The sequence below is a fragment of the Humulus lupulus genome, chromosome 4 (genome assembly GCF_963169125.1).
Source record: "Humulus lupulus chromosome 4, drHumLupu1.1, whole genome shotgun sequence".
NCBI lineage: Eukaryota > Viridiplantae > Streptophyta > Magnoliopsida > Rosales > Cannabaceae > Humulus > Humulus lupulus.
In genome coordinates, this window is record NC_084796.1 from 108,834,966 (window position 1) to 108,907,054 (window position 72,089).

At 39.5% G+C, this 72,089-nt stretch overlaps 1 protein-coding gene and 2 non-coding genes across 5 annotated transcripts; all 3 read right to left on the reverse strand.

The window, feature by feature from the left end:
- Window positions 1-23,475: 23,475 nt before the first annotated feature.
- TRNAT-CGU (transfer RNA threonine (anticodon CGU)) lies at window positions 23,476-23,547 on the reverse strand. The gene has a single exon. It is a non-coding gene; the product is annotated as a tRNA-Thr (tRNA).
- Window positions 23,548-23,920: 373 nt separating this feature from the next.
- Window positions 23,921-30,078, reverse strand: LOC133830709 (protein LONGIFOLIA 1). 3 transcript variants are annotated; one of them, XM_062260752.1, is made up of 6 exons: window positions 29,823-30,078; window positions 28,282-29,736; window positions 27,918-27,988; window positions 25,658-27,733; window positions 25,406-25,556; window positions 23,921-24,957 (listed from the first exon to the last, which is right to left on the reverse strand). In XM_062260752.1, exons 2-6 carry the CDS (start codon window positions 28,427-28,429, stop codon window positions 24,125-24,127), a joined length of 3,279 nt encoding a protein of 1,092 aa, XP_062116736.1. In that variant the 5' UTR covers window positions 28,430-29,736; window positions 29,823-30,078; the 3' UTR covers window positions 23,921-24,124. The 3 variants fall into 3 exon arrangements, with proteins under 3 accessions (XP_062116736.1, XP_062116737.1, XP_062116735.1); XM_062260753.1 differs by lacking the exon at window positions 29,823-30,078 and having other exon boundaries at window positions 28,282-28,626; window positions 28,707-29,809; XM_062260751.1 differs by lacking the exon at window positions 29,823-30,078 and having other exon boundaries at window positions 28,282-29,809.
- Window positions 30,079-43,397: 13,319 nt separating this feature from the next.
- On the reverse strand, window positions 43,398-43,504 carry LOC133833496 (small nucleolar RNA R71). Its single transcript, XR_009892873.1, has one exon. It is a non-coding gene; the product is annotated as a small nucleolar RNA R71 (small nucleolar RNA).
- Between the last annotated feature and the right edge of the window lie 28,585 nt (window positions 43,505-72,089).

The window sequence follows — 72,089 nt, forward strand, 5'->3', positions numbered from 1 at the left end:
GACAACGGTCTGTATATTTTGATATAAACCTACTTAGTGCCGCCATCCTGCCCGTCAAACTCTGGACATCTTTGTGTTTTCGAGGTGAAGGCATATCGATCAGGACCTGGATCTTGTCTGGATTAGCTTCTATTCCTCGAGCATTTACAATGAAACCCAGGAATTTTCCTGAAGATACTCCGAAAGAGCACTTCTGAGGGTTAAGCTTCATGTTATATTTCTGGAGCACGGCAAAGCATTCTTCGAGGTCATCAACATGGTTATTGTTAAGTTGAGATTTGACTAACATATCGTCAGGATAAACTTACATGTTGTTTCCTATTTGCTTGGAGAACATCATGTTCACGAGCCGCTGGTAAGTGGCTCCAGCATTTTTGAGCCTGAATGGCATGACGTTATAACAATATAACCCTTTATTTGTTATGAAGCTCATATGTTCTTGGTCAGGGGCATGCATGGAAATCTGGTTATATCCAGAATAGGCATCCATGAATGACATTAGTCCATGCCCTGCCGTGGCATCCACGAGCTGGTCAATCCATGGTAAAGGAAAGCAATCCTTAGGACAGGCCTTGTTAAGGTCCGAGTAGTCAATGCAGGTTCGCCACGTTCCATTAGGCTTCGGGACCAGCACCGGATTGGCTACCCAATCAGGGTAAAAAGCATCCCTAATGAATCGGTTTGCTTTTAACCTGTCGACTTCCTCTTTTAGGGCCTTTTTCCTATCGTCATCCAGTTGTGTTTGCTTTTGTTGCTTCAACTGGAAGCTTTTATCGATATTTAGCGCATGGCTCACTATATTTGGACTTATTCCTACCATGTCCGAATGTGACCACGTGAAGGGTTCTTCTTCAAAAAGCAAATTAATTGCTATTTAATTTCTTCATGGAGGTTTTTCTCGACCTTTACCGTTTTTGGGGGGTCTGATTCTTTAAGCCTGATTTCTTCAAGCTCTTCCAATGGTTCGAGATCAGCTCTTTCCTCCACTCTTGGGTCGATTTCTTCATCTATCTCCAAGATTGTCCCATCCTTAGTCTGAATAATGACGAGCACTTGTATGCTCGCCTGCTTCTTTCCCCTTATGGAAATGCTATAGCATTCCTTCCCGGCCAACTAGTCTCCCTTCAATGTCCCGATGCCACTAGAAGTCGGGAACTTGATGGCCAAATGCCTTACAGACGAGACTGCCCCCAGCCCTACTAAGGCGGGTCTCCCGAGCAGCACGTTGTCGGCCGATGGCAGGTCCACTACTACAAACTCCATCATCTTGGTTGCTGAGACTGGATAGTCTCCCAAGGTTACAGGGAGTTCAATGGACCCCATACAGGCAATCCCCTCTCCTGAAAAACCGTACAAGGTCGTTGCACAAGCTTTTAGGCCTCGAAGCGCGAGTCCCGTCTTTTCTAAGGTGGCCTTATAGAGAATGTTCACTGAGCTCCCATTATCAATGAGAACTCGGTGAACTCTCTTATTCGCGAGCTGGAGAGTGATGACCAGTGGGTCATTGTGGGGAAACTGAACATGGGACGCATCGTCCTCAATAAAGGTTATCGGCTGAGATTCAATCTTTTGGCACTTTGGAGCTCTAGGTTCGGGTTCATAGGGGGACCTGTCCCCAGTTTTTAGCTCGTTCACGTATCTCTTTTGGGCATTCTTGCCTGCCCCTGTGAGATGAGGCCCGCCCGAGATGGTTATCACATCTTCTCCATCAATCGGAGGGGGCCTATCTTCTTCTCTAACTCGGGAATTATTGTTTTGAGCAGGCTGCGGTGCAGCTGCCCTCTGGCTAGTAGATTCTTGATTATTGTTCTGGTTCCTGACATACTGTCTGAAGTATCCTCTCGAGATCAGTCCTTCGATCTCGTCCTTCAATTGCCTGCATTCATCAGTAGTGTGCCCAGTATCTCTGTGAAATCGACAGTACTTGATGGAGTCTCTCTTGGACTTCTGATTTCTCATGGGGTCTAGACGCCTGAAAGGGACTTGGTTTTCATTAGCCAGGTTTATATTCTCCTGAGACTCGTTGAGCTCGGTGTACACTTTGTACACGGAGAAATACTTTCCCCTTTCTTCTTCTTTCCCCCTTCCGCCTCGGGGTTACTTCCTTCATTCTTCTTCCTTTTGGAAGGGTTTTCTGCAGGGGGTTTTGAGGCTGATGGTTCTGCCGAGGCCAAGGCAGATTTTACGTTTATCATTGTAGTTACGGGCTGAGAGGTCATATTCAGCGTTGACCTCGCCTCCTCTACATTGACAAACCTCTGAGCTCACCTATTAAACTCAGTTAAGGACCTCACAGGCTTTCTCTGCATATCATCCCAGAGGGGACTTCCTGGCATTACCCCAGCTTGGACAGCCATTAGATGACCGCTGTCGTCTACATCCCGAGCTCGGGCGACCTCCAGATTAAACCTTGTAAGGTAGCTCTTCAACGTTTCTCCTGGTTGTTGTCGAACGTTGGTCAGGGTCGATGCTTCGGGTCTTACCCCGATCATGGCTCTAAACTACTTCTTGAAATCCTTTGATAGCTGATCCCAATAAGTGATTGAATGTCTCTTATACTTCTCAAACCAGTTTTTTGCTGGTCCTGTAACCGATTCTGGAAATAACATGCATCTGAGCTCATAACCCACATTACTTGCTCTCATTATGGTGTTAAATGTACTCAGATGACTGTACGGGTCGGACTTCCCTTCAAAAGGCGGGACATGAGGAATCCAAAACCCTTGAGGAAACGGAGTGTTGGAAATATGGGGAGCGAATGGTTCGAGCTCCTCATCAGAATCCTCATCCCGACTCCGACCTCGCTCATTCTGCAAGAGCCTAAATGCCCTTTCCAGCTGATCAATTCTTTCTTGAACCGGGTCTGCAGGGGGTCTTGCCTGAAATTGGCTATCATTGATCACAATTCCAGGCTCGCGCCTTCGCAGGGGATCTCTGTGCCCATTTAGGTGATCTCTCAGGTCTGGGTTCAATGGATTACCACTACCCCGATTCTGATTCAGGTGCTCCCGCAGGTCGGAGCGGTTCCCATGGTTTCCAGTATTTCTTCGTCCTTGATCATACATGCTGACTGATCTGGTGTCCCCTGAGTCATCACTGGCGAGGCTTGTCGCATGATTGTTCCGACACGGATTTCTTTTATGCTGCCTTGCCTCTGCAGTGCGAGACACAGACATTTGGCTTCTCGCAGGCTAGTCGCCTCTCCGTTCTCTAGTAGCCTCTCTATTCCCCTGTTTCCGTCCTTCCCGCCTTGCCTCATCACCTCGAGTTGGTTATGCGTTCCTCCGAGGTGGTGAGGGGTATCTTATTGGTGACAGTGGGAACCGTATGGGTGACGGTGGCTGCCAACCATTTCAGGGCCTGGATGGTCCCGAGTTCGCCCGTGCTGACTCGGTAACATTATGTGTGTTACCAGGAACCTGAGTCCGAGCCTCTGCAGGGGCTCGGTTATTCCCAATTTCTGTTGGTAACTCCGCAGTTAAGTTAGCCGGAGCCCTAGCCCGAGTGTTTCTTCGGGGTCTCGAGGGAGCAGGTTGCTTTGCTGGTGGTGGAGGTAGCTCCGCTCCTCTTGTGGCAGAATTTTTCCGAGGTCGCCCACGAGGTCGGTGGGGAGGAACATGAACGTCTCGCGGAGGTGGGTCTTGGTTCTTCTGCGGAGGTTGAGGCTGAGCCACCTGTGCATCCGCGGCTAACCTAGCCAACTCTTCGTTCTGCTTCTTGGCCTCAGCCAACTATTTTCTTAACTATCGGTTTTCAAGTTCCACAATGGGGACGTACCGTTCGGGATTATAGTACATGTCCTCATCGTCCCTGGGAGCCGAAGGTGCTGGAGGTCCTCGAGAATCGGAGGACTCACTTCTCTCTTCAGGTTCAGGATTCGTCATTGGCTGCTTCCCAGGGCGCCGGGGATAGTTTTCTTCAGTAATATTCTGATCATTCGCGGCCATAGCTAATCAGGGACTGTATTTCTTAAGGCTCTCAATGAAAGCACCAAACTGTTCACGCCGTTTTTCGTCAACTTAAAACGTAGAGCAATTAAACAACAAGAACTATGGTGCAGATAAATAATACAGAATACCAACAAGAGTTTTACATGGTTCAGCAGTTAACTCTGCCTAGTCCACGAGTCAATTTTATTAAGACTTTGGATATTTCAGGAAATTCTTCAGGGATGAATTCTCCATAAATTCTCTCAAGATATCAAAAATCCGTCCTCTACAAATGTTCATGATCTCTCTATTTATAGAGGGTTCTCAAAGTTCACTCCCACATATTTCGGGAGGATACTCCAATCCATTAATGGAAATAATAACATTAAATTCTATAACTCCTATATACAAGGAAACGTCCCCTGAAGACCAGGAGGCATATAGCAGACTAGTTACTATCCCTTTAATGTAGGGAAGTTACAACAATAAATATCTTTAAATGCATGGAACGCATCTCATCAGATGACCCATTACGTCGTTCGAGATCGGTAATCAGTATCATGTCGAATCAGGTCTTTAGATAAATTATGAGCTAGCCATCTTACCCCAAGACCAGCTCGGAGCAGATAAATACCACCGAGGCCGTTACATTCCGAGCTTATACCTATGCCAAGCTCGGCCTACTTGATCCGAAAACACCTGAAAATGGATACACTCCGATGCTATGTCTTTCGAGCTTAGAAAGAACTTCGAGGTTTCCACCTTGCTTCGAGGGTTTGGCACCTAGACCACGAATATGCACTTTAGATATCACGAGCTCACACCTGACGAATCCAGCTTTCGAGCTCACAATCGCAGGTCTCGTAATCTGGGTGTAACATACTGCTATTTTCAGGGATAGGATTTCTATTTTTATTTATTTAATTAATTAATTAATGGATAATTCAAAAATTAGTTTTTGGATATTTTCATTAATAAAATAAATAATTAATTAAAAGGTAAATTGTAAGTTGGTTACAGATTTATTTTTGAATATTTTCTTTTGAGTATGAATAATCAAAAAATATAAAAACCAACCAATCTTAGAAAACTAAGTCTGAGATTCGCTCTGTGAAAAATAGAATGATAGTTTTCTCTCCCTGGACCAATTCTCAAGCCTATTCTCTTGATCTCATGTGTTGAGTACATCAAGTAGTGTTGACGGTGAGAACTCATCAACTAAGTTGAGTTGGAAAAAATTATCAAGTAAGGATCGTCAATAAAAAAGCTATAGAAATCTAAGTAATACCTCAAGAACAATGACAGAATAACAATGGAGAAATCAATCTTTCATTCACTATCAAGCCTTTGCTACAGTAAATTTTCCAACCCCCTTTCAGGCGGAGTTAGAGTTCATTTTATAGTAGGCTCTAATGGCCCTGGGTACATGGTGGTCCAGGAGACCAAAGGGGTACATAAGTACTCTGTCAGGAAAATGGCATCAAAGGTTGTGGTCGTACATCCAGTACAGGGGCAGGCATCAGGAGGATGCCTCCACTACTTGTCCGTACCCATATCTGAGGAGTGGTGACAGGCATAGTGGCGCAGGTTGTAGTGGTGTCAGCTCTGACTCCTAACCGTAGACGTACGAGCCACAACTCTTATTCCAGCACTCCCACCACCTCACTGGTGTGGGTGTCCGTACTCGACATACAATGTCTTAGCGGCCGTACCCCGTACTAGATCGTACAAGTACGTTCCATTCGACTCGTACTGGAGCCTCTAAGCACTGGGGTCTTAGGGTGTAAGGAATGGGACCCTTGGTGCGTGTAATGGTCGTGGCGTGAGGTGGGGGTCTCAGGTCCATGGCACGAGATGCCTGAAGCACCCCGAGGTCACCCACGAGCCTAGGCGATAGGCATGTGGCCTTGACGGATGTCTAAGGATGCATGGCGAGACGCCTTCCTTGCGACCCCCTTGGTGGTGCAGCTCCCTTGGTGCATGGCTTCACTCGCGTGGCCACCAGGTGGCGTGACTCCTATTCCTTCGCGAGGCCCCCTTGGAAGGCCTATTGATGACGCGGCTCCCTAGCTGCTCACGAGGCCCTCCTCCTCTCGTGTGGCCATGTGATGGTGTGGTTTGCTCGGGGCGCGAGGCCGAACGTCTGCTGAGGTGCGAGGCTAAGGTCCCGGGGCGCGACACCGAGGGTGCTCCAGCGAGGCCACGCGGGCTTGGACGCGAGGCGAAGCGTGCATCAGGGGCCTCGCTCGGACGCGAGGCGGGGCGAGCATCAGGGGCCTCGCTCGGGCGCGAGGCGGGGCGCGCATCAGGGGCCTCGCTCGGACGCGAGGCGGGGGCTCGCTCAGACGTGAGGCGGGGCGCGCATTAGGAGGAGGTGGGGCCTCGCTCGGACGCGAGGTCAAGGCTGCTTCAGACACGAGGCCACGCGAGGCCGATGCTGCTGGGGTGTGAGCTTAGGCACGCGGGGCCGTCTCGCAGGGCTTGGTTCTGAGCATGCGAGGCCTGCCAACAAGACTTCCCCCGGGTCACACGAGGCTCCCTTGTGCGTCACGCACCTAGGCATGAGAGGTCACCTCGCGGGGCACAGTCTTAGGCATGCGAGGCCGTCGTGAGAGGGTCGCGCCCCGAGCGTCTCGTGGCTCAAGCATGCATGTAGGCCTTTAAGGGACCTCATCACACAACTTGGTTCTTTTATGGGCGCGGAATATTGAGCATCTACACTTGCCCCCCAGTCTAGGAGAGGACCTTTAGGTGCTCTTGTAGACTATTCACCTTGATTCTTATAAATAGGCCTTCATGCATGGCCTAATATTTTCACCTTACTTCTTTGGCTTAATGGATTGAAGAGCCCTTCCTTTTTCAAGAGGTAAGGGGTTCAATCCCTCACAACCCCATTTTTGCCATAGCTTCTTTTATTTTAATTTTTCAATTCATTTTCATCATTTTTCATTTATTTATTTTTACATATGAGCTATTTTTTTTTTTTTGGGTATCTATTTGGTGGCTAACACATCTTTCTGGTCCATCCTTGCAGACGCGTATTTTTTACCCTTCGGTGCTTTTCGTCCCTCGACCTCCTATCGACCCCAACTACGCTCCATCTTGACCACTCGAGGTACATTTCCTCTCTTATTGTTTTTTATATATATATATATATATCGGGTCCAAACTAGCATTACTCGGGATGGGGTACCTTAGCCTGAGCTTGTAGTGAGTTTGACCATATACATGCCCCTCTTTTTTATACCCTGTAGTGGGCCATTGAGGACGCTTTCATCTAGAGATATTAAGCCTATTCCTTTGTGTTTTGTAGCCATCCCCTCATTTATACGCGAACCCTTTTCCACCTTTGGGACGAGGTCTCATGGCCAGTGACAGCACGTCCGACATACCTCCGGGGGCCGAATTTATTGACTTGTCCTCAGACTCCGAGTCCCCTGAGGGCAATCCTCACCAGGACTATGACTCCTTAAGGCAGGCCTGCATCCGCCACCTTGAGTACATGGCTGAACTTAGGCGTAAAATTTGGGTAATGGAGAGCGAGATTGACTCGGTGTCGAGAGGAGACGGAGGACCTTCACCCCCAGGCCTTAGTGACAATATAGCGAGCCTTAGGATGACCCTTTTCGAATTGTAGTGGGAGTTAGAGTTTATGGAGGGACACCTTCCGCCCGAACCTCCCAACCCATCCTCGCCTGATGACGGTCATGGGGCTGCTACCGCTTCTCCTCAGCCCCTAGTCTCAGTTTTTCCTAGCTTAGCGCTTCCGCCATCGCTCCCTCGATGGAAAACTCTTGCTAGGAAGAAAAAATGGAGGGTCAAGTGTTCTGTCTCTTCCTCACATTTTTCTTTTGATTTTGCAGATATGCCGAAGGCACGCCGACAGGTATCTATCCAGGAACAAGACGATGCCCTTTTACTGGCGTCCGGGCTGGTGTCGCATGTGTCCACGAACAAATTGAAGGAAATCGTGAAGTGCTATTGTGTTCCCCCGGAATATGCCTTATATGCTCCTCAGGAGGCATGCCGGGCCGACCGCCCTAGGAAGGGTCTTGTGGCTTTGAGCGAACACATTTTGAAGGCGGGTGGCACCATTCCCTTGAACCCGTTTTTCGTAGCGGTTCTCAACTATTTTGACCTGGCCCCTCTTCAGCTGTCACCCAACAGTTGGTTGACCCTAAGTTGCATTTTTGTTTGGTTCAAGGAATGGGCTGAACGCGCCCCGATGGCGCAAGAGGTGAATTTCCTGTACAACCTCATGGGATCCCCCAAGTCCAAGGGCTTCTACTACCTGCAAAAGGCCAATAACGAGCTCCCCTTGATAAAGGGATTAGTGTCCAATACAGGGTCTTGGAAGCAAGACTTTTTCTTCATAGAGGGCCCTCTCTCTGTTCGTGAACACTTTTGCGCCACCTCCAGTAAGAACCCTGGTCCTTCTTTACTTCTTATTAGAACTTACTATTTTGTACTCATGCTTGTACTGACACTGGCATGGATCATGCAGAGCAATTTGCTGTTCCTTCGGTAATTGGGTCGGAGGCGAAGGCCGTGAATGACCTCATTATTGCAGACTCCGCCATGAAGAAGGCGGCATTCTTATTCACCGTGGAAAATCTCAACCGCCACCAGTTGTCCCCGGTCTCAAACCCCAAGCTCCTGTGGTCAATTACTGTGTCTAAGAAGACAATGGCTGCATCGGCTGAGCCTTTCCCAAACGATGGTGAGGCTGAGGAGGAGCCGAAGGAAGCCCCCCTTGAATGTGGGGGATCTCACCAGCAACCCCTGTCCCCCGGGGGATGCCCCCCTTATGACTCCTATGACCAGGACATGGCCTTCCAACCTCAGGACCAGCATGTCGCACCGGGATGTTATGTTTCCCTTGGCCCTGAGGGCTGCGACGCCTTCCCTCAGGTTCCTCTCGGCGCTGGATCACCGGGGGCTGATTACGTCGACCTTGCGGAGCCCCCCTCTGATCTACCAGAGTCTCAGTTTTTCACCTTCACTGCGCCCCCTCCCGCTTCGGCGAGCGGGTCGTCTGTCCTCATCCCACCAGGTGCCCCCAGTACGGAGGGGGAGCCTTGGGTGACTTGGATGGAAACATCTTACGGACAGCGATACACTCAAATTGCCTCGAGCCTCCCTGTATCCGACTGGAATGGTCTTGGGAACGTGACTCAGTCGGACCTTGGGGACACCCTAAGGCGCGCCACGGCCTGGGTGAGTTCCTGTACCTTGCGTCGGTCATTATTATGTATAGATGTACATGCGTTTTTCTTTTTGTTACTTATTGTTGATGCTGTTAACTTTCTTGTGCAGGCCTACACCGTGTCTCTACAGTATGCTGACTCGTCCAGCAACCTCTCCGCGTCTACTGTTGAGAGGGACTGCCTTACAGCCCGGGTCCTGGAGCTCGAGAAAGAGCTTAATGAAACTAAGGCTAAGTTTTCAAAGGTCCGGACCAAATTTTCCGACTTGATACTAAAGAGGAAGGAAGTAAAGGCCAAGACCAAGGGGCTAAAGGACAAGGTTAAACGCTTGGAGTGTGAACTCCAGGAGGCCAAGGCTATTGCGGCCGCGTCGTAGCAGAGAGTTACCCAGTTGGAGGCCGAAGTTGAGGCCCTCAGGGCCGAACTTTAGTCGGTGCAGGAGAGGAATGCTTCCTTGGAGGCGGAGAGGGCTACCACCGAGCGCAGGTCCATAGACCGTGCCCTTTACAATGTGTGGAGGCAGGATCCTAATTTCGAATTCTCTTCTTTTGGTGAACATGCCGTCACTCGAGCAGCCACGTGGAGCGCCAACATTAGGAGGCCCTGAAGTAGTTACTTCATAGCGTTTGTCGGCTAGCCCTCCATGGGTGTATGCTTTCTTCCTTTTTTTTTTTGTGCTTCGGGCCTTTGTAATATGACTGTCATTATTATTCTTCTAGCGTAACTCTTGTACTATCTTCGAAACTTTCTTTTTCAACGTATAAATACATGTGTTGCTATTTATCTCTTATTCGACTGCATTTGAGGCCCTTTTAAGCCTGTATGATGGGGTTTGGTTGGTTCCCCTCTTTTATTTACCAGGCTGGAGGTCCTTTGGAGCCCATGTGAAAGGGTTCACTGGGGCCTCTTTTGGTGCCTCTTGGTTACTTTTATAAGGATATTTTGACCCCTTGGGTCCTAGCTATCCTTTTATATATTCTTGCGCGCGCTTATTATTTCTTTGCGAGAAGCGTCCTTCTCGTCGTTATTCATAGTACTATTTTTGCAAGGGTCTCTTTTGGGACCCTTTTTGGCTAGGCGGCTTGGTGGCCACTCTAGACTTATTATTGTCGTTACCATACATTTTTTGTAAGTCCCTATGGCCTCCCTTGGTGTTCACAAGGGTAGCTAATCCTTGCGATCCCAAGGGATACCTTGCAAGGACTTTGTTTGAGGCCCTGGTATAGGGGGTCCCTCTGGGATCCCCATCAAAGGGTCCTTTTTTAGAGTCACTTCCTCCTAATGGAGGGCTCTTTTTAGGATCCTCCTAGTGCATAGGGTCCTTTTCAGGGTCCTCCTGACAGGGGGTCGTTTTTAGGGTCCTCTTGGTAGAGGGTCCCTTTTAGGGGCCTCCTTTTTAGGAGGGCAAGGGGTCCTTTTTAGGATCCTCCGTTAGAGGGCCCTTTTTAGGTTCCCCTTGCTAGCCGCATGTTGTTGCCTCCTATCCTGCCCCCCAAGTGTCTGGTGAAATTTATTTCGGCAGGCACTTTGGCTGACGCCCACGTAGCGAAGGAAAATAACACATGAAGTTGCAAACAGTTTCACCCATAACATGCAATTTCATTCATCACATTCATAACAAACAGTTTCATGCAAACAGTTGCAACGATACATATGAGATTTTCATAGAAAATAAAATAAAAAGACTCACACCTACTCAGGAGGTTATCTAAGTAACCTCTTTTATTCTTCTCTATCATACTAAGATAGTGTGCAACACTTGTCCTTTTACCACTGGACGTGGGTGCCTTACTGGCAGTACTTCCTAAGGTGCTCTACATTCCACACCCGAGGTATGATGGTGTCGTCCATGCGCGCCAACTTATAAGTGTTCCGGGGTATGCACTGAGCAACCTGGTAGGGCCCCTCCCAGTTCGCCCCCAGCACTCCTGCTCCTGGGTCTCGCGTGTTAGGGAGTACCTTCCTCAGCACCAAGTCGCCAACTCTGAAAGTTCTCTCTCGCACCCTCGAATTGTAGTACCTTGCGGTGCGTTGTTGGTATATTGCCACCCTCATTTGTGCTTTTTCTCTCTTCTCTTCAAGCATGTCCAAGCTTTCGGCCATAGCTATGCAGTTGGCCTCGTCTTCATATGCCTGTACCCTGAGGGACTCAACCTGCATCTCAACCGGGAGTACGGCCTCGCATCCATAGGCCAAGGAGAATGGGGACTCCCCAGTAGTCGTGGGTGGGGTGGTTCTGTAAGCCCACAGCACATTTGGCAGCTCCTCTACCCAGGCTCCCTTCATCTTTTCTAGCTTCACCTTCAAGTTCTTCTTAAGGACCCTGTTGATGGCCTCCACCTGTCCATTGGCCTGTGGGTGTACCACCGCGGAGAAACTTCTCCTTATGCCCCTTCCCCTACAATATTCCTCGAAAGCCCCTCCCTCGAACTGGGTACCATTGTCAGAAATAATTTTGTAGGGTACTCCATATCTACAAACAATGAATTTTATGACGAAAGTGGTGATGTGCTTGGCTGTTATCTTCATGAGGGGTTCTGCTTCTACCCACTTTCTGAAGTAGTCCACTGCCACCACCGCATATTTTGCTCCACCCCTGCCTGTAGGAAGAGCGCCGATCAAGTCTATCCCCCAGATAGCAAAGGGCCAGGGGTTGGTCATGCTGGTCAATTCACTTGGGGGTTTCTGAGGGTAGTTGGTGTGCCTCTGGCATTTGTCGCATTTCGTGGCAAAGTCATGCACATCTCTCTCCATGGAGGGCCAGTAGTATCCTTGTCTCATGGCCTTCCTAGCTGTGGAGGGTCCGCTCTCTTGGTTGCCACACTCTCCCTCGTGTATCTCATGCAACACTTTCAATGCCTCCTCCTCTTCTACACATCGCAGGAGTGGCATTGAGAATCCTCTTTTGTAAAGGACCCCATCTACCAGGGTGTATCTAGCGGCCCTGTACACCAACCTCCGGGACTCGTTTTTGTCTGCAGGCAAGGTTCCTTCCTCCAGGTACCTTTTGATCGGCTCAGTCCACGACTCCCTTGGGACACTAATCATATGCACGTCCGCGCCTTCGATGCTGGGTTTGGGTAAGTACTCCACGGGTATCGACTCCAAGATATCACCATCCTTGGTGGACGCCAGCTTCGCGAGTGCATCAGCATGGGTATTCCTTTCTCTGGGATTTGCTCTATGCTATATGCCACTAACCGTCCCAGATAGCCCTTCACCCTCTCCAAGTAGGCTGCCATCTTGGGTCCCCTCGCCTAGTATTCCCCCTTTACTTGGTACACTACCAATTGAGAGTCACTGAAGATACGAAGGCGCGTCACTCTCAGCTCCTGGGCCAAACGCAGGCCAGCCAGGAGCGCCTCGTACTCAGCCTCATTTTTGGAGGCCTCAAACCCAAACCGGATCGCGCAATACATTTTTTGTCCCTCGGGCCCGGTCATCATGATGCCCACTCCAGATCCTCCTTCATTAGACGCCCCATCAACATGCAAACTCCATTCCTCTAGACCCCCTCGCTCTTCCTCTATAACAGGCTGCTCCCCTTCTTCACTTCTTCCTCCATTCGGCTGATGGGTGAACTCTACTATAAAGTCCGCCAGCACCTGTCCATTGATGGAAGCTCTTGGGGTATACACAACGTCAAATTGACTCAACTCGATCGACCATTTCATCAGCCTCCCTGAGGTCTCAGGTTTATGTAAGACCTGCCTCAAAGGACTATCCGTCAGGACTTCAATCGTGTGCGCATGGAAGTAAGGTCTCAACTTCCTCGAGGCCACAACTAACGCATAGGCCAATTTTTCAATCTCCGGGTATCGGTTCTCCGCGTCCACCAAACGCTTGCTGATATAGTACACGGGTTGTTGCTGCTTCTTCTCCCCTTTAACCAAGGCTGCACTTATGGCATGCTCAGACACTGCCAAGTACAGGTACAGCTTCTCACCTTTCTCAGGTTTTGCCAACAGGGGTGGCTTCCCCAAGTGCTCCTTCATCTTGACAAATGCTTCTTCGCATTTTTCATCCCAAGTGAACTTTTTGCTCCCTTTGAGGATGTCAAAGAAGGGGAGGCACTTATCAGTGGACCTTGAGATAAATCTATTAAGGGCCGCCACCCTTCCCGTTAGGCACTGCACTTCCTTCTTGTTCTTTGGCGGGCTCATCTCTATTAGGGCCCTTATCTTATCAGGATTGGCATCGATGCCTCTGGAATGGACCATGAAGCCCAAGAATTTTCCTGAGGATACACCGAAGGTGCACTTGACGGGATTCAACTTCATTCGATATTTCCTAAGTGTGTCGAACATATCACCAAGGTCCTTGTTGAGCTCTGTGGCATTCTTGGTCTTCACTAACATATCATCCACATACACCTCCATGTTCCTCCCTATCTAGTTAGCGAACATCTTATTCACCAACCTCTGATAGGTGGCACCCACGTTCTTCAACCCGAAGGGCATTACATTGTAGCAGTAGAGCCCTTTATCTGTAATGAATGACGTGTGCTCTTCATCTGCTGGGTTCATTGGGATCTAGTTGTACCCTGAGTAAGCGTCCATGAAACTCAGTAATGCATGTCCTGCCGTCGCATCTACTAGCTGATCTATCCTTGGGAGTGGGAAGCTGTCCTTAGGACAAGCTTTATTCAGGTTCGAGAAATCGATGCAGGTCCTCCATTTCCCGTTTGGCTTTGGGACGAGTACTGGGTTCGACACCCACACAGGGTAAAAAGACTCACGGATGAACCCGTTGGCCTTCAGCTTGTCAACCTCCTCCTTTAACCCTGCGTACCTTTCTGGGTCTAGCGCCGGCCTCTTCTGCCTGACGGGCCTCGCTTCTGGGGAGATATTCAGATGGTGGCACATCACATCAGGGTCTATACCCACCATATCCTCATGACTCCATGCGAACACGTCTAGATTATCCTTCAAAAATCTTATCAACTCCTCCTTCACGTCACTTTGCAGACTTCTCCCTATCTTCAATTTTCTTAACGGTTCCTCCGTCACCGTGACCTCCTCTACTTCCTCCACTGGTTCTTCTCTTGACTCATCCACAACCCGAGGGTCCAGCTCCTGCGGACCCCCCGCGGGCACACGCAGCTCCTCATGTACCACCATAGCCATTGGTTCCCGCGGTTTCACAGGCGCACGGAGTGAGGTATTGTAGCACTCCCTTGCCTCTTTCTGCTCTCCCTTCATACTAGCAACCCCTCCTGGAGTTGGGAACTTGACAACCAAGTGATATATTGAAGTTATGGCTTTCAATTCTCTTAGGGATGGTCTCCCCAATACCGCATTGAAAGCCGATGCACAATCTACTACGAAAAAGTTAGCCATGACTGTAGTCTGCCGGGGTTGCTCCCCCATGGTGAGTGCCAATTCGATCATTCCTAGGGGTTGCACTGAGTCCCCCGTGAATCCGTATAGGGATGATTGGCAGGGCCTCAGATGACGAATGCCCAGTCCCATCTTTTCCAAGGCAGGGCGATATAGGATGTCCACCGAACTCCCGTTGTCCACTAGGACTCGATGCACGCGCATATTTGCCAACTGAACTATCAACACCAGCGGATCATTGTGGGGAAAGTGTACCCCCTGCGCATCCTCCTCAGTGAATGTTATCGAGTCATTTTCCCCCTTGAAACTTTTCAGGGGTCGCTGTTCCAAACTCATGACGCAGGGGGGCGGACTTCGCCGAGCCTCTCTTGCATATCTATCTCGCCCCTTCCGAGAGTCTCCTCCAAATCCTGGACCTCCAAAAATGGTTCGAACCTCCCCCTGTATTTCTGGGGATCGTCCTTGTGTCTGGGGTGCCGCAGGCTCGTCCTCTGGCCTTGGCCTTTCTCTCCTGACATAACGGCCTAGATGTCCCCTGCGGATGAGCTCCTCAATTTCTTCCTTCAAGTGGATACACTCTACCATGGTGTGACCGATATCCTTGTGGTACTGGCAGTATCTACTGGGATCCCTTTTGGACCGGTCCTTTCTCATTGGTGGGGGCTTTTTGAAAGGAACTCGATCTTCGTTGGTGAGGTAAATATGCTCCCTAGTATCTGTGAGGTTTGTATAGTAAGTATAAGCCGCTTGCTTATGATCGTTCCCTCGTTTGGTTTTCCTCTGCTGGTCATCTCTTGACCCATCGTACGCCCTTTTCTTTTTTGTTACATTCGACCCGTCATTAGCTGGGGGCTTCGCGTGGGGCTCCTCCTTTCCTGCCTTTAAGTTTGCGTGGCCATCTTCCACACGGATGTACTTCTGCGCTCTCTCATAGAAGTCATCTAAGTTGGTGACTTCCCTCTTCAACATGTTGTCCCACAACTTGCTTCCTGGGAGCACCCCGGCCGTAATGGCATTTTTTAACTCTCGGCGAGTCAGGCTCCCCACTTTCGCGGCCTCCATATTGAACCGATGAATGTAACTCTTCAGGCTCTCATTCTCCCCTTGCTTCACGTTGGCCAAGCTGGTACCCGGCATCGTGTAATCCCTCACGGCATGGTGCTATTGGAGGAATTCGTCAGAAAACTGCTGCCAGGACCTGATAGACCCCGGCCTTAATCTTTTGAACCACTTGTAGGCGGGTCCTTTCAAAGTGACAGCGAAGCAGTGGCATCTGGCTCCGCTTCCAATCCCTCTCAGTTTCATCAGATCGTTAAACGCATCCAGGTGGTACTTTGGATCTGTGTTCCCTTCGTAGGGGGTCATATTGGGTTCTTTAAAGTTGGCAGGGAGCCGGATAGCCTGAATCTCCCTCACAAAGGGCGACTCATGGTCGAATTCTTCCTCACAGACCTGGCCGCCTGATGCGGTGACAATCTTGCTTCGCAAGCTCCTCATCTCCATGTCCAGGTCCTGCCTCCTCTTGCTTAGAGAGTCCCTCAAAGCGGACGAGCTAAGATCCGCCTTTCCCTTGCCCTCTCAAGGCGCCATAGGGGGCGTGGTCCCTTTGCCCGCCCTCTTCTTATTGAGCTCCTCCCTTAAATCCGAGGGTTCTCTTTTAGAGGTGACCTCGTCCTCATGGCGAGGGGCAGCATTAGTCCTTGGCGCTGGCTTCTGGGCCTGCTTAGGTGGTTCAGGGTGCTCGCGTTGCTTCGCTCAGGGAGTGTTACTGGTAGAGTGTCGAGTTCTCCCATCATCCACTGGTACGGTGGTTTCCACCCCCTCCCGGCCTTTCTCCTTCCTCTTAGGCAAGGTCATGCTCGATTTACCCTGGAGCAGGCCATTCAGGACCTCTTGCATGTTTTCCAAGGTGGTCTCCAACCTTTGGTTCTTACGGTGGAGCTCACGTATTTCCTCTTCGTAGAATCGAGATTTCGAACTTGAGCTCACAGAATGGACCCGGGGATGCTATCATGGCTACGGGTAGAGGGGCCCGGGTCCTGCTGGCCGGAGTTCGGTACCTGTGGTGGTTTTTGGAGAGGGAACTCATTAGCGTTTCCCGATGGTGCTCTAGGAGGACTTTCTCCAGGTGGAGCGGCCGGTGACGAGGCCACTCTATCACCTCCGTGAACCTCAGGGTCCTTCGGGGGCTCCACGTCCCTGGGTGGAGGAGCATCCTTCATGGAAGCCGTCAGTTGGACTCCGTTCAGGTGAACCTCTACCTCTCGTGGTTCCCTGAGTCGCTTTGAACGTCTTGGCATTTCTTCTTGCCGGAAACAATGGTGGAACAGTAGCTTGAAACTAACATTCCCACAGACGGCGCCAAACTGTTGACGGTGAGAACTCGTCAACTAAGTTGAGTTGGAAAAAATTATCAAGTAAGGATCGTCAATAAAAAAGCTATAGAAATCTAAGTAATACCTCAAGAATAATGACAGAATAACAATGGAGAAATCAATCTTTCATTCACTATTAAGCCTTTGCTACAGTAAATTTTGCAATCCCCTTTCAGGTGGAGTTAGAGTTCATTTTAATGTAGGCTCTAATGGCCCTGGGTACATGGTGGTCCAGGAGACCAAAGGGGTACATAAGTACTCTGTCAGGAAAATGGCATCAGAGGTTGTGGTCGTACATCTAGTACAGGGGCAGGCGTCAGGAGGATGCCTCCACTACTTGTCCGTACCCATGTCTGAGGAGTGGTGACAGGCATAGTGGCGCAGGTGGTAGTGGTGTCGGCTCTGACTCCTAGCCGTAGACGTATGGGCCACAACTCTTATTCCAGCACTCCAACCACCTCATTGGTATGGGTGTCCGTACTCGACATACAATGTCTTAGCGGCCATACCCCGTACTAGATCGTACAAGTATGTTCCATTCGACTCGTACTGGAGCCTCTAAGCACTGGGGTCTTAGAGTGTAAGGAATGGGACCCTTGGTACGTGTAATGGTCATGGCGTGAGGTGGGGGTCTCGGGTCCATGGCACGAGATGCCTGAAGCACCCCGAGGTCACCCACGAGCCTAGGCGATAGGCATGTGGCCTTGACGGATGTCTAAGGATGCGTGGCGAGACGCCTTCCTTGCGACCCCCTTGGTGGTGCAGCTCCCTTGGTGCATGGCTTCACTCGCGTGGCCACCAGGTGGCGTGGCTCCTATTCCTTCGCGAGGCCCCCTTGGAAGGCCTATTGATGACGCGGCTCCCTAGCTGCTCACGAGGCCCTCCTCCTCTCGTGTGGCCATGTGATGGTGTGGTTCGCTCGGGGCGCGAGGTTGAACGTCTGCTGAGGTGCGAGGCTACGGTGCCGGGGTGCGACACTGAGGGTGCTCCAGCGAGGCCACGCGGGCTTGGACGCGAGGCGGGGCGCGCATCAGGGGCCTCGCTCGGACGCGAGGCGGGGCGCGCATCAGGGGCCTCTCTTGGACGCAAGGCGGGGGCTTGCTCAGACACAAGGCAGGGCGCGCATCAGGAAGAGGTGGGGCCTCGCTCGGACACGAGGCCGAGGCTGCTTCGGACACGAGGCCACGCGAGGTCGATGCTGCTGGGGACACGAGGCCACGCGAGGCCGATGCTGCTGGGGTGTGAGCTTGGGCACGCGGGGCCGTCTCGCGGGGCTTGGTTCTGAGCATGCGAGGCCTGCCAACAAGACTTCCCCCGGGTCACACGAGGCTCCCTTGTGCATCACGCACCTAGGCACGGGAGGTCACCTCATGGGGCACAGTCTTAGGCATGCGAGGCCATCGTGAGAGGGTCGCACCCCGAGCGTCTCGTGGCTCAAGCACGCATGTAGGCCTTTAAGGGACCTCATCACACGACTTGGTTCTTTTATGGGCGCGGAATATTGAGCGTCTACAAGTAGAATCACAAATAAACTATCATTCATTCTCTAAGTGCCCACACACTTCTTGAGGTGTAGAGAATGCTTTGGAAGATCTTGGTGTGAGTACCTAGGGGCGGCTTGGATAGGAAGATCATTCTAAATACGAAAAGATAGCAAGGACACTTGATAGGCTTCAAGAGATATCAATTCTATTCTTAACTTTCTTATGATTAATGCATGTATATTAATGGATCCGCATATTTAAAGGTAGTTTAAATATGTTACAAAATTTTTGTTGTAAACTGGACCAACTCTACCACCATTCCGCTGCGTATTAGGAAACTCGTTCCTAACAATCATAACCCCTATGCTACTTGGTATTAAACCTAAAAACCCTTAGGTTTCTATACCCCAAACAGGTATTCTTTAAACCGATTTTCCATTAGGGCTACCCCAGATTAACCTAGAAATTTTCCCAGTTTTATGAATGTCTTATTTCTAAAATACGTTTGGGTTCGCTCATGGGGCCTAAACCGAAACACATTTCCTATTAGCACTTGGAAATAGCCTAACGATACCGAACAATGAACACTGTTGAGAAAAAATATATCATTGGATAATAAATAAAAAATCAAACCAAGGTCTAAAATACTTACAGGAAATATGTTCGATTCGAAGAGGGTGTAGATACGGCCATGGGAAGCTCCTGGAAAGCTTCTAAAGGTCTGGGATACGATGAAAATTTCTGGGAATTCTGGAGAAGAAGAAAGGAAACTTGAGAGTTTGAAAACAAAGGTGGTGAGGTTTGAGGACTGATCACCCTATTTATACGTAAACCGCGAAAATTAATTTGGGCCATCCGATTGGGTTAGCTCGAGATCCAAGGCCAAGATTAATTAGACCAGATGGCGGCAAAAAGTTGACAGGACAATTATTTCAGTCTTCGAAACCCGAACAGACCCCAATCGCAGAAGGCCACGTGTCCAGTACTTGAGTAGTAGGCAGGCACGATTTTGTGTGACAGAAGTCTAAAATCCCCTACTGTGTATGTCAGAAAGTGACGACATCAAACACGAGCAGGAGCTTGGGGGGAAAATGTTGTAACCTAATTTTAGCATGAGTTCACTCATTCAGCTCGGGTACAGATGGCAAGTACATACGTGGAAAGATAACCAAGTAGAATATTTGGTTATCAACCATGTGAGCAGCTCGAGATTCATAATGGCCAGATCTAATGTTAGGCGTCCTGGACTTATTACGAGTCGAGGGTCAGATAGCTGTCAAGCTTGAGCTCGGATGAGATATTTAGCTCGTGAGGACCTAGATATAACGCATACTGAAGGATCCCAAGAGACTCGGGGATTCTTTATACGCTCATTAATGACGAGCTGCATCGTATTTATGTCATTTATTACCCGAGATAGCAGGAACGTGTTTATTATGTTATCAAATCATATCCCAATGTAAATGGGAATAATCTGTATTAATCATATACCATATGTGTAGTTACGCAGTTTGTTTACACGGTTACCCAAACCTGTCCATAGAATTCCCCTATAAAATACCGGGAATATTGGACAGGAGAGGGGACCATTATTCTGTATAACTGAAACTCTGGCAAAATAAAGAGAGAAACAGTAATAATATTGACTCGTGGACTAGGTGGATTTTAACCACTGAACCACATAAATGTTTTGTGCCTTTTAGTGAGTTCTTGGTATTTCATTACGGATTATTATTAAGCACTAATATACCCATTTTATTTCTTAATATCTCGTTGGCGAAAAATCGCGTCAACATAAGGCACCAGATGGTCATTATTGAAAACATAGGGTAACAAGTTTGTATTTCGATAAAAAAACAGGGTACCAAATAGGTATTTACCCTTTAAAGAAATGTTTGCTGCTAGTTGATAGTAGATTATATTATATATTTAATATGATATTATTCTAATACGTGAATTTTAAGTTTGATTAAATTTTACTTAAATTATAAAACGTGTGGTTTTATTATTTTTAAATAATTATCATTGTTGACGCGGTTTTTCGCCAACAGTAGATTAAGAAATCTAATAGGGATATTAGTGCTAAATTGTAAACCGTAATGAAATAACAAGAACTATTTTCTACACACACAACTTTTACGTGGTTCGGTGGTGAAAATCCACCTAGTCCACGAGACAGTATTATTACAATTTCTGCAGAGATTTTGTAATACAAAAAAATTCGTTCCCTTCCCTATGCATTATTATTGATATTTATAGGGGAATTTCCTAGACAGGTTTGGGTAACCACGTGAATAAATCAGGTATACATTTAATACAGACTATTCCCATTTATATTGGGATATGATTTGATAACATAATAGAATATACTCATGTTATCTCGGATAATAAATGATAGATATGTGTTAACCGAGATTTTCGGTAACTATATTAATAAATGTTACTTAAGGATAATTGTAATGAAAGCTGAAGATTAACACGGGGTTTTTACGTGGTTGGGGCGTTAACTAGCCTTAGTCCACGAGTCTGTAGTATTAGAGCTTGAAAAACCTTTTACAATGGAGTTTCTCTCTGTGTTTTGACAGGGTTGTTGTATCTCAGATGAAGAGAGATCCTTTTTACAGTGTTCTGTAGCTTACATTTATAGGCTTATGGGAACACTGGGTCTGGGCCGGGTACGACCCGGGCCCGTCGGAGATATGGATACTCTTGGCCTTTCTAGTGGAAGCCCAATACAAAAGATACAAAATACATGAATTCCAGACCAGCTAAGGCCCAATAAGTTGACTCAAGAGCTATGTCTTGCCCGACAAAACGGTGCTTTTGGTCTGGACATTTCGAGTTACGAGGCAGATTCAGGAGACAAGACTAGTTAGAGTACTTGGCAGCGCAGACCTGAAACAACGGCGTGCAATCTCGAGGTGGCCTTTTCTGCAGGTGAAAAGTGGGGACAACGCCCACGCGGAATGGGGCGGCTTCAGGGTCCAGGACGCTTGACCCCTCCAACCGGGGGAGAGGTGATCCGGGTCCGTTTACCTTTGTCCCTCTTCATTTACCATAGGCCCGGACCGTACCAGGATCCGGGACCTGGACGCGTAGGTCGTGAGGGATCCGAATGATCTGTACATCACCTGGACGGCCGTCCCGGAGGGCCATGCCGGACCCCTCAAATGGGCCCAGACATGCACCCCCGGTCCATACCCCTCCCCTCGAACATTTTTCGTACCAAGAGGCCTTGGGCCGGGCCCGCATGCTTACATGGCCCCTGACAATGGGCCTGGACGAAGGCCCCGAGCCCATGCAGGAAATGGGGATAACAATATGCAATACAACTTTGACATTAATGACCATATAAGGAGGCTCCAAATCTCTTGGGATCCTTCGGTATGCATTCTGAGCAGGTTTCCACGAGCTGGATATCTCACCCGAGCTAGTGTTCAAAGACTATTTGAACCTTAGTTCGTATTAAGCTCAGAGCGCCCAAATGTGGATCTGGCCATTTTAGGTCTCGAACTGGATTGTTATCCTAAGAGGCAGTTTGATAACAACATGTACATCGTGTTGTCAGGTCCCAACTCGAGTTGCTCACATCATTGTTAACCAGAGGTTCCGCTCGGCTGCTTTTCCACGTATTCATCTGCCAGTTGTACCCGAACTGAGTGACTACACCCGTGCTAATTTTTAGGGTACAACAATCATTATAAAATATCTCAAAAATATCATATCTTAATTTGTTTATTTATTTATTTAAATAATTTTAAGTCATGTTTACAATCTAACGTTAAATATAAGAATATTTTGTTAAATATAATAATATTCCGTTAAAGTTAATGGAGAAAAAAAATGAGAAACTGTTAAAACTAAGAATTTGTGTTATCTAAACACTTTTTATGTAGAAAATATTTTTATAGTTATTAATACTAGGGGTGAACATTTGACCCGCATAACCCACCCGACCCGAACCCCGAGAACCTGGTTTTTCAGAAAACCTGTTCATTTCAGGCCTAATCTGATCCGAATCCGACATGTGTCGGGTCAGGTTTGGGTTCTAAATTTTAACATACACAGGTTCAGGTTACTCCCGAACCCGACCGAGTGTATATAAAAAAAATGAAACCCTAAAAAATATAGCCCTTTCTCTTTCTCTCTCAAAATTTTCAAGAAGATCCAATTTGTAAAAAAAAAAATCAATTGAACCAAACTAACAACAAACTTTAAAAATTTAAAAAGTGTAAAAAAATGGTATTTTTGAAAATTTTGTACCAATGCTCATTTTCAGCCCAAAGCCCAATTGGTCTAGCCCAACTCGAACCCGACTCCCCCACCCTCGATCCGACCAAACCCAAAACCCGAAAAATTCAGATCGGATTTAGTACCACTTTTCTCCACCCGAAACCTGCAAAACCCGATGCACCCGAAACCCAAAAATTCGACCCGCGTGCACTCCTAATTAATATATATATATAATTATTGTCTTTCAATTGAATTAGGACTTTTTTGTCAAATTAATACATATATTTTTTAAAAATTAAAATATATCCAAATTTATAATTTAGTTAGTCATGTGTATGAATACTTAAACTTATTTTTTATTATTATTAAAAATGGTACGTACATGTGCTTAGATGTGTTTAGAACACCTCAACAATCACACATAATGACTGAAAGGTATTTAAGATATTTAATATGAAAAGACTATTTTACTACAAATTATAAAACAAGGACATTTTATTACTAAAACAAATCATTTGGGTCATTCTTCTCTTAAGCCAAAAAAAATAAATAAAAAGAGAGAAAGTAGAGAGACAAAAAAAAAGGGAGCCTTTTTTATTTTTTTAAAAAGAAGAAAAAACAAGAGGAGAGAGAAAATGATGTACGGAAAAGTAAAAATAAAATAATAAAACAATAATTTTGTAAAACAAAGGGAACAACATTTTATTATTCACAAATTTTTTAATTTTATGTTAAAATTTGTTTTGTGAAAAATATTATTTACTTTTAAAAAATAAAAATAATTTTTTTGTAAAGCAATAATCGCTAACAGCCTCCAAGATTTTGGAAAATAAGAATAATAATACTAACTCTCTAACCTACACTCTTGCCAAATAAAAATGCTACGTACCAAACTAAATGATAAAAGAAGCCCCCGGCGAGGATCGAACTCGCGACCTTTCGCTTACGAAGCGAACGCACTACCACTATGCTACGGAGGCCTAACATGCAATGTTGGTATAAGGGTAACTATAAATATAAAAGGGAATATGTAGTCCAACGTTAAGGTGATTTTTTCTTTGAAAACAAATTAATTAGCCACGCAAATTCATGCGTGGTTACGTAACTTACGTTTATAGATATTTGTAGACGTATTAATGTACTTTGTTGAAAATCCAAAGTTTTGTTAGATTCATTTATTTTATTTTGTTTTTATTGATGGTTGGTTGTAAAGAATAAACAGATATATGATGTCAAAAAAAAACAGCTATATTGCCAAGTAACAAAACACTTGATCCTTCATGTAGTGCAACTTGGATGTATAGAATGAAGGTTTCATTATAACTAAGCGACAAGGTTCAAATGAAAAAAAGCTGTCAAGAAATGGGGTCTAATCATATCATATATTTGAACCTTAACAATTCTGTTGTAAAATTTTGAAAGTTAACTTCTTTACAAATCCATGGCAAAGAACCGTAATTGATCTTACACGTAGATTATTACACTTTCTTGTCAGAAGAAAAAAAGAAAGAACAATCATAATGACAGTGAAATAGAAGAAAAGAATGCAGTTGAACACTACTTTGCAAACAGCTTTCGCCGTCGGCGCCCTGGCTTGGCTCGCAAATTCGCTGCCTCTCCCTTAATAACCTCATCTACCAAGTCCTTAAAAATGGAGCGCTCTACATCTAGGACTGCTCCAGAAATGTCACCAGAAAAGTCTGTCCAATTCTCCGATCGATGCATAACATCCTCCCACAGGATGGTTTTCAAGCCATCATCCTCACCCTCTAAGCTGAAGTCTAGTTTTTTGGTTTGGAATTGTTCAATCTCAAAACACAACTCCTTTAGAAGCTTTTGTGCATTGAGGGTCTTCTTTGCTAGTTTTTTCGTCCTCAGCCATGGTTTGCATGACTCACCAACCAATGACAGCTTCCCAACAAGAATCTCATTAACAGCGTCGAATATGAGCTTCCTGTGAAGTTTCTCCTTGTCCGATTTAACATTGACAGCATTGACAAGGCTGCATTCTTCTTTTGATTGCAGGCTGCTTGCCTTGGTTTGCTCCAAAACAAAGAATAACTCAGGGTTGATGGGGTGGCCTGAGGGATGGAGATGTAGTGTTGTTAGGCCAGAACCAAGATCTCTGAGTAGGAGGCCTGAAGCCAACAATATTTCAGAAACGTATCTGTGATCGGGATTTGTATTCTCACAAAGAGATGCAATGTAGTCTGTCCTTGCTTCATCATGACTGGAGTTCAATCGTCTAAGCTTCTGAACTAAGTTTTCAATATTCTCTAACTTTTTGCGATTGATCTCAGAGGTAAGGCCAGACCCTGTGCTTTTATCAGGGGAGCTCCATTGATCTTGATCTAAGTTTTTCATTTCATTGGAATCCTCAGCTTTATCACCTGTAGGTTAAATGATTATAAAAGGTTACATAATTGATTATTACAGTTTGCTTCTTAGGGAATGCTGTTTTCTGAAATTTTAACTAAGACAATGATATTAAACATGCAATGTAAAAAGCTGACAAATTTGAACAAAGTCTGGTTCTATTCTCATAGTATCTCATTTCAGAAAGAAGACCACTTTAAGCTGCTGATGTAAGATTTACAAGGTTAACTAAGATATTTAATTCATTTCTTAACCCAAGGATGGTACATTCCAACTCACATGCTTTAAACCAAGACTCGGGGGCAACAACACGGCTGCTTGATCTAGATCATCTAGAACTACATCTAAATCTCTGACTATGGCAACTCGGACTCTATTGAACATTACTCCCTTTTCCCCACAAAATTAAGACTTCATATTAAATTGAGAAGGATTTTGTTAATAATTGTTAAAAAAATTTACCTCGGAGGACAGTTGGTATCTGTCTAACTGGAGAAGGAGCATCATCTTTGTAAGCAGAGGTATCAAGAACAGAAACAGGACTAGGATGTTCGGGTGCGACTGTAGGGAGTTCTGCAAATGACTCTTCTTCATCAAGCCTTGGAGTTGCTCTCTGAGACAAGAAACAAGAAAACAAAAGACAAAAAAATTGTCAGGTCAATGATAAAACTAACTGGCTAAAACAGAGGAGATAAGATAAATAGCAGCCTATACCTTCTGTATTGAGCCAGATTCCAAGTATTTGGCAACCTTCATGGATGGACTCAGACTGCAATTCATGTCAGTAGATAGTAGAACACTGGTGACTTCGACATCTGTTTTTAAGTCCAAAAGCATATTGTCTTCTGAGTGCAAAGATATGTTGTCACCTTGGCAACTCAAAGACTTTGATTCATTACTAATCTCACTTAGTTGATCATCACATTGTTGTGAGTTATTATACTTTGGCCTGGCTCTTCCACCTGGTGAACCTGTGTCTGTTGACTGCCTGTTAGTTTGCCTTCTAGGCTTGTTTGAATTAGATGGAGGGGTAGGCGGACGACTTCGTTTCTCCATCTCAAGCTTCTTCTGTTGTAGTCTTGGGCTCACAGAAGCTGAGCTCTTCACTGTATTTGTTGCCGTGTTTTGCATTGAAAGTTGTTGAGACCTAGACTGAGCTGATTTTGTGTTCCTGGCACCTCCTCTCTTGTCAACAGAATTGACAGCAGCATCCCTACGACTGAACTTAGGGGCCGTTCGGCTGTTATTTGGAACCTTTTTACCATCTACAGCTCCACCATTATGAGATTTATGGATCTCAGAATGGCCATCCACAGAAACTGCTGAGGAAGTAGATGTAACAGATTTTTCAACAAGTTTAGCTGGTTTCATGATCACAATTGGAGACTCAAAGGTCCTTGAGGAACCAGGCCCTCTAAGTGAGAAGCCATTAAGATGGTTGCTCTGTGAATACCTTTGGTCTGCAGACCTTTGATTTAGATTGTAACTCACATGTTCATGGCACCCCGCCGCTCCAAAATTAGAATCTGGTTCTTCTTTTCTGGTGTCTAGCAGTCCCTTTGATTGCATTGCTTCCAATATCTGCTTAAGAGCCCTGAGATCTTTCCCAGATTGTTTAAATTCTAGATCTTTTAGTCTCTTTTCAATCTCACTATAAACAGATGGGAAGGAGTTTGAAGTCCTTGCTGGAACTTTTACAGGTCTAGAACTAGTTTTCTGGGAACCTTTATTTCCATCTTGCATTCTCCACGGAGCTGGTTCAATTGGAAACCTTGAACTTGAAATGGGCTTCATTACAAAGTCACTATTATTCCATTGTGGTGATGATGGCTCTTTCAGTAAGTTTCTTGGGGAGTTTGGAAGTCGAATTGGCCTATTAAGATTATTTGTTGTTGGTGACCTTGTAGACGAATCACCATCTTGAATTGGAAAGGTTTTGATCAAACCCAACTGACCATCCCCAGCTGAAGTAGAATCTGGCAATGCATCCAAGCCCATCAACTTTGCCACAACACTAGGAGGTCGGTTTTGAGTTCCTGATGACTCTGGCAGACTAGGGTCATTCTCATTCAACATTCTACAACTCTTGGCAATCTTTGAAAGGTTGGAACCTCGCATTGAACATTCTCGACTATCCAATGAAAGTCTCGGTGACTCTTTTAGCTTAGCAGTTGATTTGAAGGAATCTCGTGATTCAAATGATAGACGATTAGTTTCTCTTCCATCACATGAAAATCGACGAGCATCCCTTGAAATTGAGTGCCATGAACCATCTTTAGACTCATTTGATGATCCTGGATCTTCTCTAGCATCATTATAATACCATGGAGCTTCTCTCAGTTTAGCAAGAACTCTAAGAGACTCCTTCAGGTCAACTGGTGTATTTTGTTTTCCACTAATTCCTACTCCATTAGATTCATCCACATGTTTGGAAAGCTGTAAGGGCCTTGGGGAGTCCCTATGCTTTACTCCATGACCTCCTGCTGCTTCCTCTTTAGTTGCAGTCTTAACTGATAGTCCTCGGGCTTCCCTATACATAGAGTCCTTGACCACATCTCGGAGGTCAAGGGAGTGCCTCCCTAACCGTGGAGAGATGCTTGATTGGTTTCTTACTGGATCCTTTGATGAAGTTTCAGGGATAATAATTCGATCAAATGAAAAAACTTCCTGCTGAGCTGTTTTATTACCATCCAGAGATGATACTGATGAACAAGAGGATGAGACAGATGCTCTTGATGATTCTGTAGAAAATCTTTGCTTTTCATTAACACTCTTGTTTGAATTTACCTCCTACAATAACAATCAGAAAAGGTTTAGAACAATATCGTGTATGCTAAAGCATCAAGTAACCATAATAGAAGTTGTGACTGAAATTGAATCATTCCATTTTTTTTACTGTTCTGGACTGAAAATAACCATAATAAAACTCCAAACATTATTTGTTAGAGAATGAAGTAATGAAAAAAGAGCTTACTCCTGAAGTCTGCTGATAGTGCAAATTATTAGATTGTCTTTCCAGATTAATGTTGCTGAAACTGGAAGTTCCTATAAAGAATGAAAGCACAAACTTTAGAAGCCTGAAGACTCCCCAACTTTTCAATCTTGGGGGATATAATATCAAAACAAAACTTTCCCCAAAATAAATCTTGGAGCAAGGGCAGATATTACATATTCATATAAACCTATAGGCAGACCAGCATTCATTTGAACAGCCACAAAAAATGAAATCGAAACAATTTCATTAAAATGAGACAGGTGCTAGCTTAAAAGGATGAAGTAATAGAGAAAAGGCTAAGTTTTAAGAGAACTACATTAACCATAGATGAAAGGAAAATTACCTGGGGGAGGAAATCTCTTGTGGCTAATGCGCTTCCCAGTAAGGACAGGGTGACGATCAAAAATCTGAAAAATCCCAGTCATGCATCCTATTTGCTTTTGTAAATCTGGATTCTCATCAGCTAGGGAATGTAAAATCTTAGCAGCCATCTTAACTTCCTATCTCCACAAAATCAAATTCTAGTCTCCTCTTCTCAACTTTATTAAAACCAGAGCCATCTGCAAAAAATAAGTCTCTTCCACAATGTTGGACCAGTCTTTGAAGCTTTACAACTTTCAAGACCTTTATTAACCTCTATATCAGTAATTTCAGACACCTAACTCAGCTACATACCCTCTTCTGAGTTCTGACACAAAAATCAGTAATATCAGAAAATTGCAGTTGAATATGCTTGGCACTCTCGGGTAACTCAAGAATTTCACGCACCTCAAAAACCTTGGCTTCCTCTGACAACAATATCCTGCTTTCAAGTACCAAGAAAAATCTTGACTTGCCCTCCTAACAGTGTCTGCTCTCTTAATGTAGTATATTAGAAGTAGCTCAATTTAAGCTCTCCGTATTATTCATTCTTTTAAATCCAATCACAGCATCCCATACAACCAAAATCAAGTTAATCTACTCCACAATTGCTCTGAAAATCCTATTTCCTCTGCTAGTTACAGCTCAAAGAAACAAACTTTATCTTCCTTGAAAACCCACCAAGGAAATAAACAAAATAAAAAATTTAAAAGAAATCTTTGCTTTTGCAATCAAACAATCACAACCCACTACAAAATTTCCGATGAAGCAAGTACCCTTTTGAGTATTTCACGGGTTTCTCCTCCAAACAACTATAAGTTTTCAAGCCACAACAGGAAAAAGGAACATACCCAGAAGACCATATCACAAAACCAATGAGTGGAAAGAAAGAAAGTTGTTTCGTTTCAGAGAAACAAATCAGGCAAAACAGTGTTTCACATCAAAGGGCCTAAAGAAAACGGAGAGAGGGACCCATTAACATTTAACTATTACAATGTACAACAATGAAACACAGAACCCAGAGTTTTTTTTACCAGCAGCACCTAACATTACCTTCAATTTGCCTAAAAAGAAACTAAAACCTATGCAAAACCGGTTTGTAACAAGGAATCTCTGCAGATCCAAGAAGAGATTTTTCCATAAGGAACAAGTGGAAAGACAGCTCAGGAGAGACAGGAAGGTGTTGCTATATCATTAAAATGTGTAAACGAATCTGGTGAGAGAGTCAAGACCAAGCGTTGGCTAAACTAATAAATATTATAATTATACTCTAGAGAGAGAGAGAGAGAGAGAGAAGGGCATGCACCATGTGTATGAGGCTGTTGGGTTGTGTTTGTATGTATTTTTGTGGGTCAGAAATCCTCAAGGCTTCTATCCCAGACATCCATGTGAGATGTGTATGTGGGTGGGTCTAGCCTTGTCTGCATGTGCATGTGACCTTGTCAGGAGAGAGTGAAGAATTAGAGGATTTATGTACTGCAAAACAAAGGAAGGAAAGAAAAAAAGCATTCTTCTCCACCCTACCTGCAATGCAAGATCTTACTCTTTATTTATTATTTTTTTATTTCCAAGCAAAACTATTATAAATATATAGTGTGTAAAACTGTATATATGTCCAAATGCCTTTTCCTTTCATACTATTGTCGGCTGCTCCTTTTACCACCACACCATACCACCCTTCAACTTCAAGCTTCAGTTTAGTCCATAATAGGTGAACATGTTGTACATTTTCCCCCAAAAGAGCAAAAATATGGAAAATGGAAAAATTAATTCCGAACATAGAAGATGAATAATAGGTGAGTTGTGAGTTGCGAGTTGTGAGTTGTGAGTTGTGAATGAGTGGTTGCACGTATCAATCTTTATATCTTATATATGATGACACTAATGTACAAATAGGAGCTGATTAAAAATCATATATATATATATATATGTGAAGATTATACATTTGGTGCAAGTGGACACACTAGGACCATTTTCATACAATTTGTATTTATATATATGAAATGGTACAGGAAGAAACCGAGAATATTAATGATATTTATATGTATGCTGATTCCAAATTATTTTGCCTATTAAAGAGAACTTTGCTGATTTAATTGGGAGTATATATGGTTTGGCTTTCAGTTCATGTATATTAAATAAATAGAGACAGATAGTGGTACGACGATATTATTTGTTTATTTATTTTTAATGGGTGAAACAGATCAAAAATCATGAAATATATTTTCTATTTCTTTTTTAATACGGAAAATATCTTATTGGTTTTTGTGTTTTTCTTAAATATATAATTCGTCATTGTGTTTTGTTAAATGATAATTCATTCTCTGTGTTTCATAAAATAGATCAAAATAGTATCATATAACTGATTTGGTCCAAATATTTTCAAATATAATATTTCACTGTCAACTCTTATATCACTTTCTCTGTTTATCTCAACTCATCGCTTCACCAACGACTTAATAATTAATTTTATAATTAAAAATATTTTGACAAAAGTCAAGTCTAAGATTATTTTAATCTATTATATAAAACATAAGGTCTGAATTGTCATTTAACAAAACAAAAGTTAATCATGTATATGAAAAAAAATATAAGAGCAAAAATAGTATTTTTCCTTCTTAATATTGATGATTATCTTTTCAACACTTACTTTAAGTCATGCATCCTACCCTATATCTCTATATATAATAAGTGTGCAGACAACTAGACAATTGAAATTTTTGGTTTTAATAATTTTTATTTTTTAAAGGTTAATTTTAATGGAATATTTTTATATTTAACAGAATATTTTTATATTTAACTGTAGTTTATAAACACTTAAACTTAAATAAAATAAATAAATAATTAAAAAAATTAAAGTAAGATATTTTACCATGATAAATATTTAAAAATAATAAATAATTAAACAAATTAAAATATGATATTTTTGAGGTATTTTATAATGATAATTATTTAAAAATAATAAAATCATATGCTTTATAATTTCAATAATATTTAATTAAACTTAAATTCACTTATTATAATAATAGTATATTAAACATATAATATAATCTACTGTGAATTAGCAACAAATTGTTTTTAAAAAAAATAGCAAGAAACTTAAATTTAAAATTTACGTATAATATTTAATAATTACATTAAATATATAATATATAATCTATTGTTGTCACTTCCATATACTTAAACAAAAACTAGAACAAACTAGAACAAACATAAACTTAAACAAAAATAAATAAATTAGTTAATTAAAATAACATATTTATTTCAAATTTATACGACATTAATATAAATTTAATAAAAATAATTAATAAATTCTATAAATAAACTAAGCAAACGTGCATATTGCGTGTTGCTTGTATCTAGTAATTAATAAATTCTATAAATAAAACTAAGCAAACGTGCTTAGTTTTATTTATAGAATTTATTAATTATTTTTATTAAATTTATATTAATGTCGTATAAATTTGAACTAAATATGTTATTTTAATTAAATAATTTATTTATTTTTGTTTAAGTTTATGTTTGTTCTAGTTTTTGAATTTGGGAGTAACAAAAAGAGATTATTTATTATATATTTAATGTAATATTAAATATTATACGTGAATTTTAAATTTAAGTTTCTTGCTAGTTTTTTTTTTTTAAAAAAATTGTTGCTAATTCAGAGTAGATTATATTATATATTTAATATGATAGTTTAAGTTTAATTAAATTTTATTTAAGTTATAAAATGTATGATTTTATTATTTTTAATAATTATCATTCTAAAATATCTTAAAATATCATATTTTAATTTGTTTAATTATTTATTATTTTAAAATAATTACCATTGTAAAATATATGAAAAATATCATATTTTAATTTGTTTAATTTTTTATTATTATTGTAAAATATCTCAAAAATATTCTATTTTAATTTTTTTAATTATTTATTTTATTTAAGTTTAACTAATTACAAATTACCATTAAATATAAGAATATTTTGTTAAATATAATAATATTCCGTTAAAATTAATATTAAAAAAATGAAAAACTGTTAAAACTAAGAATTTCCGTTATCTACACTTTTATTATATAAAAGAGATATGATTTGGCTTAATGACAAATTATATTGTTTGTATTATAAACTGAAGGAAGTAACCTAATGGTCTTCCCCTCGAGGAAAAAAAAAACCTAATGGTCAATGCAAATGGCCGTCCAAAATTCATCTCTTCCTTTTATATATACATATATATATATATATAATATTTTTCATGGAGGGCTATAAATCTTTTAGTTGTAGTAGGTGAGAACAAATGTATTAAAAATTGTAGGAATTTAGAAGTGTGAACATATATGATTGTACATGGGAGGCATAACCACACCAAGACCAAGAAATGGTCATTAAGAAAATAAAAATAAAAGTCAATTTATCACATAATTGATCGTATTATATTTATATTTATCCATTGTCAATGTCATGGGAAAGAATTATAGATATTAATATTATACTTGTAATAACACATATATATATATATAGGGTATGTATATAATGAGATTGACATTTTGAAAATATGGTCAAAGAGAAGTTTCTAACACACTATTTTATTATCTGTCTGCAGCAGCACTTGCAATTTATAGGTTGTATTTCAACCAAAACCAATAATGTAAATATATAATTTAAGAGACTAATTAAGTATGCTATGTCAATTCCTTTGGCACATGGCTCCTCACCAGTACCACACCATATATTTTTTTGTCAAAATCCCCATCTATTACACAATTTACTCTCTCTCTCCATGAAATTAAACATTTATGGATCTTTCAAGATGAAAAATTTTACAATACAAAACCTTTAATGGTATGTGTAATAGAAGAAAGAAAGAAAGAAAAAGATGTGACATCACTACTTCATATATTTTGTCTTTTATGGGCACCAGTATATATCACTAGAAATAATCATAGTTTTTTTGATAGGCTATATGTAAAGAAAGTGACAATAGAAAAAATATACAATAATATGTATTAAAATTAATATGATTTGAACATGAAGCTAACTCATCAACTACTGGTACAGTCATCAGATTTAATTTAAGGCCCCTTCAGTATTGGCTTATCGTATAGGTACATACCAAAACTGAAATTTACTTCCATTTTTGTCATTGATTTGAACTAGTAACAACTTTATAGATGGCCCATTTTTTCAATGTAAAGACAACTATTACTGACAGGATTGGTTCTAACATATAAGTTTTTAATATCAAGACATTTATTCATCATGCCCATATACATTCACTGGAAAATTCTACATTCACTATAGTTATTTTCCCACTATATTACCTGTACTTGATTAATTTGTGTTATTATGTTTTAGAATACATCTCTATATATTATAGGCTGGTTATTATTTATATAGATAATAGAAGACTGGTATTAATTGTTATAGATGTAGTTGTCAAGCACTTAAAAGTGAACCAAACTTGCCCTGATTCTATGAACCTTTTTGTCTTGTGCATACGTTTTCTAATGAAAAAAGTGACCTTTTTTGCTGGAATTGTATCAAAAGTGACTTTCAATTAAGTACGTACTCATCAAATATGTGCAGATGAAATTTCCTAGCTAATTACCTACATACATTTTTATATGAGTATTGTTGAGGCTCTTAACATATAATATGTGTGGAGCATCATAAAAATCAAAATAAAATATATATTTATAATGTTTTTATGAATCCCAGCTAGAAAATAAAATCAAAGTAATTTTGTAAAAAAATATTATAAATATAAAAGTCTATTATAAAATTGTAATTATTTTTTCTCACATAACCTTTTCTTGGCAAAATCATAATTCCAATCAAACAAAGCCTCAAATTTGACATAGATGAATTGCTGGCTATATATCCTTGTCCATATTGATTTACTTTAGTCATCATACTTTACCAGGACAATTATGAAATCGTTATAGTACTTATATTATTAAACACAAATAATAATAACAGTTATCATTATTATAATAATAAATACCATATATATTTTAGTAGGTGATGATGATATATTATAATAGAACAAAAGATAGAGTCCCCACAGCCAAAAAAGCAATGAAAATACATGTGATATGCCTAAACCCTATTAGAGCAAGCTCAACTAACCTATCTCAATCATTCCATATAACCCATGTTCCATGGATACATGATCATCACCTTATTATATTCACTCATCTCTTCATAATTGGAACATATACTTTTGCTCTTTCTAACTGTGATGATATATATAAATATATATATATATACACCCCATACCACCAATAATCATGCCATGCATGTTGATCATCATATCATGGCTGAATTGTACTATCTAGAGATAGATCAACTATCTAAGTTGGATAATTTAATCCATGATATATTTTGGTATCATATAAGTTTATCCAAAATTAATGATATCAAAGTCAAGATATCATGATGAGTATGAGATACATTTGACATGAATATACAATTCGGCCTGCAAAAGTGAGTCTATTAGATTGAGTGGACATGAACCAATTCATTCATTCATGCATTGCTTTTTCATGAAAGTACTCTTTTCCTTTATGGCAAATGTTTTAATTTAAGCACCTTTATGTGTAAGATTATGCAGTTAAAATTAAACAAATTAAAGGTGACACCTTTGAAGGAATTATGGATTCAAAATATTATAAAGATCGCAACTAAGCTTATGTTTGAAGAAAAGTAATCATAATTTGAAAGTGTAAAAAACTAAAAAAAAATAAAAAATCATGTGTGCAACTAATATGTATTCATTTATTAATTATAAAACATCTACATAGATAATTGATAGGATAGGATAGATTTATGTTATTTTTTAGTCTTAGTTATTTAAAATTTTATTATTATTATTTTATATTTTGAGTTGTGTGGTTGTGATATTTTTGAGGTTGTTGTATGTTATATAGATATTTGAGAAATATTTTAAAATTTATTTGAAATATTATCTTCAATCGAGAGAAAAACAATAGAAGATATTTATTTGAATTGATTGAAGAAGATTAAGGAGAATTCAAATTTAAATTGTTAGACGATATTTTGACTATATCTCTCTATTCACATATCTGATTTATGTGTTCTTGGTGGCGTTGGAAATCTTATTCAAAGTCCTACAAAATCTTGTTTCATGTTGTAAAAAATATATTTTATAGGCAAGTGTAAGTTGTTAGAGATATTTGTATTGTCTTAATGGAAATAAGAAATACTATTACAACTCTATACAAAAATACAATAAACAAGGTAATTGGTTAAATAAGATTACAACTCAATAATCAAAATACAAGTAAATGTAGAAATAAGAGGAAGAAAAAAATTATAACTACAACTCTAAAACAAAGGATACAAATAAATATGTAAATAGAAAATAGAATAAGAGAGGACAAAAGCAATAGTAGAAAAAATAGCAAGAACAATAAAGTAAAATACTCTCACACACAACCAAAGTGAAGAGCATTAGAGATCACCAACTTGAACAAGGTTTACAACATTTGCCTAAAATCTTATTTCACTCTATCTCAAGCACTAAGGGATTCTCTCAATATTGGAAATAACTCTCTAGAATAGTAAAGCATTTTGGCGTATTTCTAGCCAAGTGCTCTAGTTGATAGAAATAGAGTTGTCTTACAAGTGAGCATTAGGCTTTTATTTATAGTGTTTTGAGACACACTTTGAATTTTAAATTCCACCAACCTCCATGGCTGTTACCAATTATTAATTAGATGTTTATGGAATTAAAAAAGAGTTTGGGGAGTTACTTGGGGTGTTAGAACCGTTTAAAGTGGAAAAAAGGGTTGAAAATTGGTTGAACGCATCTCTGGCCGCGACCACTAGCATGCCTGGCCGCGGCCGTGGCTCGCTGTCCCCCAGGTTACGGCCACCAATGCTCCTGGTCAGTTCAAAAATGTCATTTTTCCAAAACGTTCCAAAACATCCCAAATACTTTCCCACATGATTTTGTAACCTCCAAACACCTAATGGGAGTTAAAAACATGTCTCCAACATCCATATTTCATAAAGGCTTTGTGAAATCCAATCTCAAATGTGTAACATACAATCTATACATTATTGGGTAATATTTGGGAGTTACAAATTTGTTTTGTAACTCCAAAATATGTCACATTTTGGCACACACATGTGTCTAATTCTGTGACTCTCAATAATATGTTACAAGGTGTGACAAATCACATTTTGTGACATTATTTAATCTAACATTATATTATATGAAATAATATAACACTCCCCCACTAGATTAAATAGTCACTTTTAATCCATCAAACATTATATTAAAATATAATATTTCCCCCACTTGATTAAATAATCACTCTCTATAGAAACTTTTGCATTGGTGCATAAAGTAAAATGTCTTTCGACTTGAATTTTACCTTAGTGTAATTATCACAAAGATTTTTGTAATTTTGGTTGCCGAAGCATTGAACCACTATCCCTTGATAACGAATCGGTGATAACACACACACATTTTCTATGTTCACTTGAGACCTCAATGTCTCGCTTTTGCACCATTAATGTCCATGTGCTCATTCCATTCATAGACTTTTCTTGAGAATGACTCCCAATTCTCATGAGGGGCGACACCACCCCTAGGTCTATATATATAGAACTCTTACAATATTTTGTTACCCTAAAATACTTGTCTTTTCAAGACCGATTTCTATTAAAAAATCTTTCGATTTTAACTCTCATTTTGGTAACACACTAGTACTTATATCTCAGATGGGACAAAATTTGAGTACTACTACTACTATTTACTTGATTGACTTGTAATTACCTATTGAACATAATACTAGTTTGGTTACTAGTATTAAGACCATCAACCGTGAATCTCTTTAGGGAGTCTAAGTCTCATCACTTGAGATGTAGAAATGATTCCATTTGAGTCATTTTTTCTCATGTATGCATATTTAAACACTCTCATTATTTTATTCAAACTTTATTGCTAGTCATAGTTTGATTAAAATAGTAAGTTTGACCATAGTCAACACCCCCACTATTTTATACTTCAATATCCAAGATAAATATTTTTCTTGAATATTAATTCTAGAAACCTCTTTGTTTCTAAAATTCTCCTTTATGTTTTAAATTGATTCATTCTTGAATCAAAATATTAAAAAACAATAACTTTAGACACCAAACATGTCTAGAATTATCCATTATATACACATATAGCCAAAGTGATTTAGAATGCGGATTTCCAAATCACCTATTTGATAGGATGACCAAATTAATCAATTATTATCAACAAAATAAATTGATTAACTTTGGAGCATCACCCCCACATTTCTCACAAAGTGATAAAAAAAAGTAACTTTAAAATAGAAATCTCTTCATTTCTATTAAGTCATTTATCCTCCAAGATAAATCTAGACTTATAATTCTCAAAGTTTATCATGAGTCATCTAAGCCACATAATCAGTTCTCAAAAGATCAAGATAAAAACCTCAATGTTTATCTTGATTTATTTACTTGCCAAAGCAAGACACACTTCTTTGAAAGTATATTTCACTTAGTTTCTTTCTTTTATATATTTTACAAAATAAAATATGTGAACACAAATGTCATGTGAAAATTTCTCAAACAAATAATTACTAATTTTCACTTTTAGTTGTCTAAATAATCTCAAAATCACTTAAACAACTTTTTTGTATTTCTTAAGAGTCTCTTTAAGATTCTTTTGAAACACAAATTTGACATCCATTGATTTTCTCATCAAAATCAAAATGAAGATGCCAATTTTTAAACACTTTAAATCAAAGAAAATAAATTCTCATTGATTTATTTAAACACTTTGATTTCTTATGCTTTAGTTTAAAATTGTCTCATCATTTAGATTAATTTAAACATATCACCATCTTTAACCAAAATGAATAAAGTTCTATTTAATCTATTTACAATTGGTATAAAGATTCAAAATTGCTTCTCCAATTTTGCAATGTCTCCCCATTGACATTGAATATTTAAGAATTATTGTCACTAAATAATTCTCAAATATATTTCATTTGATCACACTCTAGACTATAAGTCTATTGAATCAATATGTCATCCCACAATTTTTTAATCCACCTCGATCCATTTTTCTAGCAATGGCAAGGCACTTCCAATAAAGATGTAACCCCCTTTGGTTCATCCTTTCTTATCTCATAAGTTGAGATGCTCAACACTTAAATGAGAAATTTTAAATTCTCAAATTATTATTTTTATTTTCCAAAAAAATGGTTACTAATCACATTAATAATCATATTATATGGCACACTATAAAATCATGATAATTCACATCAATATATTTTTATATATTAACATAATTATGTCTCAATGTAAATTCTCATAATTTGTCAACATATGTCTATCATATTAACATGCCTTTTGAATCACATAATGAATTGTAAGTATATCACAAATATCATACAATAATTCTCATATCCACATATTGATATAATCTATTGATTTACAAAATCAATATATAGGCATGTCAAAACTACTAGATTATCATGCTTTGTAAAATCTCAAAACATAATTTTCATATCAATGTAATACTATCTCACCTATAGCATATACATATAACTTTTATAGTCCCTATATTATGAAAATCATGTCAAAAGTTCACTTCTAAAGATCACACATTAACTATCACAAAACAATGTGTCAACTATGTCCTATTGTGTTAACATGTTAACAATTACACACTTATTCATATAAATTTCCTTATTTCTATCACCACATGAGAGCCACTAGATCTTTAAAGAGAAACAAAGAAGAATATTACCTTATCTTACTATCTTTTCACAATATCTCTATGATTTCTCCTTCCATTGAAACAAACAAGGGTTATAAGCTTTTGATTGTTAGAGATATTTGTATTGTCTCAATGGAAAATAAGAAATATTATTACAACTCTATGCAAAAATACAATAGACAAGGTAATTGATTAAATAAGATTACAACTCAATAATCAAAATACAAGTACATGTAGAAATAAGAGGAAGAAGAAAATTATAACAACTACAACTCTAAAACAAATTATACAAATAAATATGTAAATAGAAAATAGAAGAAGAGAAGACAGAAGCAATAGTAGAAAAAATAACAAGAACAAAAAAGTAAAATACTCTCACTCACACAACCAAAGTGAAGAGCATTGGAGATCACTAACTTGAACAAGGTTTACAACCTTTGCCCAAAAGCTTATTTCCCCTTATCGCAAGCACTAAGAGATTCTCTCAATATTGGAAATATCTCTCAATATTGGAAATATCTCTCTGGAATAATCAAGCATTTTGGTGTATTTCTAGTCAAGTGCTCTAGTGGATAGAAATAGAGTTGCCTTACAAGTGAGCATTAGACTTCTATTTATAGAGTTTTGAGACACCTTTTGAATTTCAAATTTCATCAACCTCCATGGTTGTTACCAATGATTAATTAGATGTTTATGGAATTAAAAAGGAGTTTGGGGAGTTACTTGGGGTGTTATAATTGTTTAAAGTGGAAAAAAAGGGTTGAAAATTGGTTGAACACATCTCTGGTCGCGCCCGTGACTCGCTGTTCCCAAGCTATGGCCATAGGCCATTTTCAACTCAAAAATGTCATTTTTTCAAAACATTCCAAATTCTTTCCCACATGATTTTGTAACCTCCAAACACCTAATGAGAGTTAAAAATATGTCTCCAACAGCCATATTTCATAAAGTCTTTGTGATTAGTGCTCAAAAATGCAAATTTATTGGTTTTAAAGTGTAAAATAAATTAAGTTTTAATTAATATTTTTATGAATTTATTGTAATATATTTTACAATTGAAAATATTAATTTTAAATTTAATTTGTGTTTAATTTTCAGGAAATAAATTGCATTTGGACATTAATAAAAAGAGAAAACAAAGAATGGTTAAAACTGAAAAAGAAAATGAAGAAAGTGACATTTTTGAGGAATTTGGCCCAGTCCCGAAGGCCCATCCCTTCTCCTCCTCACTCAGCGCGCCAAGTGGCGTTCTCACAGCGCTCCATGTATCCCAGCAATACTCCAGCCAGCCACCGAGATTGTGCCACCTGTCCGCCTCCTTCAGGCCAATTCCCTTCCCAGCTGCCGAATCCTTCCTCTCAGCAATTCCAAACCAGCCGCATGCTTCATCAAAGCCCAGCAGCCATTCGCAGGCCCATCTGATGCAGCCCAGCTTTCCTCCTTTCAGCAAGTCCAATGGCCCAAAGCAGTCAACCAGCTCTCTTCCCTTCAACAAGCCACCCACGTGGCAGCTTTTCATTAGCTGGAAATAGGTCAATGGACCAGCTGCCACCAACCACCATCAACCCATATTTTATGGATATTGGGCTTTGCAAAATTGATATTTTGAGCTTTAAAGCTCATGTTTTTGTGGTATTTTATAAAATGGAAAAATGACCATACACCAAAATAGCTAGGTTAATATTAATAATAAGATGTGATTTTTCAAAATCATATTTTATTATTAATATTTCAGATTTATTTTGTAAACCACATTTTGTTGTTTAATTTCTTTTTAGTCATTTTCTCCCTCTATAAATAGGGACTCCTTCTTCACACTATGTATGTAATTTTTAGAGTAAAAAAACTATAGCGAAATTTCTACTCACTTTCTTCTTAGAATTTTGTGAGAATCATGAGCATAATGGCCTAATCTTCCTAGGAAGGTTAGGGATGATTCCATATGCTAGTGATGTTATTTTGCTACTTTGATTTTCTATGTTCTTAATGTAAAATATTTGAGTTATTTATATTCTTTCATCTCCATCTCTATTTTGTTATCTTTATTTACTTATGCTAATAGTATATAGGATTAGTCATGCTCTTTCTATGTGCTTCTAATTAGTAAGAGTAATATTGATACATAATTTTATGTCTAATCTTTTATTGCATTATTGCCTTTGGGTATTTTGTCATTTTTAGATTTTTCATAAGATTAACATTGTGCTTTTAAAGTAAAGAACTTTATAACTCAAATGATCTTTTGTTAGAACAGAATATGGACTTTAATGTTAGATTTTCCAAGTAAATGTTGGGATGTGAACTATTTACTTGTGTATTTTTGTAAATCAAGTAACCAAGTAACTAAACAAGCATATGGATGATTTTTGAAACCTTTCCTTTTCTCAAACTCTTGATTACATCTTACCTTTATTTCAATTATCTCATTTTATCACTTTATCAAAAAGACAATACCAAAATCTCAAACCTCTTTTTAGTTACAATTTTATTTATTTCCTGTTACTAACTTTTTGTGTTATTTTCTACTAATCTTTTGATTTTAGGTTACCTCCTTGTGGATCGACTGCCCGATCTTACTATAACTACCGCTTAGTGGTAGTCATATTTTGGTCGTTAAACAAATTTTGGCACCGTTGCCGGGGAGGTAGTTTTCAAAGGTTTAGTGAAATTTTTACAAAAATATTAGTAACTTTATTTGTGTTTTTGTTGGAATAAATATTGTGTTATTATAGTTTTTTTTATTTACTAATTTTTAGTTAATTAGATTATTATTATAACAAAAATTAAAAGAAAATAAAACTAAAAAAAATATCATAAAAAAATTATTTATTTATATATATATATTTTTCTTTTTTTTCTCTTCTTTTACTCTTTTCTTTTTTCAGTAAATATATATATATATAAATATAAATATTCATATATATATATACATATCTATAAAATAAAAGTAAATAAAAAAAAAACCAAAAAAACAAAAACAAAAAAAATATTTATATTTATTCTTATTTCTATCTTTATTTTTTGTTTTTTTTTTCTTCCATTTTCCTCTCTTTTGGTTTTAAAAAAAAAACCATATATATATTATATAATTATTTTTTTCTTTTTAGCTAATTCTTACTCCATTTTTTCTTTCTTAATTTCTATTCTATTTTTTTTAGTTTAATACATATTTGAAAAAAAAAAAGATTAAGCTTGCTATTCTATCTTCACTTTAATTTTCTTTTCTTGATTTTATTCTTGTGTTGTTTATTTTGTTGCTTGGTTTAGGATTTTTCTTTTTTTCTTTGCCTTAGTTTTCCTTAGAATTTAGGTTTTTCAAAAAAAAAAAAACAATATAAAATTGCATAAAATTGTTCATAAAATTTCAATCATAAAACGCTTAGTATTGGGAACAATTGTGTAATATTACAAATGGTAGAAACTGATATTGTTCTGTCTAGAAAGATTGGTTGTTAAATAAGGTTTGTGATAGCGTTACCCTCCACACTTACCTGGGAACCTCGAGGAGTTCTGTCTAGGCAAGTGTGGGCCTAAAGCGGTACCTTTGCAACCTTCCTAATCGGCCTGGGAACATTTCGAGCATCTACTTTTGCACTATTACATTGTTGAACTTATTACTATAAGAAAACCAAGCTTGTTCTGTCAAAATAAGCAATTTCACTCTGCTTAAAGGTTGTTTGGTCGAAAAGGTTGACTTGTGATCTACCATACTTACTCAGTAACCTCGGGGAGTTCTAGTAAGGCGTTGGAGATCACCCAAAAACCTCCAAATCTACCTGGGAACAACTTTAACAAAAAAAAATACATAAAATAAATCTAATTCTGATCTCTGAGAGTGGATGAATCATCACGAAACTTCCAGTGACACTTCTTCCAATTCCTCTGCCACTCCTACCGGAACTCCTTCCACCAATCCTGCTTCTCCACAAACTTTCACTGATAATAACCCATTCACAATGGCTCGCAATGATGAAATCCAACCAAGAACTCTCAATGACTACCTCCATCCTACTCGCACTTCTACACCTTCATGCATTATCTTCCCTCCTAATATGCCCACATTAGACTTTAAACCTGGCATGATTCAACTCTTGCCCACATTTCATGGAATGGAAAACGAAAGCTCATACGTGCATATCAAAGAATTCGAGGAGGTAGTAGCCATGTTCTATAACCAAGCCGAAAATGCCAGTGTTGTGCGACTGAAGTTCTTCCCTTTCTCCTTGAAGGACAAAGCCAAAAGCTGGTTATACTCTTTGAGACCTAGGTCTATTGGAACATGGGAAGAGATGACCAAATCCTTCTTTCTGAAACACTTCCCCATCCATAAGACCAACAGTCTAAAACGACAGATTTCCACATTTTCCCAAAAGGACAACGAAACCTTCTATCAAGTCTGGGAAAGATTCAAGGATCTGTTAAATCAGTGCCCGCACCATGGCTATGAGAATTGGCATTTGGTCAGTTACTTCTATGAAGGCCTCACGAGTCTTGAGCACCAGTTTGTAGAAATGTTATGCAATGGTGAATTCCTCGAAAAAGAGCCAGACGATGCTTTTGAATATCTCGAAGAAATCGCGAAAAGTCTCACACCTGGACTGGTCCAAGTGCTACTTGCTAAAGCAAGAAACACTTATTTGAAACACTTATGCAAAAAATACAATAGACAAGGTAATTGATTAAATAAATATTACAACTCAATTGCTCAAAATACAAGTAAATGGAAATAAGAAAATGAAGAGAATTATAAGATCTAAAACCCTAAAATAAAAGATACCAATGAATATGTAAATAGAAATTGAGAAGAGTATTACAAACGCAATACACTAATAATACAAGAAGAACAACAGAATGAAAAGACCAATGGAACAAACAAACTCTCACACAACCAAAGTGTAGAGTAGTGAGGATCACCAACTTGAACAAGGTTCAAAACCTTTGTCCAAAATCTTATTTCCCTCTATTCTCTAAGCACTAAGGGATCTCTCTAGGAAATAACTCTCTGGAATTATCATGCCTCTATGGTGTATTTTCCAACCAAGTGCTTTGTGGATGGAAAACAGTGTGTCTTACAAGTGAGCATTAGGCTCCTATTTATAGAGTTTGAGATTCCCCTTTGAATTTCAAATTCCACCAACCCCATGGCCGTTACCAATGTTTAATTGGATATTTATGAAATTAAAATTAATATTTGGGAGTTATTTGGGATGTTAGAACCGTTCAATTTGGAAAAAACTAAAAAATCACATAGGTTGTTAGCCTCACTGGCCGTGGCCAGGATCATCAGTGGCCGCGACCACTGGCCTTTGTCCCCTAGGCCACGGCCAGGGAAAGACAGTGGCCGCAGCCACAGCCTAGTTTCAGCACAAAAATTGTCATTTTCCAAATCGTTCCAAAATATCCCAAATCCTTTCCCACATGATTTTGTAACCTCCAAACACATATTGGGAGTTAAAAACATGTCTCCAACAACCATATTTCATTATGACTTTATGAAATCCAATCTCAAATATGTAACATATAATATACACATTATTGGGTCATATTTTGAAGTTACAAATTTGTAACTGATTTTGTAACTCCAAAATATGTCACATTTGGGCACACACATGTGTCCAATTTTGTGACTCTCAATAATATATTACAAGGTGTGACAAATCACATTTTGTCAAATAATTTAATATAATATTATATTATATGAAATAATATAACAGCGAATGCATAAATCTGCGATAGGTTGGACCCTTGTTGATATCAAAGGTATTAGCCCTTTAATTTGCTCCCATCGAATCAATCTGGAGGACGAAGCCATCCCTCGAAGAGACCCTCAAAGGCGACTGAACCACACAATGAAGGAAGTTGTAAAAAATGAAGTTTTGAAATTGCTAGACGCTGGTATTATTTACCCCATAGCTGATAGCAAGTGGGTCAGTCCAACTTAAGTCGTGCCCAAGAAATCTGGTGTCACCATAATCCAAAAAAAAAAAGGGGTCCTTGTCCCCACAAAAACGGTGACGGGGTGGCGCATGTGCATTTATTATAGAAAATTAAATGCCGCCTCCCGGAAAGATCATTTTCCACTCTCATTCATTGATCAAATCCTTGAACGTGTAGCTGGTCATCCTTTCTATTGCTTTCTTGATGGCTATTCTGGCTATTATCAAATTGAGACTGCATTAGAGGATCAAGATAAGACCACTTTCACTTGTCCCTTTGGCACTTTCGCTTTCCGACGTATGCCATTTGGCTTGTGTAATGCACCAGCTACTTTCCAAAGATGCATGATGAGCATCTTTAGTGACATGATCGAAAAATCAATGGAAGTATTCATGGATGACCTAACCATTTTTGGAAACTCCTTTGGGACATGTCTTCTTCATCTTGAAGTTGTTTTAAAACGATGCATTGAGAAAGGACTTGTACTCAATTAGGAGAAATTCCACTTCATGGTATCCTCTAACATGGTCTTAGGCCACATTGTTTTTGAAAAAGGAATTGAGGTTGACCAATCCAAAGTCGACCTTATCTCCATCCTGTCGACTCCTAAGACTGTCAAAGATGTTAGCTCATTTCTTGGTCATGCTGGTTTCTATAGGAGGTTCATACAAAATTTTTCAATGATTGCCCGTTCGCTAAGCAACCTCCTAGCCAAAGATGCCACTTTTGAATGGACACCTAAGTGTGAGGAATCATTCCGAACGCTTGTCAATTCACTCACTTCCGCTCCCATCATTCAGTCACCCGATTGGAACCTTCCTTTTGAGATCATGTGTGACGCCAGCAACTTTGCTGTGGGAGCTGTGCTAGGACAACGAAGGGAGGGGAAACCCTTTGTTGTCTATTATGCAAGCTGAACTCTCACTAGTGCTCAAATGAACTATTCCACTACTGAAAAAGAGTTGCTTGTTGTTGTCTTTGCCCTTGACAAATTCCGATCTTATTTGATTGGATCGCCTATTACGATCTTCATAGATCACTCTGCCTTGAAATATCTCCTTTCCAAAAAAAATGCTAAGGCGCGATTAATACGGTGGATCCTTCTCTTGCAAGAATTTGATATAACGATCAAAGATAAGAAAGGTGTTGAAAATGTCGTCGCAGACCACTTGTCCCGACTTGAATTCAGCGATCCTGCTGATGGTCCACCTATTCACGATGATTTCCCCGACGAACAATTGTTTTTTGTTGCTAAGTTACCGTGGTATGCTCACATTGTCAACTACTTAGTAACAGGTGAACTCCCATCTGAATGGAGTTCACAAGACAAACACAAATTTCTGGTCAAGGTGCGCAATTTCTTTTGGGATGACCCATAATTATTCAAGTATTGCCTCGACCAAATCATGCAAAGATGCATCCACGACGAGGAGGTGTCTAGTGTGCTGAACTTTTGCCAGAATGATGCTTGTGGTTGTCACTTCTCTGTGAAGAAACCGCTGCAAAAATCTTACAATGTGGTCTTTACTGGCCCACTCTGCTCAAAGACACCAATGATTTCTATCGTTCTTGTGTAAGGTGCCAAAAGTTAGGATCCTTATCCCGTCGGCACATGATACCCTTAAACCCAATTCTTGTTATCGAAATATATGATTATTGGGGGATAGACTTTATGGGACCATTTCCACCTTCTTTTGGCTACCTTTACATTCTTCTCGCTGTGGATTATGTTTCCAAATGGGTCGAGGTTGTACCATGTTGAACCAATGATAACGCTACAGTTGTCAAATTCTTGAAAGAAAATGTGTTATCACGGTTCGGTACTCCTCGCGCTATCATCAGTGATCAAGGCACTCATTTTTGCAACCGATCCTTTGAGGCTCTTATGCGCAAGTACGATGTACTTCATAAAGTTGCAATTTCCTATCATCCACAGACCAATGGTCAAGCTGAGTTAGCCAATAGGGAGATAAAACACATTTTGGAAAAGACGGTAAATCCTAACCGCAAAGATTGGTCTACATGTCTTCTAGATGCTCTTTGGGCATACCGCGCTGCTTTCAAATCCCCTCTTGGGATGTCTCCCTATCGACTTGTATTTGGAAAAGCCTGTCATTTACCTGTCGAGCTCGAGCATAAAGCGTATTGGGCTATCAAAGCCCTAAACTTTGATCTAAATGCCGCATGTATCCATCACAAAATCCAATTGTCTGAAATTGAGGAGTTGAGAAACGATGCATATGACAATTCCAGGATTTATAAAGAAAAATTAAAAATCGCTCACGATAAACAAATCCTGCAAAAACACTTTGAGCCAAATCAGAAAGTGCATCTGTATGATTCTTGCTTGCACTTGCACCCCGGTAAACTGCAATCGCAATGGACTGGCCCATTTGTAGTGAAGCAAGTGTTTCCCAACGGTTGTGTTGAGGTCGAGGACCCAACCGATGGGAGAATTTTTTGAGTTAATGGCCAAAGACTAAAACATTACATTGAGAGTGTGAGTCATGTTGAAGAGGTCCTTCTTAAGGATCCAATTTATACACTTTGAAGTTCTGAATGGTTTGTTGTTGTTCTTTTTATTTTTATTTTTTCTGTCTTTCTTTTATTTTTGTATGCTTTTCTTTTTGTATTTTGTTTTGGGGTATTGTTACCAGGCTATTTTCGCTCTCGCCTCATGGACATGGTCATCATCCAGGTGTTCTCTTTCCTTACCTTTTTCATTGCTTATTCATTTTGACATTGAGGACACTGTCTGATTTTTGGTTGGGGGTGGTGAGCATGCATTGGCTTTCATTTGGAAAATCTTATTGTTACATCATTAGCATTCATTTGGAAAACATTATTGTCTTGTTGAATTTTTAAGTCAAATTTTCTCAAAATTATCCAAGCTTGAGTATAACTTGTCGGTTTGAGTCAGTTTTTACTATGTTTAGCTATTAAGAAGTGATTTTTAGAGTTCTTTTGTGCACTTTCCAAACATGTGATAAATTGGTTGTTAACACAGATAGTTGAGAGAAATTTCAAGTTTAAAGTTTTTCATTTCTTGGTGAGTTGTGAGAGTTGAGAAAATAACTTTTTGAACTTTTATTGATCATTTGAGTTGGTAAAGTCACATCTTTGGAATTTAAAACATGACATTTACTAGAGGGATGTTTTTCATTTAAGATAAGTCTTTGTAATAAATTTGTGTTCTATTTATTGTATTGTATTTGTAATTTCCTTTTTATTTTTGTGCTGTCTCTTGTCAAAAAAAAAATATAATGAAAAAAAGAAGAAAAAAAATAGATAAATGAAAAAAAATGAAAAAAAGAGAACAAGATCAACACTTCCTTCTATTATTTTGTAGTTGTTGAAAAAAATATATATTTCTATTATTATTATTTTGTGTAATTGTATTAAAAAAAATTATTATCATTATAGTTCATTTTCTTATTTATCATTTCCAGTTAGTTGTCATTTTGTTCTTGGAGTTTTCTCATGTAAATCCCAAAGGTTGTTTGTCATTTGAATTCCAATAAGTTGATTTGCCTATCTTGTGATCAATACTTGTTCAAATTGCTTGTCCTAAAAAGTTTATCTTTTCTCATTTGAGCGTAAACTGTTACATTTCCAACTCCAAGAGTGTAATCCTTCCCATACAAATACTTTCAATGCCCGTGAGGTATTTGGAGTTGAGATCTTTATACTTTTGAGATTTCTCGATACTATTTGTGTTATGACTTGTGATAAAAAGAATATGGTTTGGTGCACACACACACAACTCTGAAATCGCAACTATAGTAGCTTAAATAGTAATTTCTGACTTCTTGCTGATAATTTGAAAATGCTTAGATGATTTTGCTTGGTTTGACTTGATTATTCAACTTGACAATCTTCTTTTTTGCTTGAATTGCTAGGGACTAGCAATAAGCTAGTTGGGGGTTATGATTAGTGCTCAAAAATACAAATTTATTGGTTTTAAAGTGTAAAATAAATTAAGTTTTAATTAATATTTTTACGAATTTATTGTAATATATTTTACAATTGAAAATATTAATTTTAAATTTAATTTGTGTTTAATTTTCAAGATATAAATTGCATTTGGACATTAATAAAAAGAGAAAACAAAGAATGGTTAAAACTGAAAAAGAAAATGAAGAAAGTGGCATTTTTGAGGAATTTGGCCCAGTCCCGAAGGCCCAAACCAAAGGCCTAGCCCTTCTCCTCCTCACTCAGTGTGCTAGGTGGCGTTCTCACAGCGCGCCACGCGTCCCAGCAATACTCCAGCCAGCCACTAAGATTGCGCCACCTGTCTGCCTCCTTCAGGCCAATTTCCTTCCCAGCTATCGAATCCTTCCTCTCAGCAATTCCCAACCAGCCGCATGCTTCATCAAAGCCCAGCAACCATTCGTAGGCTCATCTGATGCAGCCCAGCTTTCCTCCTTTCAACAAGTCCAATGGCCCAAAGCAGTCAACCAACTCTCTTCCCTTCAACAAGTTGCCCACGTGGCCGCTTTTCATTAGCTGGAAATAGGTCAATGGACGAGCTGCCACCAACTACCTTCAACCCATATTTTATGGATATTGGGCTTTGTAAAATTGCTATTTTGAGCTTTAAAGCTCATGTTTTTGTGGTATTTTAGAAAATGGAAAAATGACCATACACCAAAATAGCTAGGTTAATATTAATAATAAGATGTGAGTTTTCGAAATCATATTTTATTATTAATATTTCAGATTTATTTTGTAAACCCGATTTTGTTGTTTAATTTCTTTTTAGTCATTTTCTCCCTCTATAAGTAGGGACTCCTTCTTCACACTATATATGTAATTTTTAGAGTAAAGAAACTAAAATAAAATTTCTACTCACTTTCTTCTTAGAATTTCGTGAGAATCATGAGCATAATAGCCTAATCTTCCTAGGAAGGTTAGGGATGATTCCATATGCTAGTGATGTTATTTTGCTACTTTGATTTACTATGTTCTTAATGTAAAATATTTGAGTCATTTATGTTCTTTTATCTCCATCTCTATTTTGTTATCTTTATTTACTTATGCTAATAGTATATAGGATTAGTCATGCTCTTTCTATGTGCTTCTAATTAGTAAAAGTAATATTGATACATAATTTTATGTCTAATCTTTTATTGCATTATTGCCTTTGGGTATTTTGTCATTTTTAGATTTTTCATAATATTAACATTGTGCTTTTAAAGCAAAGAACTTTATAACTCAAATGAACTTTTGTTAGAAAAGAATATGGACTTTAATGTTAGATTTTCCAAGTAAATGTTGGGATATGAACTATTTACTTGTGTATTTTTGTAAATCCAGTAACCAAGTAACTAAACAAGCATATGGATGATTCTTGAAACATTTCCTTTTCTCAAACTCTTGATTACATCTTACCTTTATTTCACTTATCTCATTTTATCACTTTATCAAAAAGACAATACCAAAATCTCAAACCTCTTTTCATTTACAATTTTATTTATGTCCTGTTACTAACTTTTTGTGTTATTTTCTACTAATTTTTTGATTTTAGGTTACCTCCTTGTGGATCGACTGCCCGATCTTACTACAACTACCGCTTAGTGGTAGTCACATTTTGGGCGTTAAACACTTTGTGAAATCCAATCTCAAATGTGTAACATACAATCTACACATTATTGGGTAATATTTGAGAGTTACAAATTTGTAACTGATTTTGTAACTCCAAAATATGTCACATTTTGGTACACACATATGTCTATTTTTGTGACTCTCAACAATATGTTACAAGGTGTGACAAATCATATTATTTAATATAACATTATATTATATGAAATAATATAACATAAGTAGTCAACGAGTAATATAATGATAACCTGAGTATCATCTCCACATGAATAGAATTAGCAACAAATTAGGTAAAATCAATACCTAACAATTTGGACAAAATTAATTGGAATGATTTTTTGAATGTTAAAACTAAATAGAAGGAATTTAAAAATATTTAGAATAACCACCAATAAGCATGAAATAACAGCAAGGAAGATTCCATAATGAAAATCAGACTTGAATTACTAAATTCCCCTAAATCAATATTCTGCCCAGAATGCTACATCAGCATTTTTAGCAAAACCTCCCAGAGTAACAACAATTCTCAATAATTTCATAGGATTTTTCCAAATCTTATGACAAAAGTTCATCCACTTAATTAAACATACTCATATGTCAATTCAGATTTAAGAACACAATTATAAGCACCAATTCTCATGAGTTATGCAAGGCAAATAATATATCTCTATATTATTCACTAAATACAACCTAACAAAGGCTAATATCTTGCATCATTAAAGTAATTTCCACTAAATCCAATATTTCCAACATTAATTCTAGTTAATCAACTTGTCATTGATGGCCAAACAACAACAAGAAATAGGCATTAAACACACTTGGATGATAAAGAGAGACATCACTTAATAATGCATTAAACTTTCATAACTATGATGTAGGGCTCATTAGTAATCCAAGTCTCAAAGAGTTTAGCTCATAACTAATTTAGTAAACACAAATCCAAATTCAAATCTATAATCCATGGGTTACTAAAATAGTTATTCCAAAATATAAAATACAAGAGTTAGAGAGAGAAAAATAAGAACAAATTCTAGAAGTGATGTTGAATTTCTCCCCATCTTTCTTTTCTTCTTCTTCATCCTCTTTTTTGTTGTACTTTCTGCTCTCTTTTCCTTTCTAACAATGGCAGCTCCTGGATAATGGTTCTCCCACAAAATGGTTGCCCATCCTTCTTCATGGTCTAGGGTGATTTTGATTTACCATAATTAGAAGCTCAATTCCTCTCTTCACTTTTTAGTTCCACTTTCAGTTGGTCCACTACTTTCCTAACAAAAGTACGCACATGTGGCGTTTTTCTCTGCCCACGCCAGCTGTCAAAGCCACTTAAAATGACTTTTTCTAGCTGAGTTGTAATTGTCCACGCAGCTCCAGAATGTTACAGCAAGGTTTCTAGTAAATCTACACATTTAAGCTTTTTCCAACTTCTTCTTGCCATCTTTTAATTCCACTTGATTTCATTGCTAGTTTGAACTCCTTTTACACAGAAAATAACAATAAATTAATTATTTAATTCTAAAATAGTGATATTAAAATTCCAAACTCCCCTGTAGATTTCACAAAACACAAATATGAAATTTACTTAAAATTAAACATCTAAAGACTCAATGCATCACTCTTTTTATATAAAATCAAGTTCAAAAGTATGATAAATAATCATTCCACAAGCAAAGTCAAATTCAAACATGTAGTATGTGATATTTGACCTACAAGATTACACATTTTAGAGATAAGAGATTTGAAATTCAAATGAATATATTTTGGAGCATTATCAAGTGACAAGTGGAAACATTTAGAAATTTCTCTTCAGAGCCTTATCACCATAAAAGGAATACTTTAGATTATTTTGGGACTTCTTTTTCTATTCTTTTCTATGAGTTTGTTGTTTATGGTTTCCTTTATGATTATGAACTAATTTTATTTGTTAGGGTTTTAATGTAGTCTTTTGATACTCTATTATTATTCAATGCAAGTTTTATGATTTTTTCTTCATAATTATGATCTATTCAATTTTTATTTAATGCTTGTAATTGATTGGTCATCTATTGCATGATTTATATGATTTTAATTCAAAATTTGAGAAGTAAGAGTTATATTTGCTATAATTGTTTAGACACAAATTTTGATATTTGATGAAAGTATGGTTTGTATAGTTTTTTGGTTTCTATGCTTAATGTTTGTTGTATGTTGAAACTTATCACAAAGATGTAGAAAGTTTGCATATAGGTTGAGATTTATATATCCTAGTAAGAATATAGAATACTTTTGTAAACCTGTTATCACAAGGAGATGAAGAATAGTAAAAATTATATTGATGGCATAATAGAGTGGATAAATAATGAAATTAAATACCCTAGATTTTTCATCCATTGAGTTTTTTGTTTCTTTTAATTTTTAATTGTTTATTTAATTATTTTTGTTTTTTTTCTTATTATTTTTTAAATCCAATTTTTATTAACCAAATAGAAATAGAAATAGGCATTTAATTATTGGTAATTGATAATTTCATCCTTGTGGGAACGATCTTGACTTAATCACTTTATTACTTGTAACGATTACGTATACTTGTGTATTGAATTTTTGCAACAATAATCTATCCACTCAAGTGTCGTTGTATGAAAAATCTTATATGGTTTTTTTGATCATTTATGAATATATAAGCCAAATAGTACACTGTAAACCTTTATAAAATCAAACATATAATAATTATTCAATTTAAAAAGTTGTAATTCATCTTTATTTCATATAAAATTCCAACTCATAGCAATGTCAAACTTCACCATACTAATCAATAAATTTAAATAAGGTTGGGTACTCATTTGGTACCCTGTGTTTTGGTGAAATTTCATTTTAGTACCCTCTATTATCAGTATTACTCACTTGATACCCTCATTTTTGAAAATCAGTTAAAATTGGTACCTCAGGTCAAATTTGGTCATCAATTTTTTTATAATGACCAGATTGTCCTCTATCCAATTTATAATTTTTAAAATTAATAAAAAATATATTTAATTAATATAAATAAAAAATATTTTTTAATTAAAATAAAATTAATCAAATTAAAGGAAAGGAAAAGTAAGCCCTAATATTTTTTAAAATCGATTATTCTTCTTCCTCCTCTTTCCTCTTTCCTCTTTCCTCTTTCTCTTCAATTCTTTCTTCTTACTGCAATGTGAATGGTGTCAGAGATGGAGACCGAAGGTGGAGGCGCAGGCGAAGTAGGGTGCTCAACGAGGTGGAGGTAGGATCTAGGTTTGTTTGGGGACTAGCTTCTTCGAAGTGGACAACTCGAAAAATGTGGGTGAATGGTTTCTTCGATCTGGGCCAGAGTGGTTTGGATGGTTGGCGCCTGAGATGAATCTTTCTTCTGCTGAAGTCAACGATCGCTACTCACTCAAAATCTTTGACCAAGGCTTTGAAGTCAAACGACTTTGGCGTAGAACAGAGGGGCGAAAAGATCCGAGGACTTACGAACGGTGCTAACGAAGGCTTGGGGAAGAGTTGCTCGACGAGGAGTGAGAAGATTTGGGTTCATTTGGGGAGGAGTTTGCCTTGTCGACAGGGAATCACGAAGGCTTGATTTGAGTAGCTTCAACAAAGACTCCTGAACACGACTTTAATTTGGATTCGTCGAGGAAGTGGGTGAACGACGAAGATTCACAGACGCGACTTCGATTTGGGATTCAATTTAAGAAGATGGATGCTTCGAAATGGGTGAACAATTTTCTTGATTTAGATTTATGGATTTTGTTTTTGATTTTCTTGAATTATTTTGAATAAAATCTAGATGTTGTTTCTGGATTTTGTTGATGTTCTTCGTTCATGGGTTCTTAGTTCGTCGACCATGGATGTTACGCCCTACTTCCCTAGAGCCGTTACCATGTGATTTTAAAATGTTCCATTAACTCGCTAATCAATGTTTTAGAGTAAAAAGTGTGAGTAGATTGGAATAAAGACTCATTTAATGAAAATTAAGTATAAAAAGGTTTGGACATTCATTAAGATTATAAAGTGTTACACTGGGATACAAAAATATTGTTTTAAAATATATTTACAACTCAAAAGTTAGTGTACAGTCAACCTATGCGAAAAAACTAAATGTTTATAACATGTTCCTCAAACACAACCCCAGTCGTGGCGGCCAGGTAGGCCAAACATGTACGCTTCGCTCCCTACCCTCCAACTCATGGTTGATGGACTTTTTCCTTGCCCTTACCTTCACCACAGAGAACTCGTGAGCCGAGGCCCAGCAAGAAAACTTCACAACACAGCATATAATAATTTACTTCAACAAATGCATAATTAATCAAACAAGTCAAACAATCTACAAGTTCCTATCAGAATTCACAACAGCGGCCTACGCCGGTTAGGGTGCGCTACCAGGCACCAAGTTTACGGTCTTAACCGAGTGGGTGTGTATAGCACCCTTAGAGGGACCCGCCCTAGTGGCCCGCATTCAGCATGCTTAATGTCGATCCCGACCTTTGTTGCTCCTGGTCTTCATCGTTCCCGGCCTTTACCGTTCCCGGCCTTTACCGTTCTCGGCCTTCGTCGTTCCTGGCCTTTGTCGATCCCGACCTTTGTCGTTTCGTCACAAACACATGTATGACATAATAGTTACAAGCAATACACACAACACTAAGCACAATATAGCTCTACAGGCACAAACAATTTTCTTACCTTGAGTCCCGAGCTGACAGCACAAGGTGATCCCAAGCACGGTCCCTAATCCCGAGCCTTAGTAGTAAAATCTAGTCACAATGTAATAATAAGTAACTATCACAATCTAAATCAATTAGAAGCTTTGGAATAATATTCTAGCCTCCGGGACCTCGAATTCTACTAAACCAGGTGGTAGAATCCTTCCTGAGCCTTAAGATTTGAGTTCTCGAGCTTAAAACCCTGTTTCGGCCATTTCCCTCAATTTGAGCCATGACGCGCTACAAGTCAGAGAGCCCCAAGGCTCTCGTCTGGGGGACGCGGGCCGCGGTGCGCCCTAGCCTGTGTCGCGCTGCTTGTGTGTTTCAGGCACCTTCCTAGGCCTTCTGGGTTCATGCGGGTCGCGGCGCTCAAGAGCAGAGTCGCGGTGCGACCTCGTGAACCTAGAATTCCCCCTGCCTTTCTCGAGCTAATTCCTTCAATTTACACCTCAAACTTACACCAAGGTCCCAATTGAGTTTAAAACTTTAAACAACACATTGCAAGCAGTATAAACAGGGAAATTCATGGAAAAACATGTTCTAAACCTTACCTCAGTGGTGATCACAACCTTTAGCTCCTGCTAACCACTTGCAAACTTCAACTCCCTTCAATTCCAAAGCCTTTTTTCTACCAGAAATTCAGAAAGAAAGATGGTCCACCAAGCCTAAGGGAGAGAGAGAAGAGAAACATGTAGGAGAGAGAGTGAGAGGCTGAGAGACTAAGTTTCCTTTGGTTCCTTCTACAGAATTCTAAGCCTATGTCTATCCCTTGGCACTACAATGACCAAATTGCCCCTAAAGTATAACCCTATCCTTTAATGGCCCCAAGGGAAAAATCGTCATTTGCCACATTTCCTGCTAATCCTCAAGATTCCCAATTAATCTCGACATACCCAAATAATCACTAAATAATTATATGTTACCCCATTCAACCTCGAATACATACTACATTCCCAATATACCCCTAGGCTCACCCCAAGCCGGGTATTAGTCCCTATTGTGACTATTCCGCTAATCCACTCCCTAGGACTGCCTCATACCACACGTCTCAAATATATCCCCATAACACTGGGGTCTAACTCATAACACATACATAATTACATTTATGCTCTCAACGGGTCAAAATTACAAACATGCCCCAATTTACATAAATGGGCCTACATGCATATTTAATACACATAAACATGCATATCCAATCACATTACCACACAAATCATTTATATCACATAATCACATGTATAATCCATTAATCACACATATAATTCCAATTAGGCCCTCCAGGCATAGTAGTCAAGGCACTCAGCCTTAATAACAAATTCGAGACGTTACAACTATCCCCTCCTTATTAAAATTTCATCCTCGAAATTTATTCAAATATCTCATATACTAATTTCACAAACCTGACTATAACTCCAGAATCAGGTCCTTTACCTTGTCATTTCTTTGTAACACCTGCACAAGAAGGATAGTCTTAATCTGTATGACTTTATCTCTTTTATCCAGAATTTCCACTGATTTTTCCTTACACAATAAGTTTCACTGAATTTACAGGGTCTCCTCACCCAATCAGGGGTCGTACTCGACACCCATTTCCTTAACATTGGCACTAATAACACCTTATGAGCCTCTACCCATGCTGGGGTAAGGCTAATCTGTAGGCCCCTGGCCTAATCCTTATTAGGATCTCACAAATATATCAAATCTAGAGTCAAACCCCTCTTTCCTTTTCGAACCATCTTATCCTTGTTAGTTCATAATACTCAAAGAAATACAATGTCCCCAATCCTGGAACTCCACGTTCCCATATTTAGATTTGTGAACTCTTATGTCCTTTTAATAACGCAGACACTCCTGCCCTAACGATCCTTAATAATTTCATTGGTTCTCTGAGCCAATTCTGAACCAGGATACTTCCTGTCCCTGGTTTTATTTTCCCGGAATAAGTACTTCTCATTCCTTATCTCACAATATCTTACTCAGAGCCACTCTAGACGTCGACCGACATTCATCACCGTGAAAATCCACTCTAGGGACCGTATTTACCTCAAGGTCCCAAAACTCACATATTCAATGTAAAACACTCAAAGTCTGAGTTATTCCTTCAGGTTATCAGTTTGTCTAAAGGTAACCATTAATTCCAAATCCCAATCTTATACTCATCGCCCTCTATGACCCTTTTCCAGAACCTGGGAGCCTAAGGGTCTCAATCTGACACTATCGACTTCGGTGTCCAGTGGAGACGTATGGTCTCCTTTCGTACACACTCTCTCGTTTGATATCTCACTCACACAACCATAGTGTGTTAACCCAATAGGTCAAGTCACAACTTTTCGAATCCACTCACCTCATCTGAAATATGAGGTGATCCACTTAGGGTCCATAATTATATTCCTTCATACTAACTCTAGGATACCCTAGATTCATAATAGCCTTTCTGGCTTCTAATTATCATCTACCACTTTCTAAAAGATTAGGCCATGCACCTCCTAATATACAAATTTGGGTCTTAACATCCATTCAAACTTCCTGGATACAACAATCGTAAGGGGTAACCTAAGGCTCGTCTCACATCTTCCCCTCAACACCAGCATCCATCGGATCACTCATCCGATTAGCATATCTTAACCTATCTATGTCAAAGTGGTAGGATTCTTAACCATTCCTATAAGATCTTCTTTCAGTGTTTCACCGTTATTCATAGAATTATATCTGCCAATTATCAATCAAAGGTTCGAAACCAATCTTGGTCATTACTCCACCCTAACCGTGGCTAACCGACATTACTGTCAACTCGACATCCTATGTAGAACATCTAAGTCCTTATCCCTTCATCCATTGTGAGGTACAAATAATCATTCTTTCAGTTTACACACAAGAGCCCCCTCCTGGTCCTTGCCGCGCTACATTATTACTCCACATTTTAAACAAGGGCAGTGTTCGTCGTGCCGTCCTCCCGTGGCAGTCCATCACATCCATATTTAATACCATGGCGTGCTAACCAACCTTTATTCCAACTTCTGAAAATCTGGTACGCAACTATCCATTCAGACAAACTTTAGCTTCTTACGTGATTTCAGTCAAGGTATGGCTGTCCTCGAAGATGCTTCAAGTAGTTGCCAATATGTCTTATCGATCTCACCGTGCTTCTCACCCCTAAGGCGTTCCATTAGAAATTTCCTTATGGTTTCTATCTTATTTACATCATACATGACCCATCACTTCCCATATCGTGACCTTGAATATCCTCTGGAAAAATTAAAAATTTATCCCTTCTAGAATCTTACCAGTAATCCCCGCTTCCTCAGCCTCAGTAATATCAACACATGTATTACTTGCATTCTGTTCTTAACCGGAAGTAGTCCAAACCATTCTCGATCAAGCTAGATATGGCTTGTTCAAATCATCCATGTGTTCTCTACTTGTTTAGTTTACGTGGGTCGCTAGAATATTGATCAGTTTGAGAGCCTTCACTAGAAAAACCCATCATATCATATTTGGTGCAAGAGGTAATTCCTGAAATGTCTCTTTCCTTGATCCTCAGCTAGTAATAACCAGATCGAGGGTCAATTCCTAAGAGCACTGTCCTACTTTGCAACCAGAAAAATAATCCTTCATTCTTAGCAATGGATATATGTTCTTAACAATTACTCTATTTGGCTATGCATATGCAGTACACATCCTTGTAGATTTGGCCTTTTTCTTGACAACCAGTGTTGACGTGTCCCATGATGAGGTGCTCCATCTGATAGACCCTCAAGTCAAATAACTTCTTTGACTGAACCTTCAATTATTTCTGCTCATCTAGTGTCATTCTTCATGATGTCTCTGATACCGGTTCTATCCCCGTCTTAATCCCATTGCACACTAATTCTCTTGACGAGACATCAATCCCCGCGAATTCTCGTAACCCCATCTAAAACTTCACAGGATGATCTAGTTTCTCATCTGGTCCAAATGACATACCCATGTACCACCATAGCTAGGCATCTCATGAACGCAATTGGATCCTTGCATTTCAAACCTGGGAGCCACCATCCTCTCTTTCAGCCCATGGTCATCCCTTATGTAACGCCCTAATCACCAGGGACCATTACGATGTGCATTTTAAACAGTGCTAAACTCGCTAATCGAGTCATTTGGCCATATTCGTGTAACTAAGTATGATTAGCGATTTAGGGTTAAATATTTTGGTTAAGATACAACGTTTCACTAAAACGTTTACTGTATACATTGTGATCCCAAAAATGTAATTTAAAGGTTAATTACAACAAAAGATTTATAACTAGCTGACCTAGGCGGAAAAATAAGGTTTAACCCTAGTTCCTCTTTAAACCCTCGGCCGTGGTGGTCGAGTAGCCGCATATGTACACATCGTCACCTAAACTCTCCAACTCAAGGATGGTCCAACTTTTTTTTTCCTTTACCTGCACCACATAGCACCCGTGAGCCGAAGCTTAACAAGAAAACTCAATATGCTCATGAACAGTAATAACATGTTACTAAGTCATAATAGGCATGCCTAGCAATAATAGCCCTATTCATGCATGCAATTAAGTCCAACTAATGGTTGTGGGCCCTGCCCTTTGTATAGATGACTTATGGGCCCTGCCCTTTGTATTGATGACTATCAAGTCATAATGAAAGTAGATGGCCAATGTGTCCATCTAAAATAAGTGACTCAAATAAGTGACAATTAAGTCATGCACTGGGGGTTCGTACCCTAATAAGATGAGTGAAAATCACTTCATGATGTTGGTAATCATACTAGGGCTTATAGCCTAAATCAGATGAGTGAGTCATACTTTGGGCTCCGCACCCTAATCAGATGAGTGACTATGGAGTCACAAACTTGGGCTTTGCACCCTGATCAGATGAGTGACTATGGAGTCACAAACTTGAATCAGGTAAATGACTAATGAATGAGTCACGAACTTCGGCTCCGCACCCTTAGCCATGTGACGATGCAGTCACCTGGGCCTTTTTGACCCAGGCTCTAAGTAACTAGCCATTAGACTAGACAAGCGCTTTTGATTTCATCAAACTTAAGGTCGGTCAAGCATTAATGTTCATGATGATTCATTCAATGCTTATGTCGATTAGATCTAATCTTTTCGGCTTGCGTTAAACACGCTAATACCGTTCTTGACTCATAAGTCAATACCATATGACCAGTGCTCAGTACTACAGCCGAACTTGACTAACAAGTCACAGCTTCACAGTCAATACTGACACCATTGCCGATTCCTGACTCATAGGTCAGTGCCATTTACAGACAAGCAAGATTGCTAAGCATTTAATATGCAATCAATGTCCACATATATAACACTGAACATGCCTCATTAATAACCATGCATGTCATATACAGGGTGCAGTTTTCTTACCTCTGGTTCGAGCGAGAAATAACAAATGAACGACCCTTGAGAACGATCGATCCTTTGATCCCTTTGCGGTCACCTAAGCATAAACAAATATGGAATCCAATTAATGAAATCAACAATAAAAGGTTCTTGACCTAAACCTCACTCCCAGGACCTCAAATCGTACTCAAACGACTAGTATATTCAATCCCGAGCCTTAGGAATTGAAACCCCGAGCCAAAAACCCTCAAAAGTACCCAAAATAGGACCCTGGAAAAATAGGGTAGCGATGTAGCACTGCCCACCTAGCGCAATAGCACTACAAACAGGGATGACTGGCCCTGGACAGCGCTGTAGCGCCCTCCCTTGGCCGCTGTAGCGTTAGAACCAGGGTGATTCAACCCTGGTTTTTCCCCTTCGACTTCTCCACTTTCCAATGTTCAAAAACTGATTCCAAACCTCAACCAAACTCACAAATTAACCCCAATACCCATTCTACAAGTCCTAGGCATCAAAACCCAATCAATCTTTGCCAAAAACTTCCATCAATTCTCACTATCCAAATCAAAAATCCCAATTGAAAATCAATGAAAAACAGAGAAAGAACCAGAGTTTCTATGGTTAAAATCTTACCTCAAGCTCAATATGGAACCCTCTTCAATTTTAGAACACAACCCTAGAACCTCTAGCTTGAATCCTCAAATGGAGCTCAAAAATTTCAAAGGAAAAAGTGGAAGAAAAGTGATCGGGAGAAGAAGAAGAATCTCTATTTTTTTCTTAAGCTTAAGTCCTTCCACATACTTCTACTTGATACATATAACCTTAGGTCAAAAGACAAAAATGCCCCTAGGTCATTAAATTCCCTCTTAAGGCTACCAAGGGTAAAACCGTCCTTTCTCCTCTAATCCCGTTAATCATAATTAACGTCCTTCAATTCCCGTTATTCCCAATATTCTCAAATGCTAATAAATCATAACCCATTACCCTTTACTTCCCGGTAATGTACTAATCATCAAATTACCCTGAAACTCACCCCGAACCCCGAAATCAACCCCGTTATGACCGAACTGCTAACTTGCATTCAAAGATCGTCTTATGCTGAATGGCTCGAATAAACCCCCATTATAATTTGGCCTCATTCATAATTCACCAACATGCATGAAATATACAAATATGCCTTCATAATGAAAAGTGGACCCATATGCATGCATTTATCATCATATAATAATATAATTCACACAATCATGCATATAATCATTTATTGGCATAATAAATCAATTATGGCCCTCCCGACCTCCTAATCAAGGTCCTAAATCTTATTAGGAAATTTGGGTCATTATAAATATCCCTTCCTTACAGAAATTTCGTCCTAGAAATTTATCTGAACCGCCGGGAATATAAATTCAGCACAATTGATTCCAGTTTCCCAGGTCGTTCCCTCGACCTCATTGTTTTCGTATAATACCTTAACTAAAGGTATAGCTTTGCTTCTTAGAACCTTATTCTTTCTGTTAAAATCTGAGCTGGCTATTCCTCATAGAATAACTCTACCTCCAGTTCCAGATCCTCATAACTCAACACATGAGTCTCATCTAACACATGTTTCCTCAACATGGAAATACAAAATACATTGTATACTGTTGACCGTGCCAAAGGTAAGGCCAATCCATAGGCAACATGACCGATCCTTTCCAAGATTTCCAATGGTCTTACTAATCTAGGGCTTAACTTGCCCTTACCTCCTCACCCCTTTCCATGGTGATACTTTAAGGAAGATACAATCTTCTACTTGGAACTCCATGTTCCCGCTTTTAAATCAACATAACTTTTCCATTTACTCTGAGAAGTGAGCATCTAAGCTCTAACCTTTTCAATAACCTCAATGATCTCTTGAACTACCTCAGGATCCAGATGTATTATCTCACTCATCTCATAAGATGCCCTTCCAATAACTGGATAACTCTCTCTCTAATTTACCATCAGTCTAAGAGTAATGAACTGCACTAAATTCAACTGTATACTCATCTCCTTCCTCAACCTTTCCCAAAACTTGGAAGTAATAATAGAGTATTCACCTGATAAGATAGACGTCGAATTCTATGAAGGCATACTACCTCTCTCACACAAAGATCTGACTACTGATCAGCTGTGTTACTTGTCCTTATTGATAGAAATGAGCTGACTTTAAATACTGGTCCATAATGACCCAAACCAACTCATGCTGACCCACTATCCTGGGCAGCCCCACTGCGAAACCCATCGCGATGTTTCCTTACTTCCCCTATGGACTACACAAAGGCTACAATAGCCTTATTGGTTTCTGATACTTTGTCTTGACCTGCTAACAGGTTAAGAACTTTGTCATGTATTCTGTCTTGTTCCTCTCCATCCCAGACCACCAATATAAAACTTTCAAAATCTGGTACATTTTTCATGATGCCTAAATGAAGAGAATAAAAGGGTAGTATAAGATTCATCCAGAATCTCCCATTTAATTCCAGTGTTCCTCAGATCCCAAGTCCGATCCCTTTTTACCACAATAAACTCATATCTGACACTGCATAGTCCTTAGCTAATCCAGCTAAGACATTCCTCTCAATTCCCCCATCTGTGGTTCACTTAACTGTTTTCCTTTGATCCTCTCTAAAAGAGTAAATCAAACATAACGTTGGCCACCTGGCCCACTAGTCACTCTACTCTAGTTCTGGTCATCTTCCTTCAAATAACATGATGCATAGGCAATCACTTTTCCCTATCCCTGAGGTGTCATAACAACCTACTAACTGGTTCTGATCTGTAAGAAGACTCAGAACCCTTTCCCAAAGCACATGTAATATCTTTCCCATCCAAGGAAACTCCTGCCCCTATGGTGTTCCTTGACCTTGGAAAATATCCCACTGAGAGTATACCATAATACCGTTGATCAAGACAATCACAAATCCAATTTAGATAATTCTTGAATACTCTATTCATCTAATTCATCAAAACAACTCAGCACTCTCAGTGCCCTTATCTGATATAAAAACAGTCTTCTGCATATCCTTCTCCCTGATCTTCAACTGGTACTAACCAGATCAAAGATCCACCTTGGAGAATACCATCTTACTCAATAACTAAGCCTTTAGTTCTTACAATTCTATTGAAGTCATCCAATACAGTGCCCTTGACTTGATTCTGTCCCCGACACCAATCCAATCACCATTTATCTCTTTGTGTAAATGTAATTCTGACAAATTCCTTGGAAACACATCCAAAAATTTACAAACTAATCTAGTCTTTCCTGATCCCACTGGCACAACCTAAGTGGTATCCACCACACTAGCTAGGAGTTCTATGTATCCTCCTGCAATAGATTTCTAGCTCTAAATATAAATGTCATCAACATACAAAATTCATGCACAGTGCCAGCTCTCACCAGGGTCTCCCACTCTCAACCCAAGAGTTACTATCATTTCCTTGCAATCTATCATTGCCCTACACTTGGTTAACCAATCCATATCTAGGATCATACTGAAGTCAGCCATAACCAACTTTATCAAAACAATTGGTGAGTCCTTTCCACCATAACCTAACTCATCACAACATAACCATGCAATCTGCATAACAACTCTATGCCTCTCTATATGCAACAAGCAAAGAAATAGCATGGTACCAAAACTAGTCAGCATAATACAAGAATTAGAACTAGAAAGCTGACCTGCCACCCCTGAGGAACAAGCCTCAGTCTCAGTCTCTGACTGCATCGGAACGAACACTCGAGCTAGAGTCGAGCTGTCCACCCCCTTTTACTTATCCTTCCTTCACCTTGCACAATCTTTCTTGAAATGCCCAACCATTTCACATAAGAAACATGCCTTTGCTCGGCATTCTCCTAGATGACGCCTCTTACACCGAGTGCATTCTGGGCAGGGTTTCCAATCCTTGTTCTTGCTCACTCCAATAAATGGAGGTGTCACTTTCTGAGCTCCGTGCTCTCCAAAACTCTCCTTTATAATCTCATTTCATGTGCTCTCAACAATAAGAGCCTTCCCTACCACCTGAGCATAGGTAGAAATTTCATGCACTGGGGCATCTCTGATGCCCTGAGCTACTCTGAGATTCAATCCCTGGATAAATCTTTCCTTCCGAGCTACATCCGTGGGTACCATATCAAAAGCAAACTTGGCCAACCCATCAAATTTGTTAACATACTCAGTTATTGTTGCATTTCCTTGAATGAGGTTCAAAAACTCATTCATCTTAGCAGTCTTGGCTGCATCACAGTAATATTTCTCATTAAACAGTTGCCTAAATTCTTTCCAGTCTATCACAACTGTGTCTCGGGTTTGGGATACTACTTCCCACCACGTCTGGGCATCATCTCGCAATACATATGTAGCTCAGATCACCCTATCGTGACCTACAAGCCCTATACTATCGAGGATAGAACTGATCATGCCCATCCATTGCTCAGCTCTGAATGGATATAGATCTCCCTCAAAGACTGGAGGGTAATACTCCTAGAATCTTCCACAAAGAAATTCCCACCTATTCTCAACCCTCGGCTGAGACAAAACTGGTACCATTCTTGGCATGGCAAAGGAAGAGGTGTTCCCCAATAGGATCCGCTGTTGCTTCAAACACCTAATCTGTTCCTCTTGCCTCTACAATCTTAATTGCATATCGGTAAACACCTGCTAGAAATTCTGAGGGGCAGGTGAAGAACTCAAACCCTGGCTGTAACTCCCAGCCTCAATATAACTACCACCAGGTCTCATTATCTACCTTTGATACATACTTGCTGATTGAATCTACAGTCAATAACTTGACCCATTAAACATGATGAGCATATAAAGACCTTTCCCCACGGGAACAATCATACCACACTACAATCACAAACCACTGCAGTGTTAAAAACATGCCCATAGCATTTGTTCATAAATTCAAAATCCCTGCTCTTCTAACATACACACCATGCTTCCAACTCCAGCATGCAAATATCGCATTCATATATATGTATATATATATTCACGGAGCACGTAATCATATAATAACATTAATAGTCAAGAGCCAGGCTCTATCAGAATCTCATGCTCCCTAGTACAATGTGCAGGTAAAACATTTACATTCTATTTAAGCAGTTAAGCACATAACTACAGAAATAGTTACAATTCCTTGAGTGAAGCTATCTTTAGTGACGAGTGTATATGCCTAGCTTGTCTTCAAGAACCCTTAACCTTGGCTCGCTCTGATACCAAGTTGTAACACCCTAATCTCCAGGGACCGTTACGGTGTGAATTTTAAACAGTGCTAAACTCGCTAATCGAGTCATTTGGCCATAATCATGTAACTAAGTATGATTAGCAGTTTAGGGTTAAATTTTTTGGTTAAGATACAACGTTTCACTAAAACGTTTACTCTATACATTGGGATCCCAAAAATATAATTTAAAGGTTAATTACAACAAAAGATTTACAACCAGCCGACCTAAGCGGCAAAATAGGGATTAACCCTAGTTCCTCTTTAAACCCTCAGTCGTGGTGGTCGAGCAGCCACATATGTACACATCGTCACCTAAACTCTCCAACTCAAGGATGGTCCAGCTTTCTTTTTCTGTTACATGCACCATATGGCACCCGTGAGCCGAAGCTCAGCAAGAAAACTCAATATGCTCATGAACAGTAATAGCATGTTACTAAGTCATAATAGGCATGCCTAGCAATAATAGCCCTATTCATGCAGGCAATTAAGTCCAAATAATGGTTGTGGGCCCTGCCCTTTGTATAGATGACTTATGGGCCCTACCTTATGTATAGATGATTTATGGGCCCTGCCCTTTGTATTGATGACTATCAAGTCATAATGAAAGTAGGATGGCCAATGTGTCCATCTAAAATAAGTGACAATTAATTCACGCACTGGGGGTCCGTACTCTAATAAGATAAGTGAATATCACTTCATGATGTTGCTAATCATACTGGGGCTTATAGCCCAAATCAGATGAGTGAGTCACACCTTGGGCTCTGCACCCTAATCAGATGAGTGACTATGGAGTCACAAAATTGGTCTTTGCACCCTAATCAGATGAGTGGCTATGGAGTCATAAACTTGGGTTTTACACCCTGATCAGATGAGTGACTATGGAGTCACAAACTTGAATTAGGTAAGTGACTAATGAGTGAGTCACGAACTTGGGCTCTGCACCCTTAGCAATGTGACGATGCATTCACTTGGGCCTTTTTGACCATGGCTCTAAGTAACTAGGTATTAGACTAGACAAGCGCTTTTGATTTCATCGAACTTAAGGTCGGTCAAGCATTAATGTTCATGATGATTCATTCAATGCTTATGTCGATTAGATCTAATCTTTTTGGCTTGCATTAAACACGCTAATATCGTTCTTGACTCATAAGTCAATACCATACGACCAATGCTCAGTACTACTGCCGAACATGACTAATAAGTCACAGCTTCACAGTCAATACTGACACCATTTCCGATTCTTGACTCATAGGTTAGTGCCATTCACAGATAAGCAAGATTGCTAAGCATTTAATATGCAATCAATGTCCACATATATAACACTGAACATGCCTCATTAATAACCATGCATGTCATATACAGGGTGCAATTTTCTTACCTCTGGTTCGAGTGATAAATAACAAATGAACGACCATTGAGAATGATCGATCCTTTGATCCCTTAGCGGTCACCTAGTCATAACCAAATATGGAATCCAATTAATGAAATCAACAATAAAAGGTTCTTGACCTAAACCTCACTCCCGGGACCTCGAATCGTACTCAAATGGCTAGTAGATTTGATCCCGAGCCTTAAGAATTGAAACCTTGAGCCAAAAACCCTCAAAAGTACCCAAAAGAAGACCCTGGAAAAATAGGGTAGCGATGTAGCGCTGCCCCCCTAGCACCATAGCACTACAAACAAGGATGAGTGGCCCTGGACAACACTGTAGCGCCCTCCCTTGGGCACTGTAGCGGTAGAACCAGGGTTATTCAACCCTGGTTTTTCCCCTTCGACTTCTCCACTTTCTAATCTTCACAAACAGATTCCAAACCTCAACCAAACTCACAAATTAACCCAAATACCCATTCTACAAGTCCTAGGCATCAAAACCCAATCAATCTTTGCCAAAAACTTCAATTAATTCTCACTATCCAAATAAAAAATCCCAACTGAAAATCAATGAAAAACAGAGCAAGAACTAGAGTTTCTATGGTTAAATCTTACCTCAAGCTCAATATGGAACCCTTCTCAATGGTAGAACACAACCTTAGACCCTCAAGGCTTGGTTTCCTAGCTTGAATCCTCAAATGGAGCTGAACAATTTCAAAGGAAAAAGAGGAAGAAACATGATTGGGAGAAGAAGAAGAAGAAGCTCTATTTTTTCTTAAGCTTAGTCCTTCCATAGCCTTCTACTTGATACATATAACCTTAGGTCAAAAGACAAAAATACCCCTAGGTCATTAAATTCCCTCTTAAGGCTACCAAGGGTAAAACCGTCCTTTCTCATCTAATCCCGTTAATTATAATTAACGTCCTACAATTTCCGTTATTCCCAATATTCTCAAATGCTAATAAATCATAACCCATTACCCTTTAATTCCCGGTAATGTACTAATCATCAAATTACCCCGAGACTCACCTCGAGCCCCAAAATTAACCCCGTTATGACCAAACCGCTAACTTGCATTCAAAGATCGTCTCATGCTGAATGGCTCGAACAAATCCACATTATAATGTGGCCTCATTCATAATTCACCAACATGCATGAAAATATACAAATATGCCCTCAACGGGCCAAATTACCAAAATGCCCTTATAATGAAAAGTGGACTCATATGCATGCATTTATCGTCATATAATAATATAATTCACATAATCATGCATATAATCATTTATTGGCATAATAAATTAATTATGGCCCTCTCGGCCTCCTAATCAAGGTCCTAAACCTTATTAGGAAGTTTGAGTCATTGCACCTTACTTGGCAAACTAATCCATATTTAGGATAAAATCGAGATCATCATATAACAATATCAGTCAATTATTACTACTAACTTTCCACCCATAATACTCTGACCCATTTCCTGGGAATTACCAACTTTCCCTGGCAGGCTCAAGGTCTCAAGCCCCATAGCGTAATATTCATATAGTAGGTATCACATATCTATGTTTCTACTAAGAGGTACGTAGTACCATACTCATTCAGCCCAATATAAAAGTACAGGAACTGGAAAGTTGACCTGCTGCCTCTGAGGGACTAGCCTCAGGCTCTGACCACGTCGAGACGGACACTCGAGCTAGGGCCGAGCTATCTGTACTCTTTGGTTCTTCCGTCTTTGACTTCGGGCAATCCCTCTTGATGTGCCCAACTATTCCACATAGAAAATATGCCTTCGCTCGAAATTCTCCCAGTTAGCGTCTCCTGTACCTAGCGCATACTAGATAACTCCTCTAGACCTCATTGACACCCTAGCAGCCGCCCTAAATACTATGACCCATCCTATCAGGACCAGGAGTAGTAGAACTATCAGGGGTATTTCTTTCTTGGTTACTGGGCCTCCGCCCCTACCTGATCCCGCAAATGGGGATACCATTGCCTGAGCTTCCTGCCTTACGACACCCTCACTCCACATCTCATCTCATGCATCCTCTATATCAAGGGCCACCCTTACTGCCCAAACGTAGGTAACAATCTCATATACTAGAGCAATCCTAATTCTCTGGACCATCCCAGAGTTCAATACTCGAATGAATAGCTCCTTCCGGGCCACATCCGTTGGTACCAAGTCAAAAGAGAATTTGGCCAATCTATCGAATTCATTGACATAATCTATCACTGTCTTACTACCTTGAACCAAGTTCATAAACTCATTGGTCTTCACAATTCAAACTGCATCACAGTAGTGCCTCTCGTGGAACCATTGTCTGAATTCCTCCTAACCCATCATGACAACATTCCGGGTCTGGGACACAACTTCCCACCACATTCAAACATCCTCCTGCAGCATGTACGTGGCACAAGCCACTCTATCATTGCCTTGCGCTCCTATATAGTTAAGGACGGAGCTAATCATGCCCATCCACTATTCAGCTCTGAATGAGTCCAAACCTCCCTCGAAAATTGGAGGATGACGCTTCTGGAATCTTTCATACAGTAATTCCCATTTGTTTCCACCCTCAGGTTGAACCGTAGTTGGTGCCATTGTTGCCAACACACATAGGGCAGTGTTCCCTGACAGAATCTGTTGTCTAAACCACCTAATCTCTTCCTCTTACTTTTTCAATCTTGCTTGCTTGCCATCAAACATCTATTGCCAATCCTAGGGGCGGATGGAGGATTATGGCCTCAACTGTCATCTGCATCCCCACTATTAACAATGCCTGATCCAGTTGCCTACCTTGGATACAAAACTTCCAAATATATCTGCAGCCAATAACTTAACCTACCTGCCCTGATATTCTTATCCAGAACTATACCACTAGCAAAGCCAAACAACACAATAGCCATATAAAATAGGCATACCAGGACGCAAGTCCATAACGATCATGCATCAATTATCAAGTCTTATTCCCACAAAATACATACATATACATCATGCTCTCTATTCTAGTAGATAAGGAAATTTAGATAAGCATTTAAAACAAATATTGCACTTAATACCAACCAACCCTGAGTCGAACTTGTCTCTAGCAGGGAGCGTACATGTTCGGTCAATCTCTAGGAATCATAAACCTTGGCTCGCTCTGATACCAAGTTGTAACGCCCTACTTCCCTAGAGTTGTTACCATGTGATTCTAAAATGTGTCATTAACTCGCTAATCGAGGGTTTAGACTAAAAAGTGTGAGTATATTGGAATAAAGACTCCTTTAATGAAAATTAAGTATAAAAAGGTTTGGACATTCCTTAAGATTATAAAAGTGTTACATTGGGATCCCAAAACGTTGTTTTAAAATATACTTACAACTCAAAAGTTAGTCTACAGGCGACATAAGTGACAAAACTAAACGTTTATAACATGTTCCTCAACCAGCCCCAGCTGTGGCGGGCAGGTAGGCCAAACATGTACGCACCGCTCCATCCCCTCCAACTCATGGTTGATCGACTTTTTGCTTGCCCTTACCTGCACCACAGAGCACCCGTGAGCCGAGGCCCAGCAAGAAAACTTCACAGCACAAAATATAATAATTTACTTCAACAAATGGATAATAAATCAAACACGCCAAGCAATCTACAAGTTCGTATTAGAATTCACAACAGCGGCCAACGTCGGTCAGGATGCGCTACCAGACACCAAGTTTACAGTCTTAAACGAGGGGGTGTGTACAACACCCTTAGAGGGACCCGCCCTGGAGGTTTGCATTCAGCATACTTAATGTCGATTCCGGCCTTTGTCGTTCCCTACCTTCGCTGTTCTCAACCTTTGCCACTCCTGGCCTTTGTCGATCTCGACCTTTGTCGTTCCGTCACAAACACATTTATGATGTAATAGTTATAAAAAATACACACAACAATAAGCACAATATAGCTCTACGGGCACAAAAAGTTTTCTTATCTTGAGTCCCGAGTTGACAACACAAGGTGATCCCGAGCACGATCCCTGATCCCAAGCCTTAGCGGTAAAACCTAGTCACAACGTAATAATAAATAACTATCACAATCTAAATCAATTAGAAGCTTCATAATAATATACTAGCCTTTGGGACCTCAAATTCTACTAAACCGGGTGGTTGAATCCTTCATGAGCCTTAAGATTTGAGTTCCCAAGCTTAAAACCTTATCTTGGCCATTTCCCTTAATTTGAGCCGCAACCCAGCCCCTAGGGCCGCAACGCGCTACAAGTCAGAGAACCCCAAGGCTCTCTTCTAGGGGACGCGGGCTGCAGTGCGCCCTAGCCTGTACCGCGACGCTTGGGCGTTTCAACCACCTTCCCAAGCCTTTTGGATTCAAGCGGGTCGCGACGCGACTCTGCGAACCCAAAATGCCCCTGCCTTTCTCGAGCCAATTCCTTCAATTCACACCTCAAACTTACACCAAGGTCCCAATTGAGTTTAAAACTCTAAACAACACATTACAAGCAGTATAAACACCTCAGAAAACCATCCAAATCCCTAGCTTAAGTCAAAACCAAACCTAAGTGTAAAACTTAGCTAAACCTCAAAATTAACCAGGGAAATTCATGGGAAAACATGTTCTAAACCTTACCTTAGTGGTTATCATGACCTTCCTTCAGCATCTGCTAACCACTTGCAAACTTCAACTCCCTTCAATTCCAAAGCCCTTTTTCCACCAGAAATTCAGAAAGAAAGATGGTCCACCAAGCCTAAGGGAGAGAGAGAAGAGAAACATGTAGGAGAGAGAGTGAGAGGCTGAGAGACTAAGTTTCCTTTGGTTCCTTCTACAGAATTCTAAGCCTACGTCTATCCCTTGGCACC

Coding starts and splice junctions, on each gene's coding strand:
- LOC133830709 (XM_062260752.1), bottom strand. CDS start 28,429: ATGGCTGCTAAGATTTTACATTCCCTAGCTGATGAGAATCCAGATTTA. Junction 27,989..28,281: donor CAAGAGATTTCCTCCCCCAG/GTAATTTTCCTT, acceptor CATTCTTTATAG/GAACTTCCAGTTTCAGCAAC. Junction 24,958..25,405: donor GATACCAACTGTCCTCCGAG/GTAAATTTTTTT, acceptor TTTAACCTACAG/GTGATAAAGCTGAGGATTCC.